Source organism: Zootoca vivipara, chromosome 3 (assembly GCF_965207765.1).
Source record: "Zootoca vivipara chromosome 3, rZooViv2.hap1.1, whole genome shotgun sequence".
NCBI classification, from domain to species: Eukaryota; Metazoa; Chordata; class Lepidosauria; order Squamata; family Lacertidae; genus Zootoca; species Zootoca vivipara.
In genome coordinates, this window is record NC_142586.1 from 79,212,431 (window position 1) to 79,284,519 (window position 72,089).

A 72,089-nucleotide genomic window follows, 5' to 3' on the forward strand; every position below is an offset into this window, starting at 1 on the left:
CAGCGTCACCCACGCTCTCCCCATTTCTGATACTCAGCAAATGGTATTCAGTGGCATGCTGCCTCCAACTCTAAAGACAGAACATAGCCAGAACCACCACGTCTAGTAGCCAGTGAAAACACTGCTCTCCATTTATCTAATCCTCTGTTAAAGTGATAAAAATTGGTGGCCATTGTTTCTAGCTCCCTTTGTTTGTTTTGCTTTGCTTTGCTTTGTTGCTTACTCTGAAATCATTGGTGTGAAAATGATGCAGTAAACATGCCATGCTCTCTGATGCCACCTCATTCTGTAACATCTAGTTCAGCATTAAAGTACTGAACTGCAGCTGGGAAAACTCCCAGAGAGATTCAACCTCAGTCTCTTGTAATGCTTCAAGGCTTTTTCCTATCTGTGCATATTTGGATTAAATCTGTTTTTTGTCATAAAACCAATAGGTCCAGCCTCTCTTATCCAAACGCTGCAAAAATAAGCCCTTGAGCCACCCGTGGGCATCCTAATATTGACAAGTAGATCCTACGATAAACCTATTTTAGGTTCTTGGTATTTCTTTTTGGGGGGAAATGTCTCTGCACCCAGTGCCATTCTGTCACCCAAGGTAATAGCTTGTGTATATCTTATGTCTCCCTTGGCAGACTATTGATAAATGTATCCCAATTATTTACCATACAAAGCACATGCTGCAATTGCATTTTAATGGACAGAACTCGGCAGTTTTAGCACTGCTGCTTTCCCCCATCCTCTAGATTAATTCCACTGAATGTCACTACGTCTCTTAGGGAAGACAATGCCTGCTCTTTGAAACAAAACAGTTTTCCTATACAGTACTGTATACATTCAGCTCTTGAATAAGAGAGCCTTTTTAGTCAATCCCTAATACGTAGCACCAAATTCAGCACCCTGTTCCAGTGGGTGAAAACCTAGGTTAATATATCATAAAAGTAGTAATGGCTTTTGAGCCTAATAGAAGGCTAAGCAAATAGGCCCCTCATTCATCTGGTGGGGAGGGGGGGGACATCCAAAATGTTTCACTCATTGGGAAAAGAAACCTGATTTCAAATTGAAAAATAAATAAATGGTGATATTCCACGCTGTGTAAGGTTGGTGTGTAAGCTATGTAAGCTCAGTGGCGGAGTCTGTTTTGCATACAGAAGGCCCCAGATTTAATCACCAATGGTCTGACTCAATATCAGGCAGCTTCCTATGTTCCAATATTCTTGTGTAAGGTTGCATCTCACTTTGCTTTCAGTGGCCATGGGTGATGATTGCAGGGTCTATGTTGCTTCATATGGGGAAAGGTGGTCCTTGAGATATGATGGTCTTTCCCATCAACTGCTCCCTATTGCCAGGGGATGAACCTGAGATCTCTGAACTAGGTATTTCCACTGGGAAGTAGGAACAAGGCAAGATTTTGGAGGCAGAACTTCTTGACTTTTTGGCAGGGCTGAGATGGGCACAGCTCCCCAGCTCAATTCTATATTGAGCCTAGACCTCCACTGGCTGCTCTTCCTCCTTTTCCCATTGAGAATTCATAGACTGTTCTATAAGCCTCCTCATTCCATGGAGGGAATTATGCTCACTGCATCATTTGGCACTGGGCAGGCAACCCACCAGATCCTCTAGTCTTCATCACAGCCCTCTGCAAGCTGCCATGCCACTCCTTTCCCCAAGATGGGATTTTATTTTTATTTTTAGTCCTTTGGGGAGTGGTGCAGTGTAGTAAATGGAGAAAGGCTGCCTCTTGTTCCCTTTGGTCATTAAGTAAACTGTTTAGACTAGAGAGCAGTTTAATCAACACTCAAAAGAGTCCAAATGAGCAGGGTGACCAAGAGGCTGCAAGTCATCTAAATATTTATAGGCTATTCTTGACATAGTCTTGTATTCCCTTTCAGATTCCACTGGAGCAGGCGCTTATGGGGAAAGAGCTGTGGTCGACATAAAGAATCGTGTCCTTCTGAACAGCTTTTTGCAACTTTTTGCATAATTAGTTTAATTAAAAACACAAAGGATCAAATACATAACCAGGAGTGAGAACAGTGATTTCAAGATACATTACAGTGGTACCTCGGTTTAAGCACACAATTGGTTCCAGAAGTCTGTACTTAACCTGAAGCGTTCATAAACTGAAGCGAACTTTCCCATTGAAAGTAATGGAACGTGGATTAATCTGTTCCAGGCGGTCCGCGGAGTACTTAAACTGAAGTGTTCATAAACTGAAGTGAACTTTCCCATTGAAAGTAATGGAAAGTGGATTAATCCGTTCCAGACAGGTCCGCGGAGTACTCAACCTGAAGCGTACTTAACCCGAAGCATGGGTGTAATTGGTTCCGGAAGTTTGTTCATAAACTGAAGCGTTCATAAACTGAAGCATACTTTCCCATTGAAAGTAATGGAAAGTGAATTAATCCATTCAAGGTGGGTCCGCAGCATTCGTAAACCGAAAATTCGTAAACCGTGGTGTTCATAAACCGAGGTTCCACTGTAATGGAAAGTGGATTAATCCGTTCCAGACAGGTCCGCGAGTACTTAAACTGAAGTGTACTTAGATCATAGAATCATAGAATCATAGAGTTGGAAGAGACCACAAGGGCCATCCAGTCCAACCCCCTGCCAAGCAGGAAACACCATCAAAGCATTCCTGACAGATGGCTGTCAAGCCTCTGCTTAAAGACCTCCAAAGAAGGAGACTCCACCACACTCCTTGGCAGCAAATTCCACTGCCGAACAGCTCTTACTGTCAGGAAGTTCTTCCTAATGTTTAGGTGGAATTTTCTTTCTTGTAGTTTGAATCCGTTGCTCCGTGTCCGCTTCTCTGGAGCAGCAGAAAACAACCTTTCTCCCTCCTTTATATGACATCCTTTTATATATTTGAACATGGTTATCATATCACCCCTTAACCTTCTCTTCTCCAGGCTAAACATACCCAGCTCCCTAAGCCGTTCCTCATAAGGCATCGTTTCCAGGCCTTTGACCATTTTGGTTGCCCTCTTCTGGACACGTTCCAGCTTATCAGTATCCTTCTTGAACTGTGGTGCCCAGAACTGGACACAATACTCCAGGTGAGGTCTGACCAGAGCAGAATACAGTGGTACTATTACTTCCCTTGATCTAGATGCTATACTCCTATTGATGCAGCCCAGAATTGTATTGGCTTTTTTAGCTGCTGCATCACACTGCTGACTCATGTCAAGTTTGTGGTCAACCAAAACTCCTAGATCCTTTTCACATGTACTGCTCTCAAGCCAGGTGTCTCCCATCCTGTATTTGTGCCTTTCATTTTTTTGCCCAAGTGTAGTACTTTACATTTCTCCTTGTTAAAATTCATCTTGTTTGCTTTGGCCCAGTTGTCTAATCTGTTAAGGTCATTCTGAAGTGTGATCCTGTCCTCTGGGGTGGTAGCCACCCCTCCCAATTTGGTGTCATCTGCAAACTTGCTCAGGATTCCCTCAAGCCCATCATCCAAGTCATTGATAAAGATGTTGAACAAGACTGGGCCCAAGACAGAACCCTGTGGCACCCCACTAGTCACTACTCTCCAGGATGAGGAGGAGCCATTGATGAGCACCCTTTGGGTTCGGTCAGTAAGCCAGCTACAAATCCACTGAATGGTAGCATTGTCTAGCCCACATTTTACCAGCTTCTTTACAAGAATATCATGGGGCACCTTGTCAAAGGCCTTGCTGAAATCAAGATAGGCTACATCCACAGCGTTCCCTTCATCTACCAGGCTTGTAATTCTGTCAAAAAATGAGATCAGATTAGTCTGACATGACTTATTTTTCAGGAACCCATGCTGACTTTTAGTGATCACAGAGTTTCTTTCTAGGTGCTCACAGACTGTTTGCTTAATGATCTGCTCTAGAATCTTTCCTGGTATTGATGTCAGGCTGACTGGGCGGTAATTGTTTGGGTCCTCTCTTTTCCCCTTTTTGAAAATAGGGACAACATTTAAATTGAAGCAAACTTTCCCATTGAAAGTAATAGAAAGTGGATTAATCCGTTCCAGACGGGTCCGCGGAGTACTCAACCTGAAGCGTACTTTACCCGAAGTATGAGTGTAATTGGTTCTGGAAGTTCGTACTTAACCTGAAGCGTACTTAACCTGAAGCGAACGTTCCCCTTGAAAGTAATGGAAATTGGATTAATCCGTTCCAGACAGGTCCGCGGAAACTTAAACTGAAAGTACTCAAACTGAAGCGTACTTAAACCAAGGTATGACTGTACATAGAACTGAATGATTATATAGCTTCTCCACCTCAAACTTCTCCTGCCCTTTTAAATTTCAGAGAACACCATGTCTTATCACAATGTTCATTTACAGAAAATATATATTTATATTTGTTGGCTCAGCAATGCAGAAAAACAAAGTCAAGGAGAAGTTCTTTTGTAGCAGACAAACATTCCCGTTTATGCCTGACATCAAGTGCATTGATTTATCAGATTGATTTATTCCATCCTCTTCAGACAACAACCCATCTTCCCAACAGCTACCTTTGACTTTACAGCACCTTCTGTCAGCGCATCTCTTCTTTGTCTTGTCCCTGGAAGAGACTCCTATTCAAAGTCATAGTTGAAGTATAGATATATTCTATTTCTAATGTAGTTTCACTATTCTGTGGTTAACCACTTTCAAAATGAAACATTATTTCCAAAGATGATGATGCAGCTTGACCTTCCGACTGCAGCCTACTGATGGTTTGTATTTGCATCAGATGTGGATCCCTTGTACTGAATCCCTTAAGCTGATGTCTGGTACTGAACTTGAGTCATATCATGGACTTTGTAATGGCCTAGCCACTTGCTAACTCTGTTAAAGCAATTCTTCCCAAATTGGCAGTGATAAACAAAGCTAGATGTTCACCCTTATTACAGAAAACCAGAGGATTTGCAGACACGGATTTCCAATAAAAGCCACCAAATAAATTTCAGTTGGCCAGGAAAACAATAAAAAGAATGAAAGAGGATGTCATAAAAGTAAGCATGGTATTTGGTTCTGAGCAGGTAAAGGTAAAGTTAAAGGACCCCTGACCATTAGGTCTAGTCGTGACTGACTCTGGGGTTGCGGCGCTCATCTCGCTTTATTGGCCAAGGGAACCGGCGTACAGCTTCCAGGTCATGTGCATAGCTGTCAAGTTCTCCCTTTTTTAAAGGGAAATTCCCTTATGCTGAATAGGCTTCCTCGAGAGAAAAGGGAAAACTTGACAGCTATGGTCATGTGGCCAGCATGACTAAGCTGCTTCTGACAAACTAGAGCAGCGCACGGAAACGCCGTCTACCTTCCCCGCTGGAGCGGTACCTATTTATCTACTTGCACTTTGACGTGCTTTTGAACTGCTAGGTTGGCAGGAGCTGGGACCGCCAACCTTCTGATTGGCAAGCCCTAGGCTCCGTGGTTTAACCCACAGCACCACCGCAGTGAGGAGTTAAAGGGGGGATTAGACAAAATCACTGAAGATAAGCCAATCAGTGGCTAGTAATCATGATAGTATACCAGTTTCTGGGAATGCCAGTTGAGTACCCCACCTCGAATAATCTCTAGCCCACATTTGATAGTCACAGGAAAACCTCACATGTAATAAGAGCCCTTGCAGTTCTGCTTAGTGATGGATTAGAGTTTCTCTTTCCCCCATGTGATTTATCATCAGGGCAGAAGAAGAAGTAGCAGTTATCTGAAGAGAGTTCATTTATTTGGAGTTTGATGTTGAAGAGACAATGGCATCAGCAGTTTCAGAGAAATTATTTTGATGTGGACTCCCTTGATGGGTTGTGTCCATGTCGTTATTCAGCTGGGTACTGTGGTGACACCTACACAAACTGTCAAGAACCTTTCTACATTCTGGGCACAGGGAATGTTTGAGATTGCTGGTAAATTACCTGATCTGAAAGTTGTTGTTTTGTAATTATAGCAGAGAGTGTGCACAGTGTATCTGAAGAAGTGTGCATGCACACAAAAGCTCATACCAATGACAAACTTAGTTGGTCTCTAAGGTGCTACTGGAATGGATTTTTTTATTTTGTTTCACTCACCTTCTGTAATCAATAAAGTTGTGGCCTAAATTCTGCCAAAAACCAAAACTAAAATTTGAGTCAAGTGTCTGTTTATTTAGGGGGGAGGTCTCTGGGTCTGAACACGCAAATGAGCCTGCTTGTTAAAGGGTAGACAAGTGGAGCACAGGAAATGAAAATGGCTACTTTTGTTTATTTGTGTTTCCATACAGTATTTGACAAGAGCATTCATCAGTCCAAATTATTTACAAGATTTGAGGGAACCTTTATCAAGGGCATGCAGAATGGGCCCACTGCAGCCTGTGGGACTGGCTTCGGGCCTAACTCATTATTTTATCAAGGCTCTGGCAGTCAATCAATAGGAAATTATCTGTGCTGTATTGACATAAATCATAATTGGTTTCTCTTGAATGCCATGCCAAATCCCTGACAGAATGAGTTACTGTATGCTCTGTGCCAGTTTTCTTTTCCTTATCTGTTCGACTCAAATCTTTCCCTGAATACAATCAAATGGCAGCAGAATCCTAAAGGAGACTGACAGCCTCATGAGAACTTCAGCATGGTGACCTATATCTTTAATCTAGCACCCCACTCTCTTGAGCCATAGCCATAATTTTTCATACATCAAAACAACTGGAAAGGGGTCAGACGAGGCAAGAAAATAATAATATAGATCAGTTACAGCTCAGTAATTTGTATGGCAGTGGAATAAACTCACCACCCCATGAATTAATACAAATTGAGCCCACCCTAAAATCTGAAGTATCATTAGCTTCCTAATTGTTTGAGCTTCTACACAGCCTCCCCCAGAATTGTACAACCATGTTTAGGATGAGCTGTAATGCTTCTGAACAACAGTTGCTGGACACCACAGAAGGGGAAAGTGCTCTTGCGCTCAGATCCTGCTTGCAATTCTCCCATGGGTATCTGGTTGGCCACTGTGAGAAAAGGTTGCTGGGCTTGATCCAGGATGCATTGGCCTGATCCAGCAGGCTCATCTTATTCTCATGTTCTTGCCCTTCTGTTGTTTTATCTGTAGTGTTATGCTTGTACCTTAAAGTAGAACTGACCCCCCCCCCAAAAAATGAATCAACCATCTTTTGGCTAGGTGGGAGCAAGACAAAATCCTCCCAAAATCATGGTGGGGTGGGCATTTCAAATTTTTTAAATAGATTGTACTTATTTATTTAGCCCTGCACTGCTTAAAGATGTCCTCTCTTTGCCACATCCCACTGGCACTTGCTGGACTGCCTTGGATGGATTCCATATCACGTCGCTCTCAAAGCCTTTCGGGAAGTATGGCTGGAAAAGAGCAGTCTGAGGTCACCAACCTGGAGCCTGAAGGTACACATCATGTGGCCATAGAGGTTTTCCCTGGTGCTCAAAGTATCCCATTCCCTGCCCCTGCTGAAATTAGGCTTGAAACAAATTGTTCAAATGAAGCCAATGGAATAGATTGTGGTGTGTGCTTGGGCTGCGGTGTGTGTGGGGTGCCCACAATAATTTCTCGAGTTTGCAAATGGGCCCCAAAAGTTGCCAACCCCTGCAGCCAGGTAAGCAGCAACCCCACCCCCAAATACTTCAGAGCTGTTTCTCTTCCCTCACCACAACGAAAGCAGTAGCAGCCCTTGTTTTCAGAGGGGCAGGATATTTCCAGGAAACTGGAGGGAGAATTTCAACCCAGCCAATCATATTCAGCCAGCAATAACTACCAACTTGTGGCATAGAACTGGGGAGGAGAGAGGCATCATGGTAGATGTATGGCCTCTAGAAATGTCTCCAGATCAGAGGTTCCCAAGCCATGGACTCAAGTGGTCTGCAGAGTGTATGTGAGGAACACTTACAACTGGAATTCTATGAAATTCAAATTGTAATACAATAAAATAAATAAAAGTTGCAATTAAAATACAATTAAAAATCATACGGTATCTAGCATAGCACGTTACAGTTGCTTCAGTGGACAGGGGGAAAAACCCCTTATTAAGTGGTCTACCATCAGCAATTTTCAAGGGGTCCACGTGAAAACAAGTTTGGGAACCACTGCTCTAGTCCTGTTAGAGAGAAGGCCTTGAATCTGGGGACCACGTTTCTAAAGGCAGGGCAACCATGGGGAAGTCTGCTATCATTGTGTGATCACATTATTCTTATTTGTTAAGTTTATTAGTTGTCTTTCTCGAAATGACCTTGGCAACTTACATAAAAATAAAAATATAAAACAGAGAAAATATACAGATTTTAAAACCAAACAACAAACCACAATGACTCTATATAATACTAAGATCATGTCCCCCATAAAAATTAACAAGATCAACAGCAGCCGATATACCAGTAACAAAAATCCAATAAAAAACTGATGATCAATGAAACAGCCTTTCACATACCCTTGAACACCTGAAAGCTGGAAAAGTTTTAACTTAGCCCCCCAAATAGAGTAATGTCAGTGCAAAATAGGCATTGCTGGTGAGACCTTTGCATAGCAGAGGATCACAACTAAAAAGGCCATCTCCTTTTCTTGCCACTTTCCTAACTTCTCTAACAGTGAGCCTATGCATGCTTTCTCAGAGATGAGTCCCACCAAGTTTAGTAGAGTTTGCTTGCAATAAACAGGTATAGGACTGTAGCCTAATATGATCGATATGATCATATTACTAAGCACTGGTCCAAATGCTACTAATGCATACATCTGTTCAAGCACCCATACATGTTACTCAAAGGCTATCTCCGCAAGACATTTCTCAGAATTACCCATACCAATATCTGATACTCTTTTCTTCTCTAGGTATTAGAAACCGTTTCCTTCTTAGAATAGTGATAGGCTTTACTGGGGATAGAGAGAGAACAAAGTTTGGCAATGCTAATACTACAAAAGCTTGCAACATCAGAAACTGGTTTCACAATAAGTAGTTCGTTCCAGGCTGCCAACAAATATTGCCTCAAGTGAAATTTGGAAATTCCTGCTTGGGCAAACTATGCGAGAAATTCTAAGGAATGCTAAACAGATTTCTCAGTACACATAAGCTACACATTTTATTCAGTTGCCACTGAATTCCCCCTAAAGCAAAATGTGGAGCAGTTTTGGAAGTTTCTGCTCAGACAAAAACTTGACTTTCAAGAGAAGCTTAAGAGATTCCCTCAAATCTAGCAGTGTTTCCCACAGAGTCTGCAGGAGTCACATTTCACTGACAAGAGTGTGAAAATGACTCCACATTTACAGGATTTGAGGGTGTGTGCTTTTTCAGTTGCACGCAGCCTGCTAATGAAAAGTGCATCGAAGGGTCATCTGTTTTGACCTCTAATACACTCCAGTTCTGCAGAGTGTGGTGCAGTTGCTGAAGCATGACGCTTGTTTGTGGGGAAAGTTCGGTTTTAAATACATGCTCAGCCTTGAAACAATGTCAGTGGCCTTGGCCTACCTCCACGCTAAAGTTGTTTTGTGAAGGAAATGAGCTCCAAGCTTCCTACCTCCACTCCGCCCCACACACACACACCCTTTGAGGCTGTGAGCAAATATAATAAATAATAAATGCAACACATGGAATCTGACAGCTGACATGACAGGGAATTCTGTTTGAACAGATCTTTCGATCACACTGCATTGAACTGAAATCCAGGTTAGCTCAGTTTATTTCAGGTCTGAAGCTCGCATTTGTTGGAAGCACTGTTTAAATAACACGCCACATTTATAAAAGAGCTTGGGGAGCTCCAAGTTCATTCCTGCGTACAATAAACCTACAGGGCAGTTCAATATTTCATCCCAATCTTGAAGATTGGAGGCTAGACTGAAGCCCCTACCCTGAGGTTATTCTGCATTCTCTTCCAAGAATGTCTGGTGCGAGAGGGGGACAATTCGTGCTAGACTTGCCCTGATATTTCTATTCCTTCCTGCTTCATCCTCCAGAACTTCAAGTATTACAGGGATAGAAGGTCTCAATGGGTCGCCTATGTACATTTGGCTGAACATTCCTAGGCATCTTGCATGAAAGACCCTACATGCATTTACAAACCTAAGATCCTCGGGTGAGGAGACAGCACAAATTCTGCAATATTGCATGGTTTATCTAGATAATGCTTTTTGACCCCAAGGCCCTCAAAGTGGTGAACCACATTAATATGTATGAGTACTAAAGTATAATACGTACGATAAATCAATCACACCAAGCCACAAAATTCAGCCAAGAACACCAATTACGTAATAGGGTCTGATTGTCACTGGGAAACACTTTGGAGGTGGCAGAACTCTTTCATTCATAAAATCAAAGAATTGTAGAGGTGGAAGGGAACACAACGGTCATCTAGTCCAACCCCCCTGCATTGCAGGAATCTTTTGCCCAACATGGGGCTGAAACCCATGGCCCTTAGATTAAGAGTCTCATGCTCTCCCAACTGTAGCAAAGACATAAACTGAACCATGTAATTAGTATAGGGCTGCCATACACCCAGGATTTGCAGGACAATACTGGGATGTCAAAGGTGAAAATGACGTCGGGGGGGATTTCTATAAGGCGTGGTTTGCCCTGGATCTTTGACCAGTAAAGCGAGAAATTGTATTTGGCATTTTTGTATATTTTTTTAGTTTTCCTTTTTTAAAAAGCCCACAACTTTGGGGGTGTCTGGATTTTTACTTCTTGAAATATGGCAACCCTACATTAGTTTTTGTTCTTACGACCATGTCAGGTGTTAGCTAGTCCCAAGTCATCCTGCACACCCCTCATAACTCTGGCTGCCCCACCCTAAATACCAGAAAGGAACAGGAGGAGATGGTATCAGGCTTGAGTAGCAGGTTGAGGGATCAGTTGCTTACAGAAAGTCTCTCCACACAATTCCCACGCTAGATATTTGAGGGTAATCTGATGCAATCCAGGATGGATGTAATTACTCCCAGGTGAATTCCATGGGAGAGACTGATGCCTGGGGGAGGCACGCACAGCAGCAACCATGGAATCTGGAAGCGATGGCAACTATATTTCCTGAGGGTCCCGCCATCTCTGATTCTGCTGTGAACATATGTGGCAGCACCTAGTGCCTGAGGTCCTGCTGCAGAGTTCCTGACAACCAGCTGCATCATCTTTTGTAACTTCAGTACATTTGAAAAAGTGAGCACAGTGCACAGGGGTTTCACGATCTGCACAGGAGGACCTCAGGCTTCTAGGTCTGCCCCATCACTAAGTGAGATGTTCTTCCTCGGCAATATGTGGAGGAGGCAATGTTGCCATGTAAAAAAGATGCATCTGGTAGGTAGAAAAATTCATTGCTTGGATTCATTTTTTCTGTTTGAAAAATGTGCTTTGGCTTTTACTCATAAAGTTAAAACTTGAACGCTTTGTCTGCTGCATCACAGACCACAAACACTGGACGTATATACTGTACCATGTTATCTTCATATTTACAATGTCTGTTGCAGGGGATAGATGATTATCATTACTGTCTTTTTTTCCAGGAAACTTGATTGTTCCCTTTTCTTTTAAACCTGCCTTTCCCACATTAAGATATCTTACATCAGTACAAAGTTATGAAAGGCAGTGGTGTGACGCAGGTCTTTCCAGCACTGTTCAGTTGATCGAGCTTCTAAGGAGCTGCAGCTCAGTGCTAAGCCAGCTCCCCTTTGAAGCTCTAATGCCATCCTTGTAATCTGCTGAGGACTGGAATTTTTAGCAAAGCCCGGGTAGGAATGCCAAGCAATGCTGGCAGCTTTGCTTTGACACCCTCCTATCGCTTTGCCGATTAACACAAAAAAGGAGAATAGCATCCACCAGCACCCTGAGAGATTCATTCTTTAGAAGCTTGTCCTTTTCGGTTCAAAAGGGTCTCAGCAACAGTAACTACGTAGTTCTGAGGTTCTGCTGAGGCAGGAGGAAAAGGAGAAGGGAATGCCGTTAAGAGGGCAATCTGAAGATCAACTTGTCCCTTTATGGTTTTGATAGTGAGATGCCCATCAAATGGTAGCAAGCATACGTGGAAATGCAGCCTAGGAATAGGCAAAGCCTTGCATTATGTGCAGTTTTGTGAGCGTGTGCTTCATTGCTACCTACTGCACTTTCAAAAATGGATTTCTAAACTGACATTCAGGACATATTGCCTGAACCTGCAACGCGGCAATTAGTAAAGTGCCGATTGAACGCAAAACATCTTTAAGAGTACTATCAGAGTACAAAGGAATTTGGGGGGCATCCCACTAACAAGCCATGTCTTATCTATTGGCTGGACCTTAGAGGCTCATCTGAAAGCCCAAACAAGCTCATCCAAGTAATATTGGGTAATAATATCTATACAGCAGCTCACTCTCAGATCTCGAATTTGCTGGTCAATGGAACTCTTCTCTACTAGGTTCTCTGCTCTCTCTCTCCCTGCTCTGTCCCATTGGTGTGTTCCTCATGTTCATGAACGCTGCATATACACAAGCACACTCCCTTTAGCTGAAACCCCTTCCATCCCTCAAGCTCAGTTGTGGTTGCATGTGTTTGAATATTCAGTGGCGTTTCTGTGAATACTTACTACTGGGCATCAGCCTGTGCCATCAGGAAAAGAATTTGCCCTTGCAGACAACATCTAACAGTATCCAACTGCTGGCATGCAGCTTCAGCCAGTATCTTGACACAAAGCAGTTGTGATTTGACATTATTGGACTGTCCTGAGAGTAGCAATGTCAGTAGGGTTATTTGACAGCATGTGACAGATGACTTGCAATATAATTTAGTAAGTCTGAGTAATGGGCAAACCTACACACAATTGTGCACCTTTAACATATACCCAGACTCGTATAATCACATATAAAGCTATTTCCCACAGAAACAGAAGCGTATATTTAACCCCATTCAAGGTTCCCTTTCCATCCTCTACATGTCGAAGTTGGAAGGAAGGAAGGAAGGAAGGAAGGAAGGAAGGAAGGAAGGAAGGAAGGAAGGAAGCTCTCTACGCCTTTTATCTGTTCTGACTCTGCAAAACGTACTCGGTAATCCCAGAGGAAGAATGCAAATAAGGGTAAAGCACAGTTAAAATGCAAGCCCTGCCTTAACAATACTTAAAGCCTCAGAGCTCCATGAACCAATTGCACCCAGGAAACTGCATGCCTGCAAATTTCAGAATGCATAGACTGCATTGCATCACAAACGGAGCAATATAATTTGAACATTATAAAATTCAAAACCACTAAAAACATTTCAGAATGCGGAAGATGGAGAGGTACATAGGAGCCTCGTCCCCTTCTCCATGCTAGCCATCAGCGACCTGAAGGTAGTTGGAGCAACAGTTAACTGTTTTTGTATAGAACATTGTTACATGGGCAGTTAACTGCATTACCTGAAGACACTGCCTGGAGCCAGTGTATTGAGTGGCTTTAAAGTAGGCTTGACAGGTAACCTGCCCATTAGACTCACACCTTTCAATCTCCTCATGCAGTGAGACACAATCCAGGGACAGTTCCTTCCTCCCATCCTTTCTCATCCACCACTTCCCTGCCCAACATAACTCAAGGTGTCCCCACACATCTGGGGCTGGGGAGAAGATGACAGGGCCAGGATGGTGGGGATCAGAAGGAGCCACAGGTGCCCTGTCTTCTGTTTCATCAGAGACTTAGAGGTATTCAGCTGGAGGTGTCCAGGTTGAAGGTGGTATAAGAACAGCCTGCTAAACATTCGGAACAATGTTAAGGGGACCTGACGTGACGTCGCATGACATCCTGATGTCTCTCCATGCTCAGCTCTCTGTTCAACCTCAACAATGGAGGGACTCGGTCCTCTGGAGACTGTGCCTATGCTGTTACATCAGGCCAAAGGTCCATCTAGTCCAACAGCCTGTTCTCACAGTGGCCAACCAGATGCCTGTGAGCAGAGGCTGTGAGCAGAACCTGAGTCCAACAGAATTCTCCCCACCTGTGACTCCCAGCACCTGCCATTCAGCGGCACGCTGTCGTCTCTGACTCTGGAGGTAGAGTGACACTTCTACTTTAAGGCTGCAACCACTTGTCTGGGAGCAACGCCCTATTCAGCCCCCTATTCAGGGGAAGAAATGAAGGCTGGCTTATGAGTTCCTTCTCCTCTATCACGTTTCTGCTGCCCTCCATGAGTTGGAGCTGAATATCTGCACCAGGAACCATCTTTTTCATGCAGGCACCTCATATGGTTTAGTACTTAGACCCTCGCTCTCCTCCGTCATACAATGGCAAACTCATGAGGGGAAGATGCCTGCATAGAGCATGAATCAAACTCTCCTCTGGATACACATGCAAATGATTGCACTGTACTCTCTTTTTTAAAAAATGAGTACCTTTAAAGCCTTGCAGCAATATTTTTCTACATGTTTACAGTATTATAGCAGGCCTCCCTCCTCCTTAATTTTTCTCCGTTTATCGTTAATTACCACAGTCTCTTCCTGTCTTTATGACGGGCACTACTTGCTTAGGGCAAAACATCAGTGAGCACAGATGAAGTTTTTTGTGTTGTGGTACAGTCTTCAAGCAAGAACCAATTGGTGTGAGACACACACACACACACACACACACACACAAATGACTTGCACTTCTAGGTCATTTAGGTAGAATCAGGGGAGAAAATCCAATAATTTATGTGACATTCTGTTTCACATTACATTTTCCAAAGTGCTATGCACAGTTAGTATCTTTAGGTGACTTAACAGCAAATGAATTTCACCGTTTAGATGGTTTATCTATTTCTCCCAGAGTCCCAAAGCACATTCCAAGATGGATTTGTATGTGTGTGTGTGAGAGAGCCAATGTAAGCATACTTTCTGCATGTTGTAACAGGAGGCACACACCTAAAATGTTCATATATTCAGTCACTACCTACCCCACACCCAGACCTTAAAATCCTGTAATTTCCTGCCATTGAAGGAGTACATATGTTGAAATATTATAGTTGACAGTCGGTGATTAAAACTGCTTTGCTGAAAGCACATGTAGATTCCTGCTTTACAAGCAAATATTCTGGTAATCCCCTTGATTCTTTCAAAATATTAGGTCGGAAAAGGCCGTGCTTACATAAAATATTTATTTAGCTGCAATACTAATGGTACTCTATAGAACAACCCAATATATCGATCTGCTTTAATGAACTTATTTGCATGTGAAAGGAATTCTTGCTCCTTCTCCATTTAAATCATGTATCACATTGTAAAAATAAGAACTACTACCAAATTTATGTGACTAAATCATATCTACAAAGAAACCATTTTTAAAAAGCTACTAATCTATATAACTTATTTAGAATTAGATGAAGAGAGATCATAATGTATATGTTTTCTTGCATTGCTTAAGAGACTATCATTCTATTAAGCATAATAAAATTACGGTTTTGGGGGTGGAGAGTCATGCTGTTATATTATGGTAGAATAAAGTTTAATGGGGAACAAGGGAAGGAAAAAGAAAAATGAATCGGACCTAAGCCCAGAAGCTCTCGGCAGAAAACAGAGCTTTATTGACACCAATAAAGTGTCGATACAGTGCCTACAGTGGATATTCCTAAAACATCTCTGAGAAATGCTTGTTCAGTGCTGTTACAAGCTGCTAATCACATCATGAGAGAGTTAGTCATGTTTTTTGTTAATTAATTAACAGCAGGCATAAGGGGGTGATTTTCATCAGGTCAACAGAATGCAAGAAGGCTTTCTTCCCCTGATACAGTTGAGTTAAACTCACCCCTGTACTTCTGTTAGCCCTAGACAAAAGCTCCTAACGGCGCCAATGTGCTAAAGGTGGGCCAATTTTGGCTGGGAGCATGCCAGGGAAGGAACAAAAAGAGGGGGGTGGGAGACGTGCTGCTATTTTGAAAGAGATGTCTTCCTGATTATGTCTTTAGCATCAGCTGTAGCTTGGTTCTCAATCTTTCCTTGAAACCAAGGATGGCCAACAGATGATTCAAGGCAGCCTCACCAAAACAATGAGCACCTGGGATTTCAGTAACCGTAAAGATAAACAATCATACTTGTGTTTACCAGACATTAACAGTCAATGCTTTTGAATTATGGTGCTGGAGGAGACTCTTGAGAGTCCCATGGACTGCAAGAAGATCAAACCTATCCATTCTGAAGGAAATCAGCCCTGAAGGACAGATCCTGAAGCAGAGGCTCCAATACTTTGGCCACCTCATGAGAAGAGAAGACTCCCTGGAAAAGACCCTGATGTTGGGAAAGATGGAGGGCACAAGGAGAAGGGGATGACAGAGAACGAGATGGTTGGACAGTGTTCTCGAAGCTACCAACATGAGTTTGACCAAACTGCGGGAGGCAGTGGAAGACAGGAGTGCCTGGCGTGCTCTGGTCCATGGGGGTCACAAAGAGTTGGACATGACTAAACGACTAAACAACAACAACAACAACAACAAAAACCGTCAATTATGGCGTTATTTCTGTTTTATACTTTAAATGGTGGGGGCAGGGGGAGAGAGGGGGAGAGACAATTTCCTTGAATGTAGGTTGCTACTTTTGAATGGCATGGTCAGGATCCGGGGAGGAGATAGGTGGCAAATAATTGGAAGTTCCCCATCCCCATCCCCCATCGCCTCATAGCAGCAATACAATACGCTATGAAGTCATATTTAGCCATCCTGACACAGAGTGCTTGTTGTGCTTACTGAATAGTTCTTAGCAAGATACCCTGCAGCTTGATCCTGGGTGCAGCATGCAAAATGCTTCATTTTTAAGGTCCGCCATTGCTCCCTTCTGCTTTGTAATGCTAGACCTCTTTAAAGTTTTGAAACGTTTAAAGAAAAGCAACACTTGGCAGGAAATAGTGCTGTACACAAAATCTTCTCTGGGCCTTCCATGTGTAATTCATGGAGAAATGTGTTGTAGAAAATCAGCTTTAGAAATAAAGGTAAAAATGGCACATCAAAGCACCCAAGTTATTCTGACATAGATAATGAATTATTTTGTTTGCATTACTTTAAATTCTAACGCCAGAAGATTGGTAGGACAGAGTCAAATCTGCTACTTTAAGGATCTGATTCCTTCAAAATCATTTTTCTTTTGAAGTCTGGTATTTATCAAATTGCCTTATTCCATCTCATATTTTTTTATGTTGTCCAGGAACTTCCTTCATTTTCATGTTATTTATATGCTCTGTCAACCCTTTCTTTTAATATGTCATCTTTTTGTGGCAAGCGTAGATCTTCATTTTTACTCACCGCAGCAAACAAAAAAGATGAAACACAAAGACCAGTGTGGAAGATCAGGCAAGCAGAATAAAACAGATTGTGCCTTAAAATTCTTACAAGCTAGGTAGATGTTGATATAATCAGTGTCACACTATCAAGATATAACAGATGAATTTCAGAAGCGTATATACGCTCCATTCTGTTTTAATTTGAGGTGTCACGTAAAGCTGCTGCCTTGGCCTCCAATCCATTAAATAACTGCTAGAATCACACATATTGGCAAGGGATCGCAGCTCTCCATCATACTCCTTCCACCTGCTACACAGTTATAATAAAAAGTGATGGGTCTTAAACCTTGGAATGAGGCCTCTGCTCCAGCCCAGTTCACCCACTGAAAACCTAAGCCATGGGTCTCAGAGTTAGAAGCAGTATCAGACAGCATGGTGGAACTGAGGTGCTTATCTGACCTACTGGGAGCTGAGGTGCTACTTCTTACTGGGCTTGAGGTGTCAGGGAGGTCAGGATGGTGCAAATGCGCTGGTTGGAGTGCTGGATTAGCTCTGCTGGGGTGTTTGCACCATACTAACCTCCCTGCTGTCTCTCCTTTCCAGTGAGCAGCAGAGACTTAGCTGTTAAGAGGTTAGGTAAGCACCTCCACCCCACAGCACCACCCACTCCTGGTCAGAGGTCAAGCCCAAGTCCTTTTTCTATAGCAATTGTTTTCACAAGGCTAAAAAGAGAGGCATGATCTGGCTAAAACTGGGGAGGGGGGAGAGTCTAGGGGTGGGGCTTCTGCATTTCCTTAACCCAACCCCTCCTCGCAATAATTTGAGCACTGTGTTAGAATGCAGACTTTCTCTTTGGCCCTCTTCACATGCCCCCTTTTAACAAAGCAACTGCAGGTCATGACCCGTGACCTAGGGACCTTGCTATGTGCAAGGAAGGACTTTTGCCAGGGGGGGGGAGCAGCTGTTAAAATCTTGTTCTGGGTGCTCCTGGTTGGAAGCCACAGTCCTATCAACATCCACTTGTGGTTTCTCTGCCCGTGGTACCTTGTGGTTTCCCTTGTGGTACCTCTGCCTTCCCAGCCTCACAGATCTCAAAGACTGCACTACAGGGTAAAATAGAGTTGCCATACATCTGGAATTTCCTGGACATACCCGGAATACTGCATTCGGAAGGAGTGTCCAGGTGGAAATCGGCAAAATGTCTGGGGAAATCCAGACATATGGCAATCCGTGTTGGCAGTGTCTGTCCATTTTCCAGGGGAAAAGTTCAAAAACCTCCAATTTTTGTGATTTTGCCAAAAAAGCTAAACAACTTGTGTCCAGATTTTCACTTTTTGAAATATGACAACCCTAGGGTAAAAGACCCTTAACCAGCCAGCCAGCCAGCCAGCTCCGCCAGAGAGATGGAGATTACCACACTTTGGGTCTTGTCAGTTTATGTAAGGCTTCAGTTAGCTGTAGGTCCCTGCAAGACAGTATCTTCTGTGGCTACTTTTGCCAGCAGGATCTAAAGTCATCTTCTTGTCCTGAGACTTGGCCTGTGTCGTTTGTACGGTTGATGGTCTCATAGGACTCTACACAGCAGAGACAGGAATATGACTCTCTTCTCAGATGGGACAGGCACCACCTGAGATTTGTGGTATATAATGCAAAGTGGTATAAAACTCAAATAAATGAATAAAATTGATCCTGTAATTCACTTGGAAACGTTGTTGTTGTTGTTGTTGTTGTTATAAAAAGAAAATTGAGGTGAGTTTAAGCTAGTTGTGTAAGTTCACTTTCCTCTTTTGACACAACACTCTTTCATCATCAACATGCCTTGCAGAATTGAGCCAAAGTTAAGCATTTTAAAGCCCCGTTTCAATGGGAGGGTTAAGTGTGTGCTTCACACTCCCATTGAAATTGATAAGACCTAAGAGGTTTGGGAATAGACATAGGACCTATGATTCTGTGCCAGAAGATGTTTAAGCTAACAAGATCCAAAAGAGAAAAAGAGCTCTGTGTCATTTTTTGGCTGGAAATGTTTGCCATAGTATGTTGAATAAAATGCATACAAAAGGGGGCAGGGGATTTAACTGTGCCTCAGTAATTTCATCAAATGTGCTTTATAAGAACAGGGAGGGGAGGCTGCAATAAACAAAGAGAAGAAAATTCCGTGGTCAAATTCCCTTGTACCTCTCCCCCGTCCTCCATTTCTTTGGTACTATCTGACGACTGAACAAAAGTCATGTATCTAATAAACTGTTGTGCATCTAATACACAAAATTGTCTTTGACTATTGGTGAAATGATAAAATGTTTCCACTTGGTGGCAGGTATTGCTTTTTAAAAAATAAATGTGTAACATATAAAGGCTTTTAAAGATAATTGGTGCATTTTTTATTATTAATAACAGTTCTGCTTGTGCCTGAAAGGCACACTCTACTTGACAAACATGGAGGAACTACCCGTTTCCCCAAGGGAACAATAGGATATATAATGTCTCAGGAATACATCATCAGAGATAATCTTATGCCAGGCTTCCCAGTATACTGTTTTTTCAGCGTACCTTAGTACAATAGCCATACACAGGTTGCAACTTCAGTTAACTCCCTTTTCAGCTACAAGGAGCCTATGAACGAATTGCTTAGCCATGGCAGTGAACTGTGAAAGGTGGAAAGAGACAGTTCTGATACAGAGTTTTCAGAGATTGCCCTCCAATTGGAACATTAGACTCCACAACTCAGGCCAACGGAATTCATGATCAATAGTGTCTAAAGCAGCTATCATGAGCTCCGAATATTTTGCATTCCGTGTTCGGTAACAGAAGCCAAAGCAGCTAGTTTGTACTTTCTAGATCTTTCTGAAGGTGCAGCTTACCTGAAAAGGGAAAGCTGAAGATCAGGCACAAAATGATTTCTGAATGAGAGCCACACAGTTAAGGTCTTTGAACAGTACAGCCTCCCAAAGGGATATGTTTGTAAACCAAACTGGTTGCCTGTCTCTACTAAATGGCACGGGTGTAGATTACTTAATTGCATTACTCTGGTCATCCCTTCTATATCAGTTGGCAGCATCCACAGAAACTAGTTGACATATACAGGGCAACTATGTAATTTTACTACTGGCGATCCCAAACTAAGCAAAAATGAAATGAATGAGTGGTTTCGCCCAGCCCCCCGCACACCGAATATGATTCAGAGTGTAAGGCCAGACAGTCTGGATTAATTAGGCTACTCACCATCCTGAGGAGTTCCTCTGGGCAGCACTGGGCAGATGTTATGACAGGAGAGAAAACAGATTTATTTCTCTGCTGTCAGAGCCACTGCAACTGGTCTGCTTCATCCCTTGTTCGCTACCTGCCCTCAAATTGTCTGCTTCCAGAGTTATCCATCTCGGTTTGTGAGCCACTGGAGTCTGGTAGCTAATGAGGTGTGAGATCTGGGTTCAAGTCCTGCCTCTGCCACCACTGATTTGTGTCAGACAGACTGCAATCCCTCAACTTCAGTTTCTCCTTTATAACCTGCAAAAATGACAGCCCACTTCACTGCTCTGTTCACTGCTCAAACGCTACAGAAATGGGAAAACCCTAGACTATGCAACTGCAGCAGAAGTCTGTTACAGTGAAATCACGTCCCCCCCCCCAATTTTTACAGTAGTCCTAGCCTACCCAAGGCATCCACAGCTTCATAAACTTCCCTGTCATATTCAAGCTACTTCATTTTATTTCACCTTTACTTTGTATACTGCCTTTCTATGTTACAGTACGCAAGGCAGTTTAAAACAACAAAATAGCTTCTTCTTTGGCGATCACTCGTAACCGGGTAAGATAGTCTTCCATGAATATGGTCTTAACAGTGTGACTGTGGAGGCCAATTCTGAATCGACATGTCCTTCCACACTGGGGACATGGGTTTCCGGGTGGGAGTTGATCATGCTGAAGGTTTGCCAAACATGCCTTCCTCTTAGCTCATTTCTCCCTTTCCTCCTGAGTTTGTGCTTCTTCAAAGTCCATGACAACTTTAGTAGAGGCTGTTCTCCATTATCAGCACTCGCAGGCCAGTGTTTCCCAGTTGTTGGTGCTTATCACATTTTTTTTAGATTTGCCTTGAGAGCGTCTTTAAACCTATTTTGCTGTCCACCGGCATTACATTTTCCATTCTTAAGTTGGGAATAAAGTAGTTGCTTTGGAAGGCGATAATCAGGCATCCAAACAACATGAACAGTCCATCGAAGTTAATGTTGAAGAATCATTGCTTTGACACTGGTGACCGTCTTCCAAAATGATATGTAACATTTTTCGGAGGCACCATTATACACAATAAAGATCACACACCTTATAATAATCCGATCCAATACAAAAAAAGTCATAATATACTTATTTTCCACAAACTCCCAACCTACATTTAGATTCTAAATGGCAACTTTAGCGCGCTGGGGTGCAGGGAGGCGGGAAGCCTTTAAACCATGTTTAAAAGCTCACATCTCCATGCAGGAAAAGTTGATAAAACTTACAGAGCAATCCTGTATCTTCTTGCCGTATCTAGGAGCATGTATCCCTGAACTTGGACTTTTGAGTAGACCTATAAGCACTGTAAGGCATTATAATAACCATTACATGGTACAGAATCCTGTGATATTGTTCAGTTAGAAACTGGAGTAAGTAAGCCCATCGGTAAGTCAGTGATTAGGAACAAATTCATCACAACAAACCGGGGGTGGGGGTGTGTGTTTAGTATTTCCAATAAAATTTGTGATATATTTTGTCCCCCTTTCACAATTGCTTTATTTCAAACTGACTACTTGCTTTCAAATGATTGCCAGAGCCTATTGTCAACATCTTTTTATAAAACTTGGCAGTTATGCCAAATAAAACAGAGCAACCTCACAGAGACAAGAACTGGCAAGATTTCAATGCATTCATATTAGTTTTGCACATTTTCTGCATTCCGGAAAAAATAATTATAATGTGATTTCTCTTCATGTGAAAAAGTATGCAAGTACTAAATAATTATTCTACATCAGAAATTACGCTTTATTCATACACTTGTGTAATACAGTACATCAACCTTACATTATTTACTTGAGCATCTACATTCAGGTCTTACATTCAGGTAAGAAGTTAACATTTGTAAGCCTTGTCTAACATCAAGAAAGACCCCTTTCTTTGGATTTTTTTACCTGGGTTTTACACATATACATATAACATCCAAGGGAACATTCTCTTCCTCAGACTTTGACTCACCTCCCCTTCCCACAGGCTGACCTGAGCAAATAGGAACTGTTAGACTGAATTATAACAACATTCAGAGGCTGTCTGTTTTCCTCAGCGAAATAATTCCTTAGGTGTATTGGGAAGCAGCTCTCGGTTTTTCCTGGTCTGTCGGTGAACTTTAAGAGGCAGGAGTATGATTGGCAAAGTGAGAATGGAATGGGGATAATCTTGTGCCCTCAACAACCCTGATATGGGAAGGGTGTTTCCTTTCTTGATTCTCCCTTTTGCCAGAACTTTTGCACAAGGACGAGCCACCATTTTGTGTTGTTTCAAAAGGGAGTTACCTGGGACAACATAACCGTAGGACAGATTTTATGTTTGCATGTTAAGAAATCCCTCAAAACAGTACTGAATGTCCGTTGGCATCTCACATTTCAGTGGCGCCCTGTGAGATGCCAAAATTCAGCATGCACACCCTGCCTCTTGCCTTCCTTTGGACTTCATAGTTGCGCCGCCTGCTGCGGCATATCAGGAGCTCTGCGCCCAGTGCGGCCAAACTGGTCACGCCTTCATAGATCCACCTTTGTGAATGTCCTGTAAAACAGGTCTCCTCCACACAACCTATTAATTGGGCATTCATCTTGATTTGCTTGTGCGAAGCTTATGCAGAAGTTATACTATATCCAGTCTTTATTCATTCTGACCTGCTTGCCTGGAGGTTATAAGGCAGTAAACATGTATCCTTGCTTTTTATACTAGTTTGCTTGCAGAGTGTTTATACATCTTCCCATTGGTGTATAAACTTCATTCACCCCACATTTTCAAAGCTTTCCCCCATCACTTTCCTAACCAGAGAAAAACTCCATTTCTTTCTTAAGGTGGATTTGTAGTGCTAGGGCAACAGAGCACATTAATCCACTTTAATTTCGCAACCTAAAATTTTCCAATATGCACATGAATCTCTCCGACAAAACAGTGACCGTCTGCAGGCTCCCACCTTGAACTTTTGCTTAGCTTTATTATTTTCCCTGCCCCAAACACAAGAGGTTTCCATTTTTCACTCTTCGCTAGGAGGTATTTTTTCCGGGCAAGAGCATGCCTCTGTTTCTTTCTCCTTTGTTCTGCTTGTAAAGCAGATCCATGTGGGGTTTCTTGTATTGATTCCTTTTCACATCCATAGGGGAAGTGAAGGAAATATAAGATGGGATACATGGGGCAGGAAGCTTTCTGCTTTGCTTGGCAAATACTTCTGGGATGGTGGCAGTAGAGTGAGCCGTGAAAAGGTCCATTAATCCCGGGAGCAGAGGAGGGACACATTTGAAGGCTTGTGACCCTGTGAAATTTTTACAGAAGGCAACATAACATTCCTGGATTTCTGCTGGAAGTAGAATGTCACATACATTTCCCATGGAGGGAGTTAGTGGCTTTGCAAGAAACAACTCTCGCAGACTCGAAAAATAATCCAACGGAAACATGAATATTTCATTTTAAGACAAATGCAGGTTTAGGGAAGCTAAGCTTTCCTTCAGTTCCAAAGGATAGGTTTGGCATTTTTACATAGCACTCAGTAATACACTCGTCAATCCTGGAGGAATAGTAAATGCTCACACCATCTGTTTTAATATCTAATTTAATGTCTGCCATCTAGCTGACCTTCGGGTTTCGCTCCTTAGTGGAGACCATCAATCTGTGCAGCTGGCAAGCCGTGCTCTGTGTGTACCTGACAAGTGGGTTTTTGTTTCTTTAATTTTCAAAATCCCTCACAGAAAAGAGGGGAGGGGACACCCAATATAAACTATGCAACAAAAGAACAAATGTTTTTGTTGTTGTTTGTTGTTCTTTAGTCGTGTCCGACTCTTTGTGACCCCATGGACCAGAGCACGCCAGGCACTCCTGTCTTCCACTGCCTCTTGCAGTTTGGTCAAACTCACGTTCGTAGCTTTGAGAACACTGTCCAACCATCTTGTCTTCTGTCGTCCCCTTCTCCTTGTGCCCTCCATCTTTCCCAACATCAGGGTCTTTTCAAGGGAGCCTTCTCATGAGGTGGCCAAAGTATTGGAGCCACAGCTTCAGGATCTGTCCTTCCAGTGAGCACTCAGGGCTGATTTCCTTCAGAATGGATAGGTTTGATCTTCTTGCAGTCCATGGGACTCTCAAGAGTCTCCTCCAGCACCATAATTCAAAAGCATCAATTCTTCGGCGATCAGCCTTCTTGATGGTCCAGCTCTCACTTCCATACATCACTCCTGGGGAAACCATAGCTTTAACTGTACAGACCTTTGTCGGCAAGGTGATGTCTCTGCTTTTTAAGATGCTGTCCAGGTTTGTCATTGCTTTTCTCCCAAGAAGCAGGCGTCTTTTAATTTCGTGACTGCTGTCACCATCTGCAGTGATCAATATGCAGTAATATTCAGCACACAAGGAATTTGTATGTGTCAAGTTGCAGCCGAGCTACAATGCCCCCGAGATAGTACACTAAAAGAAATGGGCAAAGCTAGATGTGGGCACAAGTAACCACTTAAAGTTCTCCATCCTATCTGGAGTAGGGTGTGGGAGTGGTCATTTCACCAAATCTCCCCTGTGTTGTGGGCCTGTGCCCTGAGATTTTTAAGAATCTAGCCAGGCCACTGCTTTTCCTTAAGCACCTGCACCTCAAATCCAATAAATGGGTGGTAAAATCGGAGCGATGGGGGAGGCATTTCAGCTCAATGCTATTTAAAACCTTTAAAAATAAAACCTACGAAAATAAAAACAATAACAACTTTCTGCCTACCTCTGCTTGCGAGTTTCTGGGAAAGTTAACATTTTTAAAGCTCTTACAGACCATTTTCTTCTGCACAGTTTACACTCTTACTTACAACTTCTAGGCAGGTTTCTTGTGATGTATTTTGTTTGTTACAGAGGGAAAGGAATAGAATATGAATCATAGCATTTCTCTCCACTGCATTCATTCATCTTCTGGCAAGGCTTTGTCCATGAAACAAGAGCTGCAAATAGCGAAGGGAACAACTGAGACAAGCCTTGGGGGTCAACTAAGGAAGCAGCTTTATCGGCAAGGCAAAATGAATCTGGAAAGGTGAATCGTCTTTCTGGGGTATCCAGTCAAGTACACAAATAAACTACTATAAATTATTCCCAGTTTAGACCGCTTCCTGAACTTGGCCCAGAAAAAAATTGGCATGATGAGGAAGAATAAATTTGACCATTCCCCCACCCCCATTTCTTGTTTTTCCAGTACACTTTTATGCACTTTCTCATGATATACACATGGCGCATATTAACCCACGGTGCCCTCAGACAGCACCTACTGCTCCTCCCAATTTGGGGGAGGTGGGGCTGTTGTACTGTTAAGAGTGCTGAGCGCAAAAAATAAGATCATAAGAAAGAGTCTGATGGATCAGGCCAATGGCCCGTCTAAGCCAGCATCCTGTTCTCACAGTGGCCAGCCAGATGCCTACAATCAGAATCCGAGCATGAGAAAACTCTCACCTCCTGTGGCTTCTAGCAACTTGTATTTGGAAGCATTGCAACTCAGACCATGGAAGCAGAGCATGGCCATCATGGCTAGCAGCCATTGATAGACTTATTCACCATTAATTTGTCCAATCCTCTTTTAAAGCCATCGCAAATTGGTGGCCGTCGCCGCCTCCTGTGTGAGTAGGGTTGCCAGACTCAATAGAGGACAGGACTTCTGTGCCTTTAATTGCCCTGCTCTCTTTTGAGTCTGGAAATCTTAAAGAGAAACCAGAAGACCCTTTGCTTGGAAATTAAACAAAGGGTCTGCTAGTTTCTCTTTAAGGTTTCCAGACTCAAAAGAGAGCAGGGCAATTAAAGGCACAGAAGTCCTGTCCTCTATTGAGTCTGGCAACCCTATGTGGGTGCAAGTTCCAAAGTCCAACTAGGCATTCCACCAAGAAGTACTTTCTTCCATCTATACAGAATCTTCTAACATTCAGCATCATTAGGTGTCCCACGACTTTTAATGCCAAACTAGGTTGCCTGCTGCTTTGATTTTTCTTCTATGGCTCTTTTCTGTTGCCATGGCAGTTTCATAGATTTCCTGATGTGACCCTAGACACACCTTATGCCCTTATACACATGTATCTTTCCTTGATAGGCATTTATTGCTGCGCCACTATGTGCGTACACATCCTAAATATAACTGTTGTGTGATGCTCCCAATGGAAGAACCAGATAATTTAGGAATATCTAGATAACTAGGAATAATTTAGGAATATCTAGATAACTAGGAATAACTTAGGAATATCTAGATAAGTATAACACCTGTAGGCTACTCAGCACAAATCCAACCTCTTCCTATTATTATTATTATTATTATTATTATTATTATTATTATTATTATTTTCATGTTACTTAATTGGCAACCCCAATTCAAAGTGGGCAGCATCATTAGCCGGCCAGATTGTATCCACCGAAGCTTTACTTATTTTCTTATAAAACTTCATCTGTAAAAACAAGGATTTTAGCTTGTTCCCCTTAATCTCTTAAGCTTTTCTCGAGTTTGGATATTTCATCGGTTATGTGGTTCTAATTACCCTAGAGAAAAACCCAGGGGAGGGGGAGGGGGCAGAGAGACCAAGAGTTTTATTTCCTTATAAAATGGTAAGTGGTGTATTAAATCTCAGTACTTTTGATCCACTCATTAAATACTTTGCTTTGGCTCATTCTCACACTTGCCAGCACAAGACCAAAATCTACGAGTTCCCTTTGAACCTCTCCCGTTTGCCAAATTTTCCAGTAATGTAGTAATGTGTCCCTGAAGGTACCGGCTGTTCCCAATGCAAACATCTGCATTGAAAACAGCAGCAGAAGGAGAGATTATTAGGAACAGTATGGATTTCGTATGCTTTGTATTCATCTGCTTATAATTTACTTAATTACCAAATTTCACGATCTCTGCTCAGTATTTTTTTGCGGGGAGGGGAGAAATTAATCAGAGGTAAGGTGCTGGCTCTGCAGAAGACTTACTTCCTCTAACAGAAATCATTTCCTGAACGAACTTTCTGAAATCTGTCCAAATTCCACAGGTTTATATTATATGTTCAGTTTCCTTAAATTCAATCTCATTTTGTTGTTTGACATCTGCTCTGAAACTATAGACTCCTTTGTGAAATCTTCTGAGGTTAATTGTAGATTAACTATAGATTGCCTAATTAGGCAATAAGCTCCCAGGCACAGCAGGAGTTTTTGAAGATCCTGTTAAATGCAGAGAAAGGGGTTAATGAGTGGTCTTCTGGGCATGTCAACCAATGAAGGATGAAACTATAAATGAGCAAATGGAGAGATGGTGTAACAGAGGCTAAGAATAGGATCTGGGAGATCAGCATTTAATTCCCCATTCAGCCATGAAGCTCACTGGGTGACCTTAGGGTGGTCACTCACTTTCAGCCTAACCTACCTCACAGGGTGGTTTTGAGGGCAAAATGGGGAGCGGTACACTACCTTGAGGTCCTTGGGGAAAAGGTAGGGTAGAGATGCAATAAAGAATAGTATTGTCAGCAACAAATGAGACCTCACCTCCTGATACCCGCTGCAATTGTGTGCCCCTTTGAATTCTTGCACAGTGACCTCTTGCTCAAAGGCAACTCTGCCTGAATTAAGCCCAAAATCTTTTCCTTTCTAAGTAATGGAAATCTCTCGTTGTGGCTATTTGTGGTTTGGGACTGATAAAATAGATTTGGGGTGTTTATTTTTATTTTACTAACTGCAAACTTGGTGAAGGACTTGGTAGCCAGGTGGTGGTTGTAACATGGTAGACACTTTCCCACAATATAGTTCCACACTGCTCCGGAAATATTTAGATTTGCATGCCCTGGAACATTGGCCTAAAGCAGGCATGGCCAAACTTGGCCCTCCAGCTGTTTGGGGACTACAGTTCCCATCATCCCTGACCACTGGTCCTGTTATCCAGGGATGATGGGAGTTGTAGTCCCAAAACAGCCGGAGAGCCAAGTTTGGCCATGTCTGGCCTAGAGTGACCACTGACCTCTGACTAAAGCACCTTCATACATGCAATTTACTTGCTGGGACAGGAACAGTCAAGTTGGTAAAGACCCCAAAGGTCTTTACAGCATTGAATATAGTAGAAATGCTAATTAATTTAAAGGTATGTTATCTTCACACACCCCTCGTCATTCATGTGCAATACCATATAGCACCTCTCACATGAAGAGGTACAGAGGTGCAGAACTAGGAAACCACCAGTCTTTCTGAAGTTCACTGACAGATGCAATTGGGCTACTTGTACACCGCTCAGTATAGATCAAGGACAAAAAGCCACTATCTGCTCTATCAGTATCGGCCCACAATTTCCCTTGATTTTGCCCAAGAGATTGATGCAGCTCAAGGTGAGGTGGAGAAGGACAGCCAAGATTTTAGCTGATGACTGATAAAATCATTCAGGTCAATTTCCATACATTTTGCACACCACTAGCACTATTCGGTGAGTAGTTCCAATCCCCTGTCACTATCCCCATTTCCCTTCAAGAGTTGGATGGATGACTTTTGAGGCAGGGAGCCTGCTCTTCTCACTTTAGCTACCCATGTAATTTAGAATTCAGGGAAATCATGGTTCTACATTGTGCAGAGAGTCTACCCTAAAAGCACAGGCTCCTTGCTGCAGAAGTTATCCCTCCAAGTCATGGAGGTCAGTAAGAATGGTGAGAAGCATGCTCATTCTCCCTGTCCCCCTCCCATGTTGATTTAACACAGGGCAGAACACCTGAATAATTATGCCTTTATGCATTTACCATGGCTTACAACCCAATTAAAACTACCAGGTTGAGTTTCTTCTGTGAGTGCTTGGTGGAGAGTCGGAGAACATGCAAGCACTAGCATACCTAAAGGAAATGTCAACATCAACGTGCCAATAATAAAGAACAGAGCAGTGTGTTCATAAAAAGGAGTAGGGGTGAGTGAATTTGCCCTATTGCCCTATTCTTCATTATTGTGTCATGGGTTGGCTCTTCCCTGAGTTCTACTGCTTTCCATAGGCATCTGGTTGACCACTTTAAGAACAAGATGGTGGACTACATGGGTATTTGACCTGATCCAACAAGGCTTTTCTTACCCTCTTCTGTCCTTGATTATAGCCCTCTACTCCTTTCTGTCATCACTACTATCAACAGTAAGACAGCTGCAACAGAAGGCAGAACTCCAAGGTAGCAGGAAGTAGAGGAGAAAGGCCAGTAGCAAGGGGGAAAGAGTTGACATGGGAAGTAGTATACAAACCACCACCACCCACGAAAGCCTGAGAATCAAACAAGAACAGCCTCTCCTGTCCAGTGACCTGAGAGAGAAAGAGACAGTGGATAGCTACTACATCCTTTTATGGACATAGAAGTACATCAAGTGGGATGATGGTGCTAAAATTCTCCACCATTTAGCATATGATGAAGAGGACTATCCATCATCTAGGATTTCAGTAAAGTTTAAGGGAGAAAGTGCTTAACTGTAACCCAGGTTTATGATGCTCAGTGTCTGCATTTGGTAGTGGGATCCATAATCAAGGTAGAAGGATCCACTTCAAGGTAGAAGTGGCAGATATCACTAGCATAACCTGCTGAAATTTCCTCTCCTACCCAACAAGGTGGGGGAGCCCTGCCCCGTTTTGCACCTGCCCACTGCAAACCCAGGTAGACCAAATTCATTAAAGAGATATGAATCAATCTTCCAGGAGCAGTTTGCTATGGCGCAGAAGATATTGCCAATTTTGTTTTAACTGTTGAAGTCACACAACAGTTCTGGAGTAGATACAAATGGCCATATTCAGAAGGGTAGTATCACATTAAAAACTACCAGTGGTGTTTTATTCTGGTGCCTTCGTAGCTGTCTGTTTGAAGGAGCTGGGAGTCCAGCAGAGGGCCCACAATATTTTTGCTGTGGTTGTCTCACCTAGGATCTGAGAAAATGTGTGTCAACCCAGTTCAAACCCAGTACCCTTCTGCTTCAATGGCTCCAAGATTCGAGTGATGCATTTGAAAGATGCAACAGGTTAAATTAAAATGTAACAATCTAATTTATACCATCTTTTTCTTTTCTTTTCAAAAGCAGGCTTGCAATAAAGAGTGTTTCTGCTTTAAAAAAATAAAGTAGGAAGCATTTTGTGAAATACAAAGAACATGTCTTCCTGATCCAGGAACAAAACAAGAAAGAGATAAAGAAAAGCAACTTCCCAAAGCCCCATTGCTTTGCTTCTCGAATGAAGAGTAATGTCACCAACAAGCACTGAAAATGTTGTTGTATAGACAAGCAGCCCATTTTTGTTGCATCTGCTTAATTAATGCAGTGGAAAGTGTCAACTCTGCTTGGTAATAATGGATTAGGAAATTATCTACATGCACTCTTGAAAAGCTTCAGGCAAACAGCATGTCATAAATTGTCAGGGCTGCTACTGCCTATAGTTCTGACTCACATCGAGAGGGGGTTTTTTATTATTGAAAAAGGAATACAAAAAGGACTACCTGCCTATCACTGGAATAAAATCGCATGAGCTTTTAGAGAATCGATACATAAAGGCAGTCATCCTCCTTCCTAATTCTTCACATTCTGCTTTGTTCTCAAAGCAAGTCATCCCCACGTATATTTCTTCCCACCCAGGGCAGATCCACACAGCCAAAATGGGATGTTCAGATGTTCAGGTTGAATGGGTTCACCTTACAAATGAGAATCACATGACAGGGATCAAAGCACAAGTGAGGGGGCGATGTGAGCTAGCTCCTCATTTTGCCCAACCTACACCAGCTGGTTTACCTGATAGCTGGTTTACCTACACCAGCCGTACATTTGGAGAACATGAGAGCATGATAAGTGGCACTCTGGCAATCAATCCATTTCTCCTAGGGCTCTGTGCACTTGCTGCTTTCACCAGGGTGGGCAGGGGCTTTCTTGGAGGTCTTCCCTTATATGCCTCGGCTGTTGACTCTCTTCTACAAACCAAGGACTAGGCAATGGAAAGAGGACTCTGGCATGGTCTCTCTTGATGTCCCCACTGTGGGGAGTGGGCTAAGAATCCCTCCAGCTTGCACAGGAACGAGTCTGAACTATTTTCAAATGATGCAATGAGCTAGCCCTGGGCTCTGTTTTGGCTGCTTCCTTGATCCTTCTTTGAAACTTATGACTAACAGGAATCCCCTCATGTAGCCCAAGGCGCTTCATGCTGATTGCTCCGGATGCACATTCATTCTCTCTCATGCAGAAACTTCAGATATTTTAAAGGGTGGAGGGAGTTAAAATAAGTTCATGCAACCTTCAGGCCTCATCCCCACCTCTCAAAAAATAGTATTACTCCGTGTTGGGTTTTGAGTGCTAATAGTTTGTTTATGTTGCAGGGAGCTGGTGTTCTGGGTAGTCCATTCAGCCTGTTTGGAGTGGGGTTGCACTCCCCCTAAATATATGCATTTGGGGAGATGCTCCTGAATCTGGTGCCCTCCCTGTGTGGCTGCAGTGGCCAGGAGTCCCTTTTATCACTTCTGATTGATTTGGCAGCTGCAACTTTTCCTGGAGAAGGCATATTCGGGACAGCAGTTATCCATGTTGTAGATACCTCTGGGTTGGACGGTTGCAATCATCTCCACATGGAACTGCCTTTAATACTTCAGAAACCTTAGCTGATCCGATATGCAGTAGCACTGGCAGATGGGAACATATAACTCGATGTAATAGCAACTTCCTTTATTACCTGTTTGTTTCCTGACTCAACATAAAGTCCCCATGCTGACCTTTAAAGCCCTAAATGGCCCAAAGGTGGGTATTAGGTACTTATACTACTCCTAGATAGACCTGTCTGAACTCTGGGGTTTCAGAGGCCTTGTTTCCAGTGCCATTGAATGGTGTTTTGATGTGAGCATGAGAGATGGGACCCAGTGCCCTGAATCTGAAACACACTTCTTATCTGAGTTGCATTTGCCCCCCTCTTTAAACTTCTTTATGGCTGCTTGGGCACGCCTGTAATGGTTAACCAAGTGGTAGAAACTGGCAATTGCAGAAGCAAAGTTATACTCTGTATGTCAGGGGCTCAAGGCTGAATTCCTTTCTTGGCAATCTCCTAGGCACCACATGCAGGTGGTGGGTGGGGCCAAAGTTAAAAGTGTGCAGAGCAATGAATGTAAATCCTACCTTTGTACAGCAGGTTGGTTTCCGCACACATTCACAAACCCCTCTCCCTTTTCCACGCAGGCAAGCAAAAGGCATTGTCAGAGCTCTAAGACACTTGCTGGCTAGGCAAAAACACACAAGGAGGGTGTGTAAGAAGGCCATTGAGAGGTATGGCCAGGTATGTCACCTAGGGAGAGTTCCATGGATCAGATAGTGAGGCCCAGAGGGCCAGATTTGACCCCTGGGCCTGAAGTTCTCTACTTGTAATGTATGGGGGTGAAAGAGCTTTTGATTCAGCAGAGACACCCCCTAATTGTTATGTAAGAGGAGATACTACTTTCTTTTATTCCCCCTTCCTTGTACAGGTGCCCACCCCAAAAAAATCTATGGCATCCTGTCAGTGGCTGTGCTGAGGAGCATGGAGGAGGCTGCTGTCGAAGGGAAGGGGAGAACATCACCTCCATAAAATCAAGAGCTGCTTCATGAGTGGGACAGCAGCATTGGAATTTGCCAGGGCTGCATTGATTTCCTACCTTTAACTTAAAGGGATATTTTACTGTATGAGTGGGTCTATGCAATTCTGTATGTTCATGAAGCCACGAAGGGTGTGACTACGAAAGAGCAGAGTTCTTTTTAAAAAGGGGGGGAGAGTTTTCCTAACTGATTGAGTATAAATCCTTTAAATTAATTAGTCGATTGATTGATTCTATTATTATTTGTTAATATAGGGAAAGGAATGCTGGTTTAGCAACACATTGCGTTTATCCCTCTGGGTATAAACTTTCACATGGCTGTGAATGGTGTTTTCTTCCTAGATAGTTACTGGGAAACAGGTATCAGCTTTCACTTTTGCCTTGGACCAGCTTCAGCGGACACTGTACAAGAACCAAATTATAAAAGGCAGCTTTAACCAGAATCCCCGTGGAAAAGAATTACCTGCTTAATCAGTTCAATGTGTGAGGGGATGGGAAGGTGGGCAAGGGGACTTTGATGAAGGCCATGCATAAAGCTGTTTGTTTGGGTTTCAGTGAACAAAACGTTGTTTCCTTTGGGACTGCAATCCACAATGCTTCTCAAAAGGCACAAAGTAAAGTCTCTCCCCCCCCACACACACACAGACATTCTTGATTGCTAATTATAGTTTCCTAATTATTGTTGGCACTCAGATATTTTCCATTTCCTGGTTAATAGTGTATGAGATGAAATGCCACCTGCATTCCTTTGTCTATGGAAAAGCAAGATGTTGTACGAAAACAACTGTTTGGTGTGGAACGTTCTGTTCTTTTTGACACCAGAGATGTACACTTTGCTCGGTGGTACGTCCTCCTTCTTTTCTCATGGGAACCATTCAGACAATATGTGTGCGCTTTCATCTCAGTCCCTACATACATTGCACTTGCATGATTGCATCATCCAAAGGCTTGTTTTTCTCGAAGAAATGGGGAAAAAATCTGGATGAAGCCAGCTTTCTGGGAATGTCAAATGAGCTTCGGGTGAAACGACTTCTCAACAATTACTTTTTGAAAAGTAATTATAAGGCATGGAACAGAAAGAGAAAATGCTGAAGTGAGACACGACTTATCTCTGCGTCACATTATTTACCGTTGTGGAAGCTTGGAATAATAATAGCTGATTATAGGACCATCGGAGCTTGACAGGTGAATTTGTGAAAGGAGCAGGTTAAACAACCATCATGACTAGAGCTGGGCCAGGTAATGAGACCATGAATTCATGGCTGACCTTCCATACTAAAAGCCCCCTGTGTGGTCTCAGACTAGGGGAAAGCCTATAGCTCAAAGGTAAAGAAAGCATGTATGGAAGTGAGAGCTGGACCATAAAGAAGGCTGATCGCCGAAGAATTGATGCTTTTGAATTATGGTGCTGGAGGAGACTCTTGAGAGTCCCATGGACTGCAAGAAGATCAAACCTATCAATTCTTAAGGAAACCAGCCCTGAGTGCTCACTGGAAGTACAGATCCTGAAGCTGAGGCTCCAATACTTTGGCCATGAGAAGAGAAGAATCCTTGGAAAAGACCCTGATGTTGGGAAAGATTGAGGGCACTTGGAGAAGGGGACAACAGAGGACGAGATGGTTGGACAGTGTTCTCAAAGCTACGAACATGAGTTTGACCAAACTGCGGGAGGCAGTGCAAGACAGGAGTGCCTGGCGTGCTATGGTCCATGGGGTCACGAAGAGTTGGACACAACTAAACGACTAAACAACAACAACAACAACAAAGAAAGCATTTGCCTTGCATGCAGAAGGTTAAAGGTTTCAATCCTCAGCATTCTCCAGGTAGAGCTGGCAAAGACTCCTTGCCTGAAACCCTGGACAGCTGCTTCCAGTCAATGTAGACAATATTGAGATATATGTACACATAGATGCCAGCTCCTGGGAGTCATGGCACTTTGGGACTCCCCCCCCCCCCCGTTGTTGTTGTTTTAATGGGGCGAAGCCACTTCAATGTTCGACTCTGCCCCCTGGCTCCTCACATGCAACAATTTTTTGTATCACCCACACACAAAAAAACCCACTATCACATACATGTCTGGACATGCATAGAAGCAGCTTCTGGTGCCGCTCTGCCCATGTCTGGGCACTGGAATTCGGGCAGCGCTGGCACCGGAAGTTGCTTCTACACATGTCCAGACATGCGTAGAAGCGACTTCCGGTGCCGCGCCGCTGCTGATCCCTCTTCACAGAGGCGTCTTACCCATTAGGGTTAGTGGCACCCTGAGCCACGGCGTGTGCCCACTAGGGGCTCCCAGCAGCGGGAGTCAGGATGCAGGAGCATAGCAACGGGGGTGCAATGGGGGTGCATCGCCCCGGGCAGCATTTTTGGGAAAGAGTGCCGTTGTGTCTGCCCCCTCCCCCGCCAAAGCTACTTGGCCCGAATTTGTTTTTAAAGTTTCCCCCAAAAGTTATACAAATCATGAAAAGGCCTTCGTTAGCTACCCAGATTCTCATAACATTCCTCATCACGTTCCTACATAACTCAGGCATTTCCTCACAGCTTTACAACTTCCTGTTGATGTCGAAGTTCTTGGAAATAAACAGGAAGGGTGACAGTAGTCTAAGGAAAGCACTTGTCCGCCACTTGTACACACTCCCCTCTCCTGACAAACTGCTGATTTTATCACCAAGGCCACAAATGTTCAACTATGGGAAGACAGTGGGAAGTAGAGTCTTTATGTGTTCACTAAATAAACAGAGGAAAAGGAATAACAAATTAAAGTCTCATTTTTTTTAAAAAAAATGGCACACTGAGACACAGCAAATCAAGTGGCACGTTTTTTCCAACGGACAATGACAAGGCATGATAAATTACAGAACCCAGAGCAGCCAGTTCATTGCCAACTGGTATAGATGCCTGGAATGTTATTTACCCTTAAGGAAAATGTACCTCCCTACCGAAGAGTTCGTTCTAACTTTTTAAAAATGCATTTAATGTTATAAATTTATCTTCAAAGTTGGGATTATTTGGTCCGCAAAACTCAGAAGAATAATGAACATTTGGCACAGCTACATCTGGTTAGCGGACTACATTTAATTTGGTGGGTCACAAGTTGCTCTGACCTGCGATAGACATTGCCAAGTTGGAAGAATGAAGCACAGAACAACAGTAGTGCTGTGTCTCTTATTTTTCCCAACCATTCTCCATCAATTTTCAAGAAAAGAAATGGCATTTCAAAATTATGAAAGGGGAGAGAAAATTTCTGCAAAATTCTCACAGAAGGGATGCAGAGTTTTTGTACGGTATGTGCTAAACTTACTTTTGAGTATGGGAATTGGGAATTGCAGATGAACATAAATGGCCATTTTCTGTATAAATTAGTCATTTATTAAACAGAACGTTGCATTATAAAAAGGACTTATATAAGTGGCTCTGCACTGGCATTGGTGCACCTATAAAATGTTTAAAATGCCCACAGGAATTCATATAATCCAGGACACAAAGAGCAAAATGTCAACAAGGTGCTAAATGGTTCTTCTCACCTAAGTGAAGGAAATGGAACAGGTTGGCCAGTTTATGCTGAAGTGTGAAATCAAGAAAGTGAGATAGATGGCTTTGTGATGGGCCATTAGCCACTTCATTAACTTTCTCTTTAAGGTGCCACAAGACTCTTTGTTGGTTTTGCTGCAGAAGACTAACAGGGCTACTCAATGAAATTCATTAACTTTGAAAGAGAAGGTAATTGATTTGTAAATATTAGTTGATGGCTGAGATATGCCAGTCCTATGAGATATGACTATCCTACACTATAATATAAACAAGCAAACGTATCTTGCTGAATCACAGAGCAACAAAATGGAAGAAAGTCTTGTGCAAAATAAACCAGTTGGAATGGAAAGGAAAATACCATTTGGTGGAATGTTCAAAGGAATGTCAGAATGGATTGACGCCCATTTGAACATTCCTAACATTTGGACGCCAGCTTCCCCAGCTCCCTGTGTTTCAGCTGAAATCTGGCGAAAGATGTCACCAAGTGACTCCTTGCATGATGCTTTTTCAGATCAGGAAGCAGTCAGGAACAGCTACAAAGCACTGGAGAAATGTTTGATTTCCATCAGAAGGGGAGGGGGAGCACCACACTCAGCCATAGCCTTGTAGGGAGGTAAACTCAACCCTACAATCATATAAATGAATTCCAATGCACCCTGAGAATGAGGGGACAAAAAATATGGTCATCTGAGCTCTGCCATTTAGCTACTTTTAGTTTATGAGATATATATTTCATGGAGGGCAATTTGTTGTTCTTGCTTTATATATGTTAAACCTTCATATCTGTAAGCAAAATATTGTCTCTTAAAAAGAGGGGACACCATTAGTATTGATCTATTTCATTGTATGAATATAAAATACATTAATAGTAGGCAAAGAAATGTTATATTGCAGTTAATTTGGCACATCAGCTCACATTGTCATTCATGATATTTCCATCCCGTTCTTCTTCCAAGGAGCACAGGGCAGGGCACATGACCTCATTTTAATCTCACAACAACCCTGAGAGGTAGGTGAAACCGAAAGAGAATAAGTAGCCTGGGGTCACCTTCATGCAGAGCTTTGAACCACAGCTCCACACTGGCCCACTTACCGGTAACCAAAAGAGAACAATTTGGGGAACTTTTGTGTTTCTTTTTATTCAAAAGATAGTGAATGTATTTCATTGTAAAAGTGATCAATTCCTTTTTTTACAGCTATTCACTGCAGAATGTGTGAAAGGCATTTTTAATCATACCATCCATGTCCAATTCTCATTTACAAAATGCAACAGTCGGAAAAAGACCAGCTTTGAAACAAAATGCATCTATCTTTGGTTGGCTCTGTTTAGCAGCACCATGGGTCATTTGTTGTTTCTGACACAGCAGTCTAATCCCATCGTTTATTCAATTTCTCCTTAGTTGTTGGCAAATTGTTTCTGCTTCCAGCACTTGGCAGCAACAAACATATATGCCACAACTTCTCTGTCTTGACCTCCTCTAATTTCTGTATTTGCTAATAAAACATAGCAATGGTTTGGCTCCTAAGGGAAGTCAACTAAACTTTGCAATCCTATATATGATTACTTGGACATAAGTTCAGTGAAGCTTACTCGCAAGTAAGTGGATATAAGACTGCAGCCTTAAGAAAGTTCACAGAGGGAAAATCTCCATTCTTCCTCCTCTCCCCTACAGCTACCAAAAAGCTTCTCCAGAGGCTCAGAAGGGCAAAAATGAAATGAGGTGGGGGGGACTGCTGGTAGACATGGGGAATTGCAGTTTTTTCTGTCCCCCAGTAGATCCCCAGACCTCATTCCACACATGAGATTTTTCAGGGTGCACAGTGGGCGACTATGGCAGGGCAGTAGGGGGTGGGGAGCCTGGAAATTCTCCTTCCATTAACTTCATTATGTTAATTTATTTTACACCTGATGTCTGCCAATGTGACTAACTCATTATACTTGCGATCTATCACCAATACCACTTACTTTGGGGCATGTCCAACATGTGTAAGGTTGCAACTGGCATCTGAAATTATTGTGATGATGGTGATATTATCTGTCTCCTGCCCATCTTCTCATAAGAGCCCAGAGTGGTTGACCACCAGGCTTTCTAATCAATTTTACTCCAGCAGCATTGTCTCAACCATAGTTTTTGTTCTGAATGCAGTGCTTTTTCCCCCCTAAAAAATGTTTAGGAGTACTCTCATTTTGACTTAAGAAAATCACCATTTTATAGTTCAAATCGGGGAAAATAAATACAGTAAATGGACAAAAGTACAAAGATTCACAAAACGTTTAGGGGTATGTGTACCCCTGTGTCCCCCCCCCCAAAAAAGCACTGTCTGAATGAATAGAGCTGCTACTATACAACACAAGAAAGGATATCACCTGCACAGCTTGACTCAAAAACTAATTTGAGTAGAAAAGCGAAAGCAAAATACATCTAAATATTACAGGAAAATAAGGTATCACTTTAATGCAATGTGAAAATATATAAATGTGGCCAAAATAGGAAAAATTACCAAGTATTAGGATAATTGGGCCAATCAACTACTCATTCCGGGCATCTCCCAAAGCTTACATATCTAATTGTCAGCTCCCCACTAAAGAATTTTTGGGATAGTTAGTTTTGCTTCCATTTTACAGATGCATTTGCACTGAAAGATAGTGACTTATTCAAGGCCATACTGGGTGTATACCCAAGTCTCCCTGATCAAAGGCAGTAGTTCTCTAACCATTGGATTCTCTCCCACTCTCTGAATGAACCCCTCCCATTGCAGGTAATATCCTGGATGTACACAAAACTTTAAATTGTTTTCTTGGATGAAAGTCCTCAGGGTTTCAGTGGCTCCAAAGTACAACTTGTATAAAATATTCACAGAAAAATGAAAGAAGATATATCTGCTGAAAAAGTTCAGAAGTTGATTTCCAATGTGCTAGTACCAGAGGTGAACCCCACATTGGCAAATCATGGAGAATCTTTCTCAAAGTGGAGCTGCTGATCTATATTCTGTAAGGTGAGTCTTCATCCTACCTGGTGAAAAGGCTATACCAACATCAGACACTGGCTTCCATCATGGTTACTACCAGATGCAAATCCCCTTAGTGACAACTTTGGACTCTGCTCCAAAATGGAGAAGCTGGCCTATCATCCGAAATATGACCATCTATTGTCTTTCCAGTTTTTGCTTTCATCTTAACGAATGTAACTGTGAATTAGCCATACTCAAAATGAACACAATCTCTTCTAACATGACCTAATGAAAGGGCTAAATAAATCCAAAGAGATTAGCCTTTTCATTCTCCTATGGGAAAGTGACAACATTAATGGTGTGTTTTCCAGGCCAATAGGTTTTCTGCATTTATTTTTATTCAGTCTTGTGAGACATTTTGTCAGGTCTTGTGAAAGTTAGTTGAACTTTCCCCCTCCCCCATGGATTGCCTGTCTTCCGCTTCACTCACCCCCACATTACATTTTGCAAGCTATTATCGACCGCTGTATCTCTCAATAGTTTTTAAAACACAGCAAACGTTTTAGCTTGTTGTTCACCTTCCTATTGAAGAAGAAATCTCCATCCTTTCATATATCTTATTCACAGGAGATGGAGAAGATAAAGCTACCCCTTTCGATCTAATGGAGCCATAACTAAACAAAACAAATCTCTTCTAAACCCCATCATTGTCTTGCCTCTGCACACACAGACACACAAAGAATTTTGCCGTGTCAGCTCTCCTGCTCATTTTAATTAAACAGTTCAAAGCCACAAAGCATTATTCAACAGCAAGTAGAAGCCTAGTCATATTTGACCAATAATTCCCATTGTCTCAATTAGCTTATTTCACCTTAAAACATAAAAGTCTTTGGTTTTAATGATAACTTGTGGGGGGTTTTAATGCACTTTTTCTTCAGGTTTGCCATGGCTGATCTTCACACTGACTCAGCTCATTATTATCTACACCAGTGGTTCCCATGGTCCACTAGAAAAATTGCTGAGGCTCCTAGCAGAACACTTGGTTATTTTTCTGCCTGTGGTAGCAATTTTAATATGTTGTGCTAGATGCTGTATGGTTTTTTATTGTATATTTTTACAGACTTGCATGGAACCATCTGAATGAGGTTCATGGACCTCTGATGGTGCATGGACCACAGTAGGGGAACTCCTAGTCTGCATTGACTCTAGGGGTTCAGACAGGGGGTCTCTCCCAGTCTAATCCTAAAATGACTCCAGGGCCTATTCAACAAGGATTGTAGCCTTGCAGCCAGAGTGTAAGAAAATGTTTGAAAATCGTTAGTGAATGGGGAGAAAGTTTCTCTCCAAAATAACCGTGTATCTTTATTGTTCACTGCTAAATTGCAATAAATCTTTGCTAAGCATGCCTAACATTATAAATTCAATTAATTATAATCATAACGCTCCATATATGCAGCCACTTTGCATTAGCATTGATTTCATAAAAACCTATTATATTAAGAACTATCCAATTTTTAAGTAACAATGACTATAATGGTATTGAGATACATGTACCCTGGTTTTTGCAGCTCCAATAAATCCTTCCATTTCCATTTTATGATCTGGATAAACTGGTAAGACATTTACATTTATATTTATGTTCCAAATGTGGCTGTCACTGATCAGGCTGGGAACACATTAATCTTGATTTTAATTATCAAAGTCAAACAAAGAAACCTTTCTTTCAATTGTAACCGTGTGAGGCTGAAATCTGCAGCTGCCTGATATCTCACAGCACTGCCCTATCGGAAGCTGGACAGCTTCCACAACAACATACAATGGAGTTTACTTTATTTCCCCCTGAAAGTCACAGGCAGTTCAAGTATCTAATCCACATCTCAACATAAGGGCCGCACTGTTTATTTAACCCCTGGAGGGTACTTCTCAGTTGCCATCTTCAGGTGCCTTTCTTTGGATCAACGATGAAGGGACAGAGAATAAGACTGACTTTTCAAGTTTCAAAACCTCTTTAGTTACATCATGTGTGCATGCTATTTTTTTTAAAAAAAAATTCTCCACATCTACACTCTCCATCTGCTTGCCTATCCATCTTTTTATACCAATGCCTTTCTTGAAACTGCTGTTTAGAGAAAGGAACACAGATTTTAATATATCCTAGCATCCAATGGATTACGTGGTTGGGCTGTGACCAAGAGCATGTCTTATGAATTTTGAATTATTGGTCAGCTTCCCCACTTAGTTCAATAGGAATATTCGGGGTCATTATAGCTGAAGATGGTAAGGCCTTCCAGTGCTCTAAGAATCACTTGAAAGTTAAAACATTGCCACTTTTATTCACATCAGTTTTAGCAAGTACATTTCTTGCAGCATTTTTTTGCCCTTTTAGCATTTCTTCAGTTCTATCCCTGTCATCTTTCTGTGTTACTGATTAGTCCTGAGGTCTTATAATACAGTCATACCTCATGTTGCATCCACTTCAAGTTACATCTTTTCAAGTTGTGGCCCGTGGCAACCCGGAAGTACTGGAATGGTTACTTCCAGGTTTCGCCTCTTGTGCATGTGCAGAAGCGTTAAATCGCGCTTCATGCATGTGCAGAAGCACTAAATCGTGCCAGGCGCAGGCACAGGCGCGTCACTTCTGGATGCGAACGCTTCAAGTTGCGGACGTGCCTCCGGGATGGATTACGTCCACAACTCGAGGTTCCACAATAATAAAAACACCTTTATCTCAGACAGCCAACTTTTGAAAGTTGAGATAAATTACACTTGAGACAAGTAACTACAGTGGTACCTCTACTTATGAATTTAATGCGTTCCGAACACACATTTGCAAGTCAAAAAAATTGTAAGTCGAATCCCATAGGAATGCATTGGGAGAAAAAATTCGTAAGTCGAAGCAACCCTATCTAAAAATTCGTAAGTAGAAAAAATCCTATCTAAACCGCATCCAAGATGGCGGACGGAGCTCCATTTGTAAGTAGAAAAATTCGTAAGTAGAGTTATTTGTAAGTAGAGGTACCACTGTATTTGCAATTACTGTACAGTTTTAAGGGCAGCCCCACATATAAAGTATTGCCGTTAAGAAGTGATGTACATACACCACAGTATTCGGTGTTGCTCTTCTGAAGTAAGTGGGGGAGCTGACAATTAATCCAAAATTCGTAAGACATGCTCCTAATCAAACCCAACCAGTCAACCATTGGAGACTAGGATATATTACAAAGCTGTTTCCCTGTTTATTTTAAAGGAGTTTGGCCCCACCCAGAGTAGGCATTCCTACCACTCCACAGCAGATGGTCTCTTGAGGCAACGGATGAGTAAATTCCCAAATAAAAGCCATCTTCAGGAACCACCTTGAAAAATAGCAGAACCACTAGAACACAGTGCCCATGAATTTCCCCAGAAGAACAGTATTGAAAAGCCTCCAAGAAAACTGACATCAAATTCCCCACATATCTCTCCAGGCATGGGTCATGTACCATGGAAACCATTCTCAGTACCTCTTTTGGTTACCACTGGAGTAACCAAAGCAGGCCAGTTTGATGCCTCCCTGAAAATAGATCTAGAAAATGGGTGGCATTCAACTAAGTTTCCTCAGAGTAGGCCCACTGAAATGAATGAGCAGGACTAAGTGACATCCATTAATTTAAATCAGTCTCCTCTGAATAAAATTTAATTGAACACCACTCATTTATTTATTTATCGACTGGTATCTATTTCATCCAGAAGTGCATGGAGCTGCTCAGCCACCACCTACTCAACTACTTTATCCAAGAATAGAACACTGGGCACTGACCTATATTCATCTGAAAAATGAAGGTTTTGCATACCACCTCCTTAGGGGAGCCTTCAGATCCCCAGAACGACCCTTACTGCCAGGTGCACCTGGTGGATCCCTAGTCCCTACTGGAATCTGGGGTCTGTATCATCACAGGAATCGCTGATGGCTCTTTCTCCAAGTCATTCTCTTCCCTAGCTGGCTTGCTTCTGGGCACAACACCCAGAAGAACTGGAGGGTTCATCCCCAGAACACAGACCGAATGCTAGAACCATAGGTCCTTTCTATGGCAGAACTCATCTCTTGAAGGTATGCAACAATACTAATAAGAATATCTGGGTCAGGAGTAGAGATGGGGGACATATTTGACCTACCAAATTTGCATTTTCAGAAACAATGTGCAAACTGAAACACACAACACCCATAAAAATTCGCAATTCACAAAATTTTGCAGTGCGGCTCTCCAGCCAAGTAAGCCAAGCAATGTGTTAAAAATGCATATACTAGGATTAAGCAGGGCTTTTTTCAGTTGGAACTCACAGGAACTTAGTTCTGGCACCTCTCAGATGGGTACAGTTGCCATTATAAGAGAAAAAGGGAGGCACTCGTGGTAAGTTCTGGCACCTCTTTTTCTAGGAAAATAGCACTGGAGTTAAGTAAACATAAAAATGCATATATTGGTGACAATAGCATACAAAGATGCATTTTATTAGGGGATGGGGTGTGTGTGTGTGTGTGTGTGTGTGTGTGTGGCAAAATTGCATACAAGATTGTGTAATACATGTTAGGGGAAAGTCTCACTGAAATGTTGATGAATTTTCATGTTTTGTTTTGTTTTTTAATTCACAAAGTGATGTGGAACTGTGGAAGACTGAACTCAAGAGTGGAAAATGAAATCAACAGATTTGTACATCTCTAATCCCTCACCACCAAATAATCCCAATAAACAGCCATTCATTGGAGGAAACGTTCCCAAGTCAATTGCTATTATTTCCAGGTAAACTTGAGACATGTCTTGTAATTTAATCTAGGCCTGGAATGAAACCAATGGAAGGACAGTGTAGATTAGATATCTCCTCTCTATGGAGTGCTTAGATGGGGGTCTTCATCTCTCCTTACAATCTGGCTCTTAGTAAGTCTTGCATTCCCTTGTTACTCACAAAATGCCCCACATTCTGGCAAGCAGGGATTCATGCTATTTGTATTTACTTGCCTTGGAATACAAACTTCTAAAGCTGGTAATGTTGTTGTTGTTGTTTAGTCATTTAGTCGTGTCCGACTCTTCGTGACCCCATGGACCAGAGCACGCCAGGCACTCCTGTCTTCCACTGCCTCCTGCAGTTTGGTCAAACTCATGTTTGTAGCTTCGAGAACACTGTTCAACCATCTCGTCCTCTGACGTCCCCTTCTCCTTGTGCCCTCCATCTTTCCCAACATCAGGGTCTTTTCCAGGGAGTCTTCTCTTCTCATGAGGTGGCCAAAGTATTGGAGTCTCAGCTTCAGGATCTGTCCTTCCAGTGAGCACTCAGGACTGATTTCCTTCAGAATGGATAGGTTTGATCTTCTTGCAGTCCATGGGACTCTCAAGAGTCTCCTCCAGCACCAAAATTCAAAAGCATCAATTCTTCGGCGATCAGCCTTCTTTATGGTCCAGCTCTCACTTCCATACATCACTACTGGGAAAACCATAGCTTTAACTATACGGACCTTTGTCGGCAAGGTGATGTCTCTGCTTTTTAAGATGCTGTCTAGGTTTGTCATTGCTTTTCTCCCAAGAAGCAGGTGTATTTTAATTTCGTGACTATTGTCACCATCTGCAGTGATCAGCTGGTAATACTCAGCCCTATTAACAGCTGAGTCGCATTTTCCAAGTTTCAAATAATGCTTCAAATAAAGTCATATGTGAAGTAACAAAAATGAACAGAGAGCACTACACAAGCATGCACATGGTCATTTTTCCTCACTATTGAACAGGTGACAGCTCACACCAAGTGTACATCTGAGGTAAGGTGCCCTGTGCATTACATTAGGTAAGCTTGAGGCCCATTTCAGAAATTAAAGACTCACATACAAGTTTCTTTAATTCACCTACACCAGGTTGTATCCCTAACTTCCCCTCCCTTTCCAAATAGACCCTTTGGGGATTTGGAAAGAGGTGAGAAGTGCATTTTTCATGCCAACCAAAACTGACTACATCATAAAACCGTCAGTTTCGTCGAAACTCAAGGTTTGGGATTTAGTTGCACACCTGAGGGAAGAGTTTCTTTCCAGATGCCAACCGACACACACCAAAATGCACGTATCTTACAGAGAGGTCTCCTAAAGGACTACATATCATGGTTGAACAGTATTTTCCTCTCTCTTAGGTTCTTAACCTGGGATTTGGGGTCCTTGGGACCAGGAGAAGTTATTAAACACCTCACCGTCGTGTCATGGCTTTCCAAGGGAATGGGTTGAGCTCACCTGGTATCAGACCAGTCCCAGATAAACGTGACCTACTGCTTCCTCTCAAGGTGCACTTGGTGTGTGGGTGGGCAAGAGTGAAAGTAACTAGGAAGGGTCTTGTTGCTCAAAGAACCCCTTCTCTCATAATACATGGGTCCTCAATGCACTTGCACGCACAACAATCTCTCTGTGGTGCTGCTGCTGTTGCTGAGGGTGATTTCTTACCTTCCCTTCAGCCCAAAGTCCCAGTTTAAAATGACAAGTAATCACAGAAATAGGCTGTGCCCTAAATAGGTGGCAAAAGTCAGAATAAAGTGTTTTCAGAAAAACCCCAAAACAGTATAATGAAGGCGCTCGGTGCAGTTCTGTGGGGAGGGAGTTCCACAGAGAATGTCGTCTTCCTGGCTGCTACGCCACTTCTTAGGGCAGTGGAACAACCAAGAGAACCCTTTGCTGATCTTAGCACCAAAGAGGGTCTGTCAGGAAGAAGGTGCATACTGAACATATAGAAGGCACCTTGGGAGGAACAGAGCATATCATAATTATAAAAGGAGAGCACAGAGTAAGTATAAAAGGAGGGCCCAAGTTCAAAAAGTTAAAGAAACAGTGGGCTGATGCCAGCTTGCTCTCAAGTTTGGCAGGAGGAACAGGGCAACCAATTCATCGTGTCCTCCCTCAAAGAGGGAGACCTGGAGACTGACCACCTGTGTTGTGGGTGCGTAAGATTGGTCAGCCACAACACCCGATTTGCAGTTCCCTCGATGTTGGGTTCAATCTGGCCAATGGGGCGCAGTCCAAACGGATCAAAGGACCTATATATACTCATGCACATGACCCAGAGCTTCCTCTTTCGGCCAGTGCATTCGGAACAAGCTAACAGCGTGTCCTCTGTGCAGCCGAGAGACTTACCTTTGACGGATCGTCCTGGTGATTTCTTCCCTTTATCCCCTTCTTTTCCATTAATTTGTTCCAAAAAATTTTCTTTCCCCCTTTTAATTTGACCCCTTTCCCTTCCCTTCTCCCTAGAGTGGCTTTTGCCCCACAGGGCTTTCAGCCCCTGAGCGCTCCAGGTTTTCGGAGCCTGCCACTACCCGTTTAATTATTTGCTCACGGGGCACTTTTTTTGCAGCGAATTCTATTCTTCAATTTCAGCTGCGGTTGCAGCTTCGGGGCCTTGTAGCCTTAACGAAGCATTGGGGCGATTTGCGATTTTCGCTGTTTGGGGCTGCTCCATCCAGCCGATTGCATTGTTGCCGTACTGAGAGTTCCCTCTCCATTAAAACAGCTATTTCTTTTTTGCCCGTTTTGCGTAAAGGCTGGTTGGGAATTTCCTAAGGGAGGGAACCGCCCCCCCTCCTTGGCCAGGCCGCCATTTTGAGTTCCCTTCTGCATTGGGAGAGGTTCAGCCCCACCTAGTTTTGGCGGGAGCGCCATCTTGTTTTGGCGGGAGTGCCTTCTTAATTGGGGGGAGTGCCATTAGTATTGTGGGAACATTGATTTAATACCCCCCCACCCAGTCACGGAGGACCGAGATGCCTATTAAGAGGGTGATTAGAGGTCCATCTCAATCACTGTATTCAGTACCAGCCCCAGCATATGCTGGATCGCTTGGGTGCAATTATGGCTAATATTGGATCAGACCCTGCTGCCATGACAAGGTTCAGTACAGAACTTGAGGGGGGGGTAGCCTGATTCTCAGCCTGGCCCCTCCACGTCATCCACTGTTTTTGAGGCTCATGGTCCTTTGGATGTGAGCGAGGGGAGCAAGGTTTATGACCCTTCTGGGGTCCTGCTTTCCCAATTTCAGCCTTCTAGGATCCCAGTGCAAGCTAGTCCTTGGGGTTGTCCTAGGAGTACGGGTGCTATGGTACAGCGGGCCTTTCGGTCCAGGCTGCCTCGTTCGCAGTCAGCACCCCCAGGGCCTGGGGTCGCGGGGTCTCAAGTAGCACAACATATGGGGGGAGGAATTTTTCCGCAGCCAAGCTCCTCACATGTTTTTAGTTCTGTGCAGGTTCGGTCGGCTCATTCACGGGTGGCGCTCAATGTCCAGTCTTCCGAGGAGGATCTCCCGGTGCCTAGAGTCCCTTCATCTGGTGGCAAGCAGCCGAGGAGTCATCGCTCCAAACACAGGGCCAAGAGGCACAGAGAGAGTGATTCCTCCTCATCTACTGATATGTCTCCTCAAACCTCTGATCATGACTCAGACACAGTCCTGGGTCTGTACTGGGGTCACAGTGAGGGGGCTTTGGGCCTTCCCAGGTGTGCATGGCAGCGTAGAGCCAACACGCACAGGGCAAATCGTTCTCGCCCTGTACAACCACTCACTTTCTGTAATCAATAAAGTTGTGGCCTAAATTCTGCCAAAAACCAAACTAAAATTTGAGTCAAATGTGTCTTCATTTAGGGGGGAGGTCTCTGAGTCAGAACACGCAACAGTAAGTTTCTCATTGGTCCTTTTTTTTGCAGCCTAACACAGTGTAGCACATTTGACAGAGGGGAATAAAAATGGGAAAATGTGACATGATGGAGAAAAGCTTCAGAATAGCTGCAAAACAGCTTCTGAGTAGAGCAGGAGCATTTAATTTGAGAATTTTAGCATTCTAGCCACTGAATCCTTAAAAGTATATACAGTGGTACCTCGACTTACGAACGACTCAACAACCAAATTTTCGACTTATGAATGGGGCAAATGGTCGAACGCTTACGAATTTCTTGACATCTGAACGGATACCGTGGCGGTTTTAGATAGGGTTTTTTCGACTCACGAATTTTTAGATGGGGTTGCTTCGACTTACGAATTTTTCCATTTCCAATGCATTTCTATGGGAAATCACATTTCCAATGGCGCTTTTCGACTTACGAATTTTTCGACCTACAAAGGTGCCTTCGGAACGGATTAAATTCATAAATCGAGGCACCACTGTATAGTCATTCATTAATTGCTATTGCACTAGGTCTTTGAGTGGTAGTGATAGCATTAGAATTGTGCCCTGGAAATGACTTATGGGGCAGGGTAGATGAATGGGAAAAAAATTATTCAGTTATAGTACATGTTCCTGATGGATAAATTGGTCAACAGCTGACAAAAATCTCTAGATTACTACTTTTAATCTTGTACAATCAAAAGATTTATACAGCTGTCTCAACTTCATTTTGTAGTTTCCTTATTCTTCTTCCTTTTGATTTAATTAGCTTTTGGTAGGTTTTGGTTTAACGCTTCTTAAGCCAGGCAGTAAAATGACTTTTCTCCATAACCAATTAATTACATTTTATGTGCTCTAAAGTCTATTAAGAAAGAAAAGGATGGCCTTTAAACCTCAGCCATATATTACGCTACTAACTGTACTTTCTGTATAAGGAAATATTTAAGCTTATTCCCTTAGTATTGACTAAAAAAAATAAAAATAAAAATCCAGCAACAAACCCCAAGGCTCTCCTGTTTTAGCTAAAGAAATATTCAGATTGTTTTGAATGTTTAAGAGCTGCAGCCTCCTTGAATCCTGTTGATAGATTCGTCCTTTTTTTATATATCTCAACTGTCATTTATCAATAAACCTCTGGTGCACCATTAGTAATGTTCACAAATGGAAATTGGCTCAAAAGTACACTTCTAGTAATAAATTGGGGCAAGCAGCCAAGCTGTTACATCACTTTGGATTCGATTTAGGTGCTCTTTTGATACCTTAATTGTAAGTGACTTTGACAGTTTTATTTGCCTGGTTCAGCAGTGTTAGCAGCGAAACCGCATTTGCATATCCCCCTGACATCCAACTGTGTCAACCTGAATGTTTTATAAAGTGGTTTATAAAGTCGGTGTTTCCCACCCCCACCCCCAAGGAAACAACAAACTGTGCCACAAAATGATGCCTCCTGCGTGTTCAGGCCTCTCATTCCCAGCACAAACTTATTCCTTCTGTCTGCTCACACTTCTCTTCATTCATTGTTAAGTTTCTGTTGGTTCCATTAAGACATCTTGGCCATGATGAAATGCACACGTGGATTCCCAGTAGTGCAATATGACCAATAGTAGAGCAGTTTTGGTTTCCAGTTCCTTTCCCACACCATGGGCATCAGCTCTCTCAACACCGGAAAGAGGCACAGATGAAGGAGAAGGGAATGAAAGGGGTTAAATCATTCCCTGCAACCTCCCAGAGTATAAGAGGAATAGGCTGACCTGCAGTCGCCTCAATGGCTTGCCCCCACGCAGATATGTGCAGGTCAGACGGATGTGCTGGGTGCTAAGCACTTTGCAAGCCCCCCCCCATCGCCATGAAAAGCAGAGTATAGAAATTATTGTTTGTTTGTTTGTTTGTTTGTTTGTTTGTTTGTTTGTTTGTTTGTTTTACCCCACCCATCTAGGCAGGCCTCCCTAGCCACTCCCCACCCAACAGAATATTAAAAACATGATAAAGCATCAAACATTAAAAACTTCCCTAAACAAGGCTGCCTTTAGGTATTTTCTAAATGTCAGGTAGCTGTTTATCTCTCGGACCTCTGATGGGAGGGTGTTCCACAGGGCAGGCACCACTACTGAGAAGGCCCTCTGCCTGGTTCCCTGTAACTTCGCTTCTCGCAATGAGGGAACCGCCAGAAGGTCCTCGGCGCTGGACCTCAGTGTCCAGGCTGAACAATGGGGATGGAGACACTCCTTCAGGTATACTAGGCCGAGGCCGTTTAAGGGTTTAAAGGTCAGCAGCAACACTTTGAATTGTGCTCGGAAATGTACAGGGAGCCAATGTAGGTCTTTCAGGACCAGTGTTATTGTTAGGTTTCTATTCCTCTCACTGTGCAGGTCACATGCCTGTGTTATGCATTCCAGCAAAGATTGTTGGAATCACGGGAGCGGATGTTTGCTGTATTCTGATTCCATGATTTCTTTTGTTCTGCCTTACGCTTAATAAAGTAGCTTTTAGTACACAATCTCAGCCTGGCTTCGTCTGCGTTTTATCTCTGCTGGACTCTGAATATGTACTCAGTGTCTCCAAGACATGAGTCGTAATAAATTGTCAGGAAGGGCTGTCAGAACTCCCTAGACCTGCACGCTGAACGCAGATGGGAGAGACGGGCCGATTCATTCCTGCATTATGCCTGTGGATCGTTCCTGCCCCTGCCTGACCCGACAGTTATATGTTCCTGGTGGCCACTCCCAGTCACCAGTCTAGCTGCCACATTCTGGATTAGTTGTAGTTTCTGAGTCACCTTCAAAGGTAGCTCCACGTAGAGCACATTGCAGTAGTCCAAGCGAGAGATAACTACAGGATGCACCTTTCTGGCAAGACAGTCTGCGGGCAGGTAGGGTCTCAGCCTGCGTACCAGATGGAGTTGATAAACAGCTGCCCTGGACACAGAATTGACCTGCGTCTTCATGGACAGTTGTGAGTCCAAAATGACTCCCAGGCTGCGCACCTGGTCCTTCAGGGACACAGTTACCCCATTCAGGACAAGGGAATCCTCCACTCGCCTACTACTCATGTATAATCATACATAAGCTCTCAAACAGATTAAGCATTTTTAAGTTCCATTGATCTCAATTTGATCTCAAGTGGACAAGAATACAGCACGTGTTTAACTATCTCCCTCTGAAATAAGTAGGACTTCAAAATGTTTAACTTTGATTGCATTGTGCTGATATCTTTCAAAATATTAACTTTAATTATTCATTAAAAGAAATGGTTTACTATTCCCGACTCTCTTATTTTATTTTATTTTTGCATGAGATTCAATTGGCATAAATTATATTTCTCATGGCGTTACTGATATTTGCCCATTTAAATGAAAAATCTGAGCATTTATTAAGGTTCTGTGAAATAAAATAAAATAAAAACCAATATGCTAATCTTAGTCATGATTCATTTTAATTCTGGAGAGTGTTCCAAGCAAATGACATTAATTAAATGGGTGGTGGTGATCACTGGGTTTTGGGGAAATATAATTGTGTCGTACGTGTATTGTTTGGCTTTGCATTTTATGACATTTTGTTTTCATCCTGGAAAGTTTTCTTTTTTTCATTGTTTATGTTGAAACGATTTGCTAATGACTTTGATCCTTAAATTTCGTTAGTGTATTTTGGGCCACTGTTCCGGCATATGAGCAAATACCAATATTACAGTCACCATGTTAGAAGGCCACTAGAATTAATATTCAGGTCCAGTACAGCTGTACTGCAATATTTCAATTAGATGAATGAGGAAATGCTACTAGGAAATGAGTAGGCATTGTGGGATTTGTGGATTTAACATATACATAAATGATTTTCAGGCAGGAATGAAATGTGGGTACAAATCTGTGCAAGCAGATCTCTGTAGACTATGTGAATGGGTAAAGTAATGGCAGACAGCTACCACAGATCAAGTCTCCAGTGGCAACTCCCCCTGCCTCTTCCACACATAACCAGCGCTACAGATGGATCAGGTTATTTCCATTTCATGTCAGTTTTACATATCTTCAATCATACCCCCATTTCACCCTGTTTTTGTAGGGGGGGTTTAAAACCACAGAAAATCCCAATTAAAATTGTGCACATTTTCCCTAAAATAGCTTTCTATTTATTGTCTTTCTATGTCTTTTCTATACTTTTTGAGGTAATTTGTATGTAACTTTCATGCAATTCCACAGATCCAGAATAGATTCCAATGTATAGTTAGCAGAGTAACAACTTAAACACGTTGCAGTATTCCCTTAAATAGACCAGAGGCAATTGTATTTCGTCCAGCAGAGCTTTACTGCTACTGAAGGCAAATGAACATAATGGTCACAAATCCAATACATTCAGAATTAGCACTGTCCATAAGGAATCCAGTTGCAGCAGACTTACTTAACACTATGGTATATACAGAACACCACACCAGAAGGAAAAGAGATAGAAAGAGAGTGTAAAACTCAGGCTCCTTCTGGCCTCTTATTATAGTCAGCATGACCTTGACAGAAGAGATAACAGAACCAGTTTAAACCAGCTGTACTCAGCTTCTCTGAAGGAACAACCCAAACATCATGAACCTTCTTTCACACAGAAAAGCTTCCAGAAGCTTCCAGAACCCTCTTGATTAACTAGAATAGGAAAGATCTCTACACATCAGATCACTACTTTCTGTACTAAGAAATGCAAACTGACAGTAACTTCCCCATAAAATACACATTTTTCTACAATTTTTTAAGCAAAACTGCACCACAAAACTCAGAGAAGTGTGAAATTCAGTTGTTAACTGTGTTTTGATCTGTGTATAAATCTGGAAACAATGAATTAGGTCATTTTGCTTTAAAATATGGACTGGACAAAATATCTCTACGCAACCCCAAGATTATCTCCTGAGCTGGACATGAGTCAGCGTGATATGGCTGCTTAAAAAAAATGCTAATGCAATCTTTACACTGCCTTAACTGAACCATAGTGTCCACATGACAAGAAGTGATAATCTCAGTCTAGTTTGAACTGGGCAGACCACATCTTGAGTGCTATCTCCACCTCTAAGGAACCACATTTCAAGAAGCACATTTAAAAAAAAAAACTGGTACATGGCCAGGGAAGTGTCACCAGACTGATGAGGAGTCTCGAAACCAAGTCCCATGAAGAAAGCGCTGAATATGTTTGGCCTGGAGAAGAGGAGATTAAGGGAAAGACATGATAGCAGTCTTCAGATATTGACAGGCTGCCACAACAGAGATATTCTCTGCTGCTCCAGAGCGCAAGACTTGAACTAATGGGGGAACGTGGGAGGAAAAGAAAAATTTGGCTAAATGCTCAGCGAAACCTAGTGGCAGGAGCTGTTAGACAGTGGAAGAAACTTTCTTGGAAAGAGGTGGGCTCATCTTTGCTGAACGGATTTAAAGAGAGGCTGGGTAGACATCTGTTAAGGATGCTGCAATTGCATGCACTCAGGGCCAGCCCAAGATATTTTGGCACCTGAGGCGAACCACAAAATGGTGAGCCACTCCAGCGGCGGGAAGGTAAACGGCGTTTCCGTGCACTCTGGCTTCCGTCATGGTGTTCCATTGCGCCAGAAGTGGTTTAGTCATGCTGGCCACATGACCCGGAAAGCCGTCTGTGGACAAATGCCGGCTCCCTCGGCCTGAAAAGCAAGATGAGCGCCACACCCCATAGTCGCCTTTGACTGGACTTAACCGTCCAGGGGTCCTTTATCTTTACCTTACTTGTAAATTCTCTATGATCTATAGAGAACTTGGCTGGATTCTTTGCATGCTTTGGCGCCAACAAAATCCGGCATGACTTTTCACAGCCTGGGTTCTCTATAATTCATTTAAAGCTCAGGAAAGGGAAGGATCCGTTGCTTCCCTGCTCCCTTTGTTGCTGGAATTTTGTAGAAGTAGAAAGATATTGGTTTTGCCAGCTGCAAAGGCAGAAGACTCAGACTCCCCTTTTTCACACTTCTCTGCACAGACTCAGGATCCCAGGAAGCGGGATGGGGTGTGTGTGTGTGAATTGCAGTGACTAGCCATGAAGGCAGGTCCACAGGTGTCAGCCCCTGTTGATGAGCTTCAATTTTTATTACATGTTTATTGATGGCTCCCTTCATTCCATGGGATCCTGGGGTGGTGTGCAGAATAGCCAAAGCAAATGCAAAACCCTAGCCAACAACATAAGCACTGAGAATTAAAACAATATTCACTGGGAATATTGCACCATACCAACAAGAATTCAGCAGCAGGTATAAAAATGCATGTAACAGGGTTTGCACTCCACCTCCCTGGGGTGAAAAGATGTGCCTTAAAGCTGCTGCTGAAATGTAAGTAATGCCAAGTAACACAAGCCAGGGTGGAAAGAAGCCCTAATTTCAAAGAGGTCTAAATTGGCTGTGACTACCCCCTAAAGAGATCCTCCACTCATACTGAACATCTGAAAAAATCAGCTCAGTGTGCTGCAGCAGTGAAAAGAGCAAGTTCACTGCTAGAAGGATAGAGACTGACACAGCCAGCAGTTACCTAGTAACAGGGTCATTCCTGGGAATGGTGGAGAGCAGGGTGGCAAGGAAACAGCAAGTGTTCCCAGATGGCACTGATTATCCGGATCCACGTCCATTTGGATTCAGGCCAGGTTTCAGAACAGAATCAGAAGTAACTAACTTGTGGGTTTCGTTACTACAAGACGTGGTAACATCCACAAGGTTCGGTGGCCTTTTAATAAAAGGATTAGACCAGGGGTCCCCAGACTTACCGCGCAGCGGGCCGGAGGGTAGTGGAGTGCGCGCGCAGCGGGCCGGAGGGCGGGGGAGTGCGCGCCCGTGCGCATGCGCACACGCACACGGGCGGGGGAAAATCGCCGAAAATCGCTTGTGCGCATGCGTATGGGCCTCCCCCAACCCGGAAGTGCATCGGAAATGACCTCTTCTGGGTCGGGAGAGGCCCATACGCATGCGCACAAAGGATTTTCGGCGATTTTTTGCCGATTTTTAAGATCGTCGCCGCGCTGCGCGCCGTAAGATTGGGCGGCGGCAGCGGGCGGCGGGGGTCGTCGCGGGCCGGATTGGGAGGCCGATTGGGCCGCATCCGGCCCGGGGGCCGTAGTTTGGGGACCCCTGGATTAGACACATTCACGGAGGATAGGACCATGCGTGGCAATTAGCAAAGATAACAAAAGCTGGAATTCAACATTGCGCTATAATGAACTTTCCGTTTGTGCAAGTCTCTTCCTGCCCACTGGTCTGGGAAACAACCGTGAGCCAGGAATACCAAAGTAGGGGGAAGCCCCATTGCACAAGCGGAAGTCCTTGCACAGGTGGATCCTGTCCAATGCCTGTAATACGGTCCCCACTTATCTGGCAGGTGTAAGCCCTATTGAACTCGTAGGATTTACTTCTGAGTAGGCATGGGTAGGATTACACTGTAAATGGTTAGGCTAGGCCAGGCTTCCACCATCTCGGCCCTCCTGATGTTTTTGGCCTACAACTCCCATGATCCCTAGCGAGCAGGACCAGTGGTCAGGGATGATGGGAATTGTAGTCTCAAAACATCTGGAGGGCCGAGGTTGAGGAAGCCTGGGCTAGGCCTTTGAGTACCAATTTGCAGCAGACAAAGATGGCTATCTTCAACATTTCCTTGGAGCAAATGAGCAACCAGGGTACCTGATTGGCCAGTGCTGAAATAATAATGCCCAATGGAAGCACAGCATTTTTCTTTTTCCAAGGATAGGGAGTCCGTGGTCCTCCAAATGCTACTGGATTCCAGCTCCCATCATTCCTGTTCATCAAACATGCTGGCTGGGGCTGATGGTAGTTGGAGTCCAGCAACACCTGGAGGGCCACAGGTCCCCCATCCTTGTCTTATGCTCTTGGTTGCATCACTAAAACAACAGTGGGCACATGCCACTATGGATGCATACAGGTTTTATACCTATTTCCATGGCTTCCCCCAAAGATTCATTGGAATTACAGTTTGGCAAGGTTTTTGAAAATTTGGTTACTGTACTGTTGTTCCATAGCTCCCACCCCATACACCATAACCAAGGACACATCACAAGCAATTCCTCTGAAATGAACAGTGCAAGCCTATTTATGGATGAGTGCTGAGAACAGAAGTCAGCTTGTTTTCATCAGGAAAAATATAGCCAGTGCTGTATCGTTTGAAATGTAATTGACCATCTCCTATTTTACTCATACATAAAGCCGAGGTGGGAATCTCTCCCTGCCATCTAAACCACAGAGCACAACAGAGTTCTGCAGAAGCAAAATAGGATTTTCTTGCACACCATTAAATCCTATTTCCTTCACTGTTCTGCGAAATGCTCTTTATACATGGTTGGGAGTTCAAGCTATGGCTCCAGCAGGTTTTTCAAATGGGGTGATATCTTCTTTGGAAATATGGAGACACTGCAAAATAAGTATTAGTTGAGTGCAAATCTTTCCTCCGATCTACTGCTGTTGCTATTTTCTCCCTTTCCCCAAGCCGTGTTTTTTATGTATTCATTCATTCATTAAATTTGGGCGGCTTCCAACAGAAATATTAGAATACACTAATTTCTTAAAGATTAAAAGCTTCCCTAAACAGAGCTGCCTTCAGATGCCCTCTAAAAGTCTGGTAGTTGTTTTTCTCTTTGACATCTGGTGGGAGGGCGTTCCACAGGGCGGGTGCCACTACCAAGAAGGCCCCCTACTTGGTTCCCTGCAACTTCGGTTCTCGCAGCGAGGGAACCGCCAGAAGGCCCTCGGCACTGGACCTCAGTGTCCGGGCAGAGCGATGGAGGTGGAGACACACCTTCAGGTATACTAGACCGAGGCTGTTTAGAGCTTTAAAGGTCAGCACCAACACTTTGAATTGTGCTCGGAAATGTACTGGGAGCCAATGCAGGTCTTTCCAGACCGGTGTTATGTGGTCTCGGCGGCTGCTCCCAGTCACCAGTCTAGCTGCCGCATTCTGGATTAATAGTAGTTTCCAGGTCACCTTCAAAGGTAGCCCCACGTAGAGCGCATTGCAGTAGTCCAAGCGAGAGATAACTAGAGCATGCACCACTCTGGCGAGACAGTCCGCGGGCAGGTAGGGTCTCAGCCTACGTACCAGATGGAGCTGATAGACAGCTGCCCTGGATACAGAATTAACCTGCGCCTCCATGGACAGCTGTGAGTCCAAAATGACTCCCAGGCTGTGCACCTGGTCCTTCAGGGGCACAGTTACCCCATTCAGGACCAGGGAGTCCTCCACACCTGCCTGCCTGCCTCCTGTCCCCCACAAACAGTACTTCTGTCTTGTCAGGATTCAACCTCAATCTGTTAGCCGTCATCCAACCTCCAACCGCCTCCAGGCACTCACACAGGACCTTCACCGCCTTCACTGTATACCACCTTCATCCATAGATCTCAGGGTCAGTGGCGGAGGAAGAGGAGTGCGGGGGGAGAAGGGTCCGTCCCAGGTATGAAAGACCTTTCGCTTGTCACTTGCCCTATCCTACAGCAGCTGAGAAAATTAGGCTTTTGGAAGGGCTCTCCAGGAAAGTGATGAATCCCTTTTCTTATGAAGGACTTGGTGCCAAGGGTATTTGGACTTGGCTAGTGAAGGATGGAGGCCACATAAAGAGTCACAGCCTGGGTTGCTGCCTTTCCTCACTCTCCCCTGGAGACATGGAATGTACTCTAAGTACACTCCATTTTTCATGCTACAAACCATGGCTAAGGACCCCAGTAAGCAATTGGTTTAATAAAATTATGTGGCAGTGCAATTTGCATCAGTGTTGTCAGCAGACTGGCTGCTGGAGATGGCTTTTTTCTTTTGTTTTTCCTACCCATGTTCCTTCAGACAAAGGGGGTTTCAGCCCAAAGTCTGATCACTTTGCAAGTCTTTCTAAAGGTCTTTATTTAAAGATCAAATGGTTAGTTTTAACTTTAGCGTTTGCTTTCTATTTTCCCCGGTCACCCAGGTCAGTGGCTAGAACGTATGTAAGGAAAACAATAGCACTTTGAGTTCATAAACACCAGTTGCTGGGAAGGGTCATCACAATCCCAAAAGCCCAGGCCAACCAAAATGTTAGCTACAATCCACTCCCTTGTGGCCAGCTGGCCATTATGCACTCAGCCTGCAACATGCAGGGCATCCTCTCTCTAAATATAACAGAGGCGGAACAGCTTGCCAGTTTCTCCTGTGCCCGTTGAGCGTGTTTCTGTCTGTTCCTGCTGCAAAGCCAATCTGCTCATAATCTGCTTGAAGTAAAAAGACACCAGATACGCCAAAGATCTGTCCTGATCTCTCAGTCAAGTACACGGATGGCAATGGATATGACAATATTCCTTTTTTAAAAAAATCTATTCGTAAAAAAGTTGTCTTCCAGCTACACAATTTTGACTCTAGAGCAACTTCTCTGAAGGTATTGTTATAAAATCATATTGGGGGGGGGGTTTGCAGGACACCATTATTAATGAACAGAGAGGGGTGACAGAATTTGACAGCTGCAATACCCAGAATCCTGTTCAATGCCATCTTCCCTGTCTCCCCACCCCTCCCGCTAGGACGCGACCCTGCCTGAAGGAAGGCTTAAGGATCTGCATATGCACAACAGTTAGCATAAACTCACACATTTCCCCTCTCCACCTCCCCTCCGCCCAGAACAAAACAATGTTTCCAGAAGAAGGGGGGGGGAAACCGCCCAAATCCAAAGTGACACTTTTCTACTCAAGTTAATAATACAGCCTATTATATGTTCTCTTACCATGAAATCTCTATCCGCTGCCTCTGTATTAGAATTGCTAGTATCTCTCTGTATTGGAATTGCTGTTTTATATCTTAGAACTGTATATGTCAGGACTGCTACCTTTTAATTAAAAATCCCTGTATTAGGTATGTTTTCCAGGTATATTTTCTGTATGATCCCTGTATGATCCCAACCCACCTGAACCTTGCCCTACTACCACCCTATACCCATTCAAGGACACACGGACAATAGAGGGATTAGCTGGAACAACTTTATTCAAATAAATTGCCATCCTCAACGTAGCCCACCCTTCCATGGCCTGGAGGAAAACACCTGCCGGGTGGACTTCCACCCCACGGAAATCGCCAGGAACTGCCCCACCTCTGCAACCATCTCGACTGATTGCCCTTCCTGCCAAACAACAGGGAGCACCATCAGCGACAGGAGAAGAGCGATTGACATCTCTCCATCTGAAAGGAAAAGTCATCTCCGCACCCAGCTAATCCGATCCCCCACCCGTCGCCCTTGTCTCCCACTCCCTCCGAGTCCAGAGATTTCCATGCAGGGACAGGAGGGTATATAAGGGGACTTTACCATTTTCCGGGGTTCCTTCCTTCTTTCCAGAGGCAGGGACCCTACAGCTGTAGCTTTGCATTCTGCAATAAAGGGATCAGTTTGTTTTTCCTGACAGCATCGTGTGGTCTCTGTCATTTTCCCGGCGGAGCTGAACTTAGTGCAAATTTTGGAGCTTCCGACCCGCGTCTGTCCTTCTTAAAAGGCAACGCATTTTGGGGTACATTTTTCATAACAGTATATTCAGTGGCGGAGCATGCCCTGTGGGTGCCTCGAGTTAGAAATGCCTCAGGTTACAAACACTTCAGGTTACAAACTCTGCTAACCAGGAAGAGTGACCTCGAGTTGAGATCTTTGCCCCAGGATGAGAACGGTAATTGTGGGCCGGTGGCAGCTAGAGGCCCCACTAGCGAAAGCATGCCTCTAGTTAAGAACAGTTTCAGGTTAAGAACGGACCTCCGGAACAAATTAAGTTCGTAACTAGAGGTACCACTGTATTTTTAAAACACATATTTTTGCCATTGTCACCCCCTGCAGTTATGACACCCAGGGCGGACTGCACCCACCGCACCCCCCTTCCTACACCACTGGGTATATTATATTTTTGTCTCAGTCTTGTCCTCCAGATTATGGCATGACATTTATATGATGCAGAACTCCTGTGTGTGGCATGATACATGTTTGGCGATGTATCTTGTTATATTTCTTTTAAAATTTGAATAGTTTTTAAAATAAATACATTTGCATAAAGTTTATTTACAGGAGGACAATTGGATAGTTGCTGGTTGAGAATTTGAGATATATAAACAGAAGAGTAGGTGTTTCTTCAGGAGAGAGAGATGGGCAGCTCCATTTATTGTTCAAATGAACAGCTAGTAACAAATGCACTTAATCTGTTTGATTGAACAAGTTTATTGAACTCAGGTTCCAGATGTGAATGCTTTAGCAGCAGGGAAGTGCTGAGAATAACTGAGAAGGGAACTGCACCAGAATTTTTTGGGGGGGAAGAGGAATGGCAACCTGAAAAAGAAAGCAATTTTTCATTCACTGCTACACTGTAATATGTAAACTCAGCCTTGAGACAGTGGTTCCTCTCTTTCTGGAGCTTATGTTTGGGTTTTTTATGATATTGTTTTATTTTGTTTTGTTTTGGGTGAGGTAGTTTAATTTTAGTATAATTGTTTCTTGCTTTGTTTTTATTTTTATTATTTTGTTAAGTTATTGTATAGTTTGTATTTTGCTTTTCAAGGGGAAAGGGTCAGGGCTGCCTGGGAGGGGGCCTCAGCCAACAGAATGGCTGGGGCAGGTTCCACAGGGACAACCGATCTCAGTGATCACGGGCAGGAGGAAGAGTTGAATCCTGACAAGACAGAAGTACTGTTTGTGGGGGACAGGAGGCGGGCAGGTGTGGAGGACTCCCTGGTCTTGAATGGGGTAACTGTGCCCCTGAAGTGCGCAGCCTAGGAGTCATTTTGGACTCACAGCTCTCCATGGAGGCACAGGTTAATTCTGTGTCCAGGGCGGCTGTCTACCAGCTCCATCTGGTACACAGGCTGAGACCCTACCTGCCCGCGGACTGTCTCGCCAGAGTGGTGCATGCTCTGGTTATCTCCCGCTTGGACTACTGCAATGCGCTCTATGTGGGGGTACCTTTGAAGGTGACCCGGAAACTGCAATTAATCCAGAATGCGGCAGCTAGACTAGTGACTGGGAGTGGTCGCCGGGACCACATAACACCGGTCCTGGGAGATCTACACTGGCTCCCAGTACGTTTCCGAGCACAATTCAAAGTGTTGGTACTGACCTTTAAAGCTCATCTCGCTTTATTGGCTGAGGGAGCCGGCGTACAGCTTCCAGGTCATGTGGCCAGCATGACAAAGCCGCTTCTGGCGAACCAGAGCAGCACACGGAAACACCATTTACCTTCCCACCTATTTATCTACTTGCACTTTGACGTGCTTTCGAACTGCTAGGTTGGCAGGAGCATGGACTGAGCAACAGGAGCTCACCCCGTCACGGGGATTCAAACCACCAACCTTTTGATGGGCAAGTTCTAGGCTCTGTGGTTTAGATCACAGCGCCACCTGCGTCCCCACTATAGGCATTATCTGCCCTAAAATGAATGTGTAAGTGGCTAGGTGCAACATTCCAATGGCAGACTCCAACCCCACCCTTTGCCTGAAGGCACAGGGAGGAAATACACTTGTACTCATGGGTATCTTTTGTAAACCTTAGAGTGAAAGAATTGATACACAGATAATAATGTCCCACAGGCTGGCCAACTCTGTGGGCCCAAGGCCTCTACCGCCCCCTCCCACGTTCACTAGGATAGTGCTCAGCTCCCCCCTCAACCTTGAGGGAGCAGAGGAGGCCTGGTGGAATGCCACCATATGCCACACAGCACTGGGAGACACGGCGTGACCTGGCAAGATGTCACCCCAGAACATGCGGTGTCTCCCGTCCAGACTCACAAATGTCAGCCTCTCCCAATGTGACAGTCATCATGCATACAACACACAACACATTTCAATGCACATGGCATCACACACACATGTCACGCATTGCACACATGACATCAGCCCCCGTGATGTTTCATAATTATCACTATCGGCCATGCATTGTACTATGTACTACATCTAGAATATTCCTATGGCAATGTTAACTTCCATAAAAAGTTCTGGGGGGCCCAGCTGGCTCTGAGTTGACATACAATAAGAGCGTTCCAGAGGCATGATGCCTAAGGACTGTTGTACAGGATACAGCTGATATAGAGAAGGTGCTTTTTAAAAATCATTCCCCATGTCATGATTTTGGGAAATACATTGGCACGTTCCCATTTCACTACATGGAATGGACATTAACTTTTTTTTTAATCTTCCCATCATACTACCAAAGAATCAGGGGTGCAGAGAACTTGGTCCAATCTGCATGGCAGACCACTGTGTGTGACTGACTTTCCAAATGGAGGCAACTGCCATGGAGAGCAGGTGAAAGACGGTGCCACATGTAAGCTGCACAATGTCTAAGCAAAACCTCGTTACGAATTTGGCACTCTGTGATTTTTTTCTAAACGAAGCATTAGTTCGCTTTTATCGCAGCAATTTGTATGGCAGCGTATGCATGACCGATATTTGCTTAAAAACCAACAAGATGAGAGACCCCTAAAAATGAGCTCAACTTCATAGCAGTTTGCTTTCAAGTGCCTGCATAAATACTTAATGCTTCTCAGCTTTCTGAATTCGAGAATCCATAAACAAGATAACTGCTTTCTTTATGAAAGAATAATGTGTCTCTTGAAGAGTTCATAATGAGATGCAGCTTCCATTGCAAAAATAAGCAAACCCTCCTAATTGCTCACATCGTATCAAACCTTCAAGGAAAGGCACATATTTTAATGCATTAATTAGCATCTGCTGATTGGTTTACCCAAGAAAAGGGGGTTCCCCAAAAAGATCCTAATCAAGTCGTGTGACTGATTTGCTTAAGAGTTTAAGTCTTAAAATGTTTGCACTCTAAATACAATTGCTGCTGCTGTTGTTGTTCTTCCTCTAGTGAAATCCCAGAGCTGGATTTTATGCACAGGATTGGTTTTAAGAGGAGGCAGGTGTACACTTCACATTAATTAAGATTCTCAATTATTTACTTGCATATGTGGCTGAATGGTTTAGAATATTAATATTGGTTTTCTTAGGAGAATTTCTTGTTTTGAGTTGAACCTGTTTACTCTTATCTCCACAACCTAAAAAGAAATTGGTTGTAGATAGACCACATCAGGTAAGCATTATATATCACCTTTAGCAAGTCAATAGCCTTGAGGTTGATGTTCAGTGAAGGGATGGAGGGGCTGCCTACATTTTGAATTCCATTGTATGGTTTCATTTAGAATTTCAAATCTGACCTACAAAATTCAATTAGGGCTTTCCCCCCCCCTCTAATAACAGTGAACAACAGCCGTACGGAATGTAAGCAGCAGAAAAGCACTTAGAAAAAGCATTTTCCTATGGAGAATCCATATGTGAGGTTTCTTTTTACATTAAAGTTCCCATTTATAGCCACCGGTATAATTTTCTTGAGATGGTTCTCCAGACAATCACCAGAGGTGTGAGAGAGGTGGAGAGAGAGAGAGCTATGCAAGCAGACCACTTTTGGCCTTGCCCACTGCTATCTTGAAGCCCCAAACAGAATTACACCTCAGGGAATTCAGCCCTGGACAGAAAAAAAATATACAGTCATACCTCGGTTTAAGTACGCTTCGGTTTGAGTACTTTCAGTTTAAGTACTCCGCGGACCCGTCTGGAACAGATTAATCCACTTTCCATTACTTTCAGTGGGAAAGTTCACTTCAGGTTAAGTACGGACTTCCGGAACCAATTACAGTCATACCTCGGGTTAAGTACGCTTCAGGTTGAGTACTCCGCAGACCCGTCTGGAACGGATTAATCCACTTTCCATTACTTTCAATGGGAAAGTTCACTTCAGGTTAAGTATGCTTCTGGTTAAGTACAGACTTCCGGAACCAATTGTGTACTTAAACCGAGGTACCACTGTACTCCACTTCCGGCCCAACTGGTCACTGCGTTTGAGAGCAGGGAGGCCATTAACTTATTTGTCCTCAGGTAGACTGGGTGTTGAACTGAGATTCCCCCTGTCCCTCCATTCAAGCAGCACACTTACACTGAGGTGGGCTGTCTGAGTAAATGTACTCCATGTCTTACAGGTTTTCTTTAGCATGATACTGGTAACCATAGCCAAGCAGGTCTAAGCACCAAACCACACATTGATAGGGCAGGCATGTTTGTTCTTCATGTATCTCTCCCATTCATAGCTAAAATGGGGAATTGAGGAAATTCATTTCCTGACAGCATTCCACTGCCAAGTGTCCCCTCTAGTATATAATGATTTCTTCCGATCCCTTCCCCCTTCCTCCTAGAAGAAAGACTATTGGTGGTATTCCACTAGTACCTGACTCCCCACATTCTCGCCAGGATAATCGATTTGTCTTCCCAAATTTGCTGGAGAGGTTGTGAGAAGTGAATGAAGCACGTTACTTTGCATGTTGTGGACACGTGATGAGATTGCACCATTCCAGAACTTAATCTTTCAGGAAACAAAAAAACAAAATCATTAATCGGTTAACATACCTTGGTCCTCAATTGACTCTTCTAATGTTCCTTGACGGTCTATTAGAAAATGTACTGCCTAAAGAGCTCATAAACTTATCGATAGTTGCTGCAGGTTTATAATTGTCCAAACTAGAGGGTGCTAGGCACCAACCTGCTAGACAGCCGGTACCATAAAATGCAGAGCTTGTTGTGAATGGAAAAACACATAAAGTGAGAGTGCTGCGTAAAGGAAAAGAAGGAGCTAAACTGCCCACAATTCACAATCATTTATAGAAAGACAATTTGGGAGGGCTGCATGGATTGGCATATATCAGACTCAAGTTGTGAAATGTATCATGGTTGCCTTGATTTTCTCATTTTTGTAACTCTTAGAAAACATAAAGTGTATTTTTTCTAAAAAATAAACTTTTTCTAAAAAGGAAAGAAATAATATTAAGAGATAGGGAACGACACCAGCTTGGTCTAGATCACAGTGCCACCATGTTATTTGTTTAAATCCAATGCTCTCCTTGTTTTATGGGGATCCTGGAAGAGGATTTGGGGAGCTAATAGGACAGGGGTTGCCAAACGCAGGCCATTGGGCACATCCAAAAAATTGAGAAAGAGTTGTGGGCACCAGTCACAAAATGGCTGCATCGGGGGAGGGTATGGTACAACACAAAATGGCTGCCACATCCGTCAGAACAGAAAAAGAGACAGAATTGCAAAATGAGGCAGGCATGTCTCATCAGCCACCCTATCGATGGAGGGGTCACAAATAACAGCTCAAAGAGAGAAGCTCTTTGTATCCCTTCTCTCTTCAGAATGGATGGAAGGGTGGCTGACTTGTCCTGGCATACGCTGGAATGTGGGCACATTTAAGGCGGGGAGGTGCTCACTGTAGAAGAGGAAGAGGTTGAGCCCATTCAAACAGGAACTGAGTATTCTGGATTTTATAGACCTTTTGTGGGTGCCAGAGGAGGAACTGATAGGTGCAGCGGCCGTCATGGATGACATGTTGGAGATCATTGTAATGGGGAAAGAGAGAACTTTACTCCTACGAAGCAATCAGTACGTAACAGATGGAGCTGTACTAAGAGAAATTCAGAAACAAAGTATCTCTCCCTTTTTGCAGATTTTTCTTTTCTTTTGTTTTCTGGAGGAAATTAAAGCATATCCTTTTTCATTTATCTGACATGGAGGGTCTTGCCTTGGGAGTTGGGGTTGACACAACCTTCTGGTTCAGCCCAAGCGTTATGGTTTTACGAACGGGGACAAGATAAACGGTATTCCAAGCCAACTGTGTGCTTTGAAAGAAAACCACCTACAGTTAAAATATTAATATGAATAACAATTGATGCTGTACTGATTGTGTTAATTATCTAATTAAGCCAAAAGCTCTCTGTTTGAATGCTTTCCCATTAATTTGACATCACTGCACAGTTTTCAATTAGCCAGAAAATTAAATGTTGATGACCCATCAAGTGCACTGTAACAGTCATCAAAGACAGGAGGGGAAGCACAGTATTGATTGTGCAGGAATGAGATATTTTTATCCTCAAATAGATTAAGATTCTGAGAAATAATAGGGATTGAGATTTACTGAATGCAGAAGGAAGGTTGCAGAATTTGGTAGGCCAAAGTTGTTGCTTCATTGTGCTCTTCGGTAGGATTGGAATGTTAGCTAAGATTCGCATCCCACACCTAGAGATGTTTACTTAGAGACAACTGACTTCCATCAAACTTACTCCCAAGTAAGCACCTAGGTTGGAACTCCCAGTCTATTAATCCTATTAATCCTAGGCAAGCACACTTTCTGTACTGTTTAAAATCCCTGCTAAACGTTTGTTTTTTCTTTATTTCAGCAAGCTTCGCCAGACACATTTAGTTATATGGACTTGTTTTTAATATTTACTGATATACCTTGGTATAATTGGAAATAGTTTTGTATTATTTAATGTGCACTACTTCGATAGGTTGTTTTAAAATTAATAATAATAATAATAATAATAATAATAATTTATTATTTATACCCCACCCATCTGGCTGTGTTTCCCCAGCCACTCTGGGCAGCTTACAACTGAAAAATGAAATAAAACAATTAAACATTAAAAGCCTCCCTAAACAGGGCTGCCTTCAGATGTCTTCTAAAAATCTGGTAGCTGTTTTTTTCTTTGACATCTGATGGGAGGGCGTTCCACAGGACAGGCGCCACCACCGAGAAGGCCCTCTGCCTGGTTCCCTGCAACTTGGCTTCTCGCAACGAGGGAAATTAATAAGTGCTTTATAATTTTTTCTAGTTAAATAAAACAATGAAGTGTACATAGGATTGCAGCCAGCCAGGGTGATCATACCGGTATGTTGGGCAGCCACTTCACCAGGGCAAATGAGGCATAACAAAGTCACAATGTTATGTTCTCCCAGAAACAGAGTCAACGTCCAGTAGCTACAGGGGGATTCTTGCATTTTCTGCCCTGGCCATTCACCATCAATTAAGAAGAAAAGAAATTGCATTGGTGAAATGCTCATGGACAGAGCGCAGGGTGGAGGCTAGAGGCGGGGAGACCTCCAGTGGCAACTTGGGAAATGGTTCCACGCCTTTGTTGCTGGACATCACAGACAGAGGGGGGAGCCATCTGAGTCAGTCCTTAGCCCTCCTCCTGATGGTGAAGATCCTATGGTGGATGAGTGGCTGGCTGGCCCATTGGCTGGGCCAGCCGATCAGAGGTGTAGGGACAGTCAAGAGCATTGGACGCTCAGGATCCGTCTCCAAGGATGTGCCACTGTCTGCGCTGGAGTGAACAGACTCATTGGGCAAAAGATTCCTGCATTCCAGGGGCTTGGACTAGATGACTCTCATGGCACCTCCCAACTCTATAATTCTGTGTTTCTATGTTTCTATGGCCTCCTCCCTGCAGGAGCACACATTTGCAAGCACAGTCTTCTTGCTTGGGATGAGAAGCATGTGAATCATGAGTCCCATGCCGCTCTTCAAAAATGGACCAGGAGTGGTGTGTTGGGACAAGGTCTTAGCTAATGCCCAACAATGTATCTTAGAGCTCTGCCTATAGACATTTTTTGTGTGCATCTGATGCTTTGAACTGATGTTGAGACCATGCACTGATTTCTTGAATAAAGCTTTCAGGTGAGGGTCTGAGTCAGAGAGTGGGAGGACACAGATCCTATTCTATATGTGTTTACTTGTCAGTGAATTAATATAAATTCAGTGGGAATCAGTTCCAAATGGGTGTGCATGGGATTGCAGGTCACCTGTAATTCTTCCAAGGACTCCATTTACTTGGCTTCGCCCAGATTTGTTTAGAGTTTACAACTGCACGGCAGAAGAAAAGGCAATTACATGTCTGATCTTACCCCCACAATGAAAAAGAAAACCCGATCAGGTTGAGTGATACAGGTGGCTGATTGTACTGCTGAAACTACATTCTAGCATTTTTAATGCAATTTCACAGAGCCCACAACTCAGCAAGCTGCTGCAGATCACAACTGGAAGTGTCCGTGAGCTGGCTATGTCGAAGCACCAACTATTGCAGGGGAAAACAAGCTCTCGATTGGACAGGGAAAAGTGGCTTGGCCCAAGGGGCATGTTATGGGGTACACACAAAGGACAGCAAATTGTCCCACCATGGGAGGGCTGCTGTGAATAAAGGGGTGGGATTATTATCACTTAATCAAGTGGAGGGAGAGAATTTGCTCAGCTCTGCCCCTTTATTTAGTATTTACAGATGCCTCAGTTTATTTATTTATGCTATTTGATAGAATTTAGGTACCACTTGATTATTGGGGGAGGGATCTCAAAGTGGTTTACAAAGAGAATAAAACAATGCAATTTTCAGTAAAAACAACAATGTAAAACTTTGAAAAATAATTGAAGTCAGGGTGTTCTGTATTGTATTGCACTTATTAGTATTTTAGTTTATGTGGGGTGTCTTATTTGAGTTGATACAGCAACCGAGAAATGTTGTTGTTCCCGCAAGGGGACAATGACAATAGAGATTTATTCTATTCTATTCTATTCTATTCTATTTTTGAGCAGGATCCTGGGGAAACTGAGTAAAAAATCCACCTATATCTGTAATCAATAAAGTTGTGGCCATTTCCAATCCAGATCATTGTCCGCTTGAGTTTATTACTCACATTTTACATTTGGCCACTGCCTGGGGGCAGGAGTTGAGACTGTGACTGGGCCCACAGTAAACAAACAAACTTCATGGTGAGTTCCCTCACCTTTCCCCCCCAGAAAAAAGCACTGATTGAAGTTGACAATAAACTCAAACCCAGATTAAAATACATGTCAACATTCTACTTTTAGTAGGTGCTGAAAAGAGTACAGTACCGTTAATGTACCTGCCTGATGTCAATAGGCAGGGAGTTCCAAAGTTTGTGTGCCACCCCATGCTGTCAAAGTGCCAGGAACACAAGCACAACAGAGCTCTTAAGAATAGGTAGGTTTATGTGGTTTAACCCAGAGGCAGATTAGAGCAAAATAAAACAAAATGAGATTAAGACATTCATGCTGGCGGACTTGTGAAATAGAAAGAAAAAGAGTCCTTCCTTCCTTCATTTCTGACAAATATTATATCCCTGATTGATTAAATTCTAGACATTCATTTGCCTGTTCCCCAAAGACAATATGTAGTGACTTATTGGAAAGTTTCCGTAATCAGTGAAAAGTTAATGAAGGTTCCTAGTTCTTAAATCTTTTTTTAATACAGAAACTGTGGAGACTTGAACTGTTTTGCCACGAGCTGCCTCACCTTATGTATTCAGCAGTCAGCATTTAAAATGAATATGAAGGCTCTGGGATGGAAGCACACAGTCTCAAAGCGATGGAGGTGGGCATAGACCTAATGAGGAGTGTTTAGATGGAGCACCACTGGGAGATCCACTTAAGTCTCTCTAAACTTTCTAAAAAAGAGAGAGAAGGGCAGAACATCATCATCATCATCATCATCATTGCTGATAATGGTGGCAATACAATAAAAGCATGGGCTTGTATTCAGCTTAGTGGTAAGTAAATCCTTGTGTGTGTGGAATAACTTCCACTTGCACAATGGTGTTTTCCCCCTCTATCCCGCTCCCCTATTTTTTCTACACAGGGTGTCTGCAAGGAGAGGGGATAAAGACCCATTCTGCATGCAGCAGTCATGCTGCATGCACAAGGATTTAGTTGGATAGAGCCCCAGACTTAAAATCACAGAATTATAGTCAGCTAATGTAACTCAGCAGCAACGAACATAACTCTCAGGACTACTCCTACTTGGGTCCAAGGGCTCAGTAAGTGAGAATGTCTCCAGCTTGTGCTGGAAGACTTCTAATGTGGGGCCAGCCAAATGTCTCCTAGCAGAGAGTTCTATAAATGGGGCGCCACCACTAAGGAGACCCTGTCCTGCTCACTACTCCAACCAACAGCACCTCTTCTGCTAATTGAAGCACACAAACCAGAAGGTACTACCGGTAGAGGAGAAGGAGGGAAAGAAGAAAGGAGGGAGGGAGGGAGGCTTTACAAAGCACATGTTGAAACAGCAAAGGAGGTCAGTGAACATGAAATGGTGAGCATCTCATACTTTATCCAAGAGCAGAAGCACAGCTAGGGGTTATGGAAGACCACTGAGGACAATTGGTGCACCACCACCAGTGGTCAGTTACAAGATAGCTCAATTTAATTTGCCCAAGACTCTAATACCTAAACATGTCTCCATGCCAACATCCATAGGAGCCAACTCCAGGGGGCCGTGGGTGCCTGGGCACCCACAATAATATAACTGTGTGGACCAGGCACCCGCAAAGTCAATGAAAGGCAGGTGGCAGCGGCACAGCCTCTGAGAGAGAAGCAGTTCAGCTCCGCCCTTCAAAGCCAGCCAGCGAGGCACCATGTTTCGGGGGTGGGGGCCTGAGACACGAAGGCAGACACTCTCTGCCTCCAAGTCTGAGCCCCTCCCCACAGAAAAGTGTGCCTTACTTGCTGCAGAGGAGGAAGAGGAGTCACCTCCATCCACCGCAACACAACCATGTGACGTCATGTGCACTACATGCAGGCGTGTGTGTGTGTGTGACATCACACATCTGCCAACATCAAAGTGCTATTCAATGAGTATGTAGGAGAGGAAGCAGAAACTCACCCATTGGCCTCTGGGGCTCCCTGCTTTTTGCATGTGTGCAGAATTACTGATAGTGAACCGATGTCCTACACATAATTTGTATGATTGTCTCTATTTAAGCAGACAGCTCAGCTAAGAAGTTGGGTGTAAGAACAACGGGTACAATCCTCATTTTTCCCTGCTGCCTTGCATTCTCCGAACGTATGAAAAGAGCTCCAATGAATGTCAATACAGGGCTAAAGAGTGAGCCCTGTTTGAACAAGCCCAAATTAAGATCTATTATTTATCAAGATATCACTTTTTAAAGACTCGTGCAGAACTCAATGTCCTCATTAAAACCACAGGAAGGTCTGGAGGTGCGGGGCTGTTGTCTCTCCTGAATATTCCTTCCATGACCCAAGACTCACCCTGCCCTCCGCCAAGCACAGAATGTGCAATTTGCAGGCTGTGATTGCCTTGGGTGGGAATTAGATTGCATGGAAAATGCAAGAATGATCACGAGCAGGACAAGTTCACCAAGAGCGTTAACGGGGCCCGATAGTTTCAGAATCGGAAATGCCTCGCGCATGGAAAGAAGGCATTCTTCTTTTATGTGCACCGGCATAAATCCAGGGCAACAACTTTATCAAGCTAGAGCTGTTTATGCCAGTTTTTCGCACAGGGTTGCATGTTTTGCTAATATCACCTGAGTCTGCATTTTTAAAAAGAAATTCGGCTTTTCGGTCTACAAAACAGAACACTGGAGATCAAGCAGGGAAATGGCTTCCTCGTTACTTGAAGTGATACATTGTGAAACAAATGTAGTGGCAAAAGAGGGGTCATTTTGGAACTAGCTAATGGACTTCTTGCTGGGAGTTGCTGCAGGAAGCAAACTCTTGCCACTGGTGAATCAGGGAGACTGGCAGTACATGGATGAGGCGAAATTCATTCTTGTTTTTATTCTTTTGCAAAAACAGCATGTGCCGCTGTATTGCCATCTTGCTTTCTGTTCATGGCTTTTACACCTGGTTTTGTATAGTGTTGCAAACATATATTTTTTACTGGCCTCACTCCTGTGTCTCTAATCTGGAAGTGGGTGGGGTGTGGCATTTAGATTCAAAAGCCTACCTCTTGGATATATTCAAAATTAAAATGCAAAAAGATTCAATATCTTTTAAGAGCATTGCTTGTGGTTACTATTTATGCCTCATAATAACCAAACGTATTGGCACTGCAGGAAAAGATCACCTGTGGTCTGGAACACTTTCAGAATCCCTAAATCTCTGAAACGGCATGGAATTAAGCAAGTAAATTGTTCCCCGGCACTCTGTTTCCATGACAGGAAAAGCATCACCTGCCAAATTTCTACATGATGGGCTGTTCTTAAAGGCACAGGAACAAACCCAATTTAAAAGTTGATAACCTTTACCTCTAGTGCTGCCTTAAACATGATTTGTTGTTTAGTCGTGTCCGACTCTTTGTGACCCCATGGACCAGAGCACGCCAGGCACTCCTGCCTTCCATTGCCTCTCGCAGTTTGGTCAAACTCATGTTGGTAGCTTCAAGAACACTGTCCAACCATC

General features: G+C 43.3%; 1 long non-coding RNA gene across 3 annotated transcripts; it reads left to right on the forward strand.

Moving 5' to 3' along the window:
* The first annotated feature begins 10,813 nt into the window (after positions 1 to 10,813).
* On the forward strand, positions 10,814 to 47,982 carry LOC118081821 (uncharacterized). Of its 3 annotated transcripts, XR_015949088.1 has the most exons (4): positions 26,685 to 36,182; positions 44,011 to 44,156; positions 45,526 to 45,672; positions 47,616 to 47,982. It is a non-coding gene; the product is annotated as an uncharacterized LOC118081821 (long non-coding RNA). The 3 variants fall into 3 exon arrangements; XR_004692130.3 differs by lacking the exons at positions 26,685 to 36,182; positions 45,526 to 45,672 and adding an exon at positions 10,814 to 11,234 and having other exon boundaries at positions 47,606 to 47,982; XR_015949087.1 differs by lacking the exon at positions 45,526 to 45,672 and having other exon boundaries at positions 26,716 to 36,182; positions 47,606 to 47,982.
* The last annotated feature ends 24,107 nt before the right edge of the window (positions 47,983 to 72,089 follow it).